This window comes from Dermacentor silvarum, chromosome 10 (genome assembly GCF_013339745.2).
Source record: "Dermacentor silvarum isolate Dsil-2018 chromosome 10, BIME_Dsil_1.4, whole genome shotgun sequence".
Classification (NCBI taxonomy): Eukaryota; Metazoa; Arthropoda; class Arachnida; order Ixodida; family Ixodidae; genus Dermacentor; species Dermacentor silvarum.
Window position 1 is genome coordinate 89,679,137 of NC_051163.1, and position 72,089 is coordinate 89,751,225.

At 46.4% G+C, this 72,089-nt stretch overlaps 2 protein-coding genes and 1 long non-coding RNA gene across 6 annotated transcripts; 1 reads left to right on the plus strand and 2 right to left on the minus strand.

Moving 5' to 3' along the window:
* Positions 1 to 18,718: 18,718 nt before the first annotated feature.
* On the plus strand, positions 18,719 to 19,831 carry LOC119431687 (uncharacterized). The gene is made up of 2 exons (XM_037699166.2): positions 18,719 to 19,074; positions 19,392 to 19,831. The coding sequence occupies exons 1-2, from the start codon at positions 18,903 to 18,905 to the stop codon at positions 19,829 to 19,831; spliced, it is 612 nt and encodes a 203-aa protein (XP_037555094.2). The 5' UTR covers positions 18,719 to 18,902.
* A 6-nt stretch (positions 19,832 to 19,837) lies between these two features.
* On the minus strand, positions 19,838 to 22,870 carry LOC119466268 (putative nuclease HARBI1). Its single transcript, XM_037726746.2, has 3 exons — positions 22,153 to 22,870; positions 21,367 to 21,581; positions 19,838 to 20,949 (listed from the first exon to the last, which is right to left on the minus strand). Exons 1-3 carry the CDS (start codon positions 22,741 to 22,743, stop codon positions 20,628 to 20,630), a joined length of 1,128 nt encoding a protein of 375 aa, XP_037582674.1. The 5' UTR covers positions 22,744 to 22,870; the 3' UTR covers positions 19,838 to 20,627.
* A 15,169-nt stretch (positions 22,871 to 38,039) lies between these two features.
* LOC125940625 (uncharacterized) lies at positions 38,040 to 50,122 on the minus strand. Of its 4 annotated transcripts, XR_007463818.1 has the most exons (6): positions 49,458 to 50,122; positions 48,421 to 48,506; positions 47,306 to 47,391; positions 45,072 to 45,157; positions 43,960 to 44,045; positions 38,040 to 41,330 (listed from the first exon to the last, which is right to left on the minus strand). It is a non-coding gene; the product is annotated as an uncharacterized LOC125940625 (long non-coding RNA). The 4 variants fall into 4 exon arrangements; XR_007463819.1 differs by lacking the exon at positions 47,306 to 47,391 and having other exon boundaries at positions 49,458 to 50,119; XR_007463820.1 differs by lacking the exon at positions 45,072 to 45,157 and having other exon boundaries at positions 49,458 to 50,119.
* Between the last annotated feature and the right edge of the window lie 21,967 nt (positions 50,123 to 72,089).

Below are 72,089 nucleotides of genomic sequence, written 5' to 3' on the forward strand. Positions count from 1 at the left end.
AAACAGTTTGCGACCACGCCTAACTCATTTACGCAACACAACGCCGAAGAGTTCGGGGTGCAGAACTTGTATTGCACCATAGTGGACATGCGCCCACAGGATAGCACGGTTTCCGCTACAAAGGCAAAAGTAACTTGCCCGTAATTGAAGAAGTACCAGATGGTCAATGCGAGGAATTATCGTGGTGTTTCTGGGCCAAACAATTTTTTGTACATCTGCCCCATCGATAACCTATCTATGGCACGCATTCTACACGACGCAAGAAACAACGCCTAGCTGTGCCTTCGTGTTGCTCCTTGGTCACTACTTCCACTGATGTGTACGTGCGAAGAGAAATGCGAGGGACAGCCCTTTCTTCCCATTTCAGTGCAGTACTACGAAAGACGTTTGAAATGAGTAAACGACAAGGTTATAGGAGAAGCTTTATGGTACGTGGTTTCGACAGTATCTAGGCCTACAACTCCGTGCTTGTAGTACAATCTGCAGCTTGAACGGTGATTCAAAACACATTTACGAACAACTTTGACAAAATAAAGGTTCCGACTATTTGGGGACGTCGGGGTGTCGAGGAACGATGCAGTAACTGGGCCATGTTCTACCTAGAACAACGTCCCACCGAAATGAACGCAACTAGAGAGAGTGCAAGCAAGCAAGACCGTCAAAGGATGTTATTGTATTTCCTCTCGGCTGCTGGTCATCCGTGCGTGACGATGCGGTAATATCGTTGCTGATAGAGGCCGCGGCTACACCTAATGACTTTAACTTTCTATAGGGCAACGCCGGGTTGGTTTATGTCTGCCGTGCTATTGGAGTCGCGCCTGCACCCGGAGTCCGGTAATGATATTTCGGGTTCGGGCGGCGCAGATTGCAGTTGCGCGATGAAGGAAGTTTGATTGGAATTCCGCGTCATCACAATCGCTCCCTTTCGTCCGTGTCGAACAAATGGCTAGTACGGCTAGACGGAACGACAGACGCAGCGGACAGTGATGCTGCGCTACATGAAATGCACCGAAAGAGTAACGGAAGCAACCCTGAAAAACATATTCGTTTTCACTCTCCACTACGCCTTCAAACCCACGACTCCCTTTAATTTCGCTTTGTAATTAAAGTCATGACCATTAAATCTTTACTTTTTCAAGGTACTGTGCTTTCAACCCAACGTGAAGCAGTGCTCTACTCTTAGCCTCCCAAAGTATAGGCATCCACAGATTCATGAAAGTGGGGTTTCACTAGTTCGCTTTCAAAAGTGTGTACCTGTTCGATACCTTCTATAAAAGCGGCATGTCACTGTCAGCATTCTTCTATCTTTCGGGGCCATTACCAAACTCAATATCCTCGAAATGTTCAAGGGCTGCCTGCACAATATTACCAAGTACTACGAGCGAAGTAAGCGGCCAAAACAATACGTTTAATGCCAGTTGTTTCCAACGGCACGCTAGTAAGAGAGTTATATATCCACAGAGAGAGTTGGGCCGATCCTTCTGTTGCCACAGGTGCGCCCTGGTGCAGTAGAAAACAAAGAAAGCCTTTCTAATAATATGTTTGGCGAACTTTTGCTTACATTAGTCCCTTCTAACTGTTTATTTAGTTTGCCAGTACGTAGTAAGAACTTAAAATGTTCTTTTTTCGGATTTGGAGCCATTTTACTTAGTAACAAATTCATATAACAGTAATTCATGTACAACGAAAACATACGGATGAAATTAGTTAATACTGCCGCATACTTAATTTGACAACTGGAATCTTCCATCGAAAAACGAAAATTACTAAAATAATGCTTTTATTTACGTGGTGGAGATCTAAACTTGGTAAAAACGATAGGCCAATATCAATTCTACCAGTGTTCTATAAAGCAATTCAGAAGCTAATATACGCCAGACTGCTCAGTTACATTACTAAGCAATCAATACTATATGATTCTCAACACGGTCTTAGAAAGCAATTTTCAAGAGAAACAGCTTTGCTACGGCGAAAGCAACTAATCATACAATATTTATCTAGCCACTTACTGACACTTGGCGTTCATGCTGCAGCAGAGTCCCCAGCTTTCCCCGGAAACTTCCTCCATCTGCAAGGAAAATAATCTTATTTGATAAACTTTGTACACGGCACAAGACATATCCAGCCACGTCACGACAACCCGTAATAAATACAACATGGCCGCGCTCCTATGGCTGGTCATTCGAGCACGGCCATGTTGGATTTATTAAGGGTTGTCGTGACGTTGCTAATACGTCTTATACCGTGTACAGCGTTTATCCAATAATTTTATTTGCCTTGCAGATGGAGTCAGTTGGCGCAAGTAGCTATGGCTGGCCGTTCGAGCACAGCCATTCGAGCTGGCGCTCGCACAGCTCGAACCACTCAGCTGGCGCTTTCGGTCCCTGTGCAGTATATTTTTCGCGCTATGCCGATATGTGCACCACATAACCTTGCACTCTCAAACGTGAGCACATCTTGCGTTTCCAGTACAGCTTCCTTGGTGGCGTGCTCAGAAGGAGTAAATGGCACAATCAGTCTGTCGTTTGTATTAAAATGTATATTTCTACGTACACATCACCGGAAATTTGAAAGTGATCACATGCCATGAACTGCCTTTCATATTAATATATGCTTCGTGGCAGGAAGGCAGCTTGCTTTCACTCGAAACTGACAGAGCAGTGTTAACTGTATGAAGTGCTAGCCGAGTCAATTCACTTTCTTCGTCTCTTCATGAAAAGAAGCAGTGTTGGGGGTTTTTATGCCAGTTCACATAGGACTAAACAGAAATGAATTGAATCCTGGAGTTTTACGTACCAAAACCACGATTTTATCATGAGGAACGCCATAGTGGAGACTCTGGATTAATTTTGACCACGAGGAGATACTTAACGTGCCCCCAATGCATGGGACACGGCCGGGCTTTGATCTCGCGACCTCGTGCTCAGCAGCGCAACACATCATAGCCGATAAGCTACCGCGGAGGGTTAGGACTAAACAGATTACCTTCATAAAGTCGGTCACTGCACAAGAACACGCAGCTTTGTGTACAAATTTTATTATTAAAATGTCGCTACGCCCCAGTGGTTCGAGTGACCACTGCAGAAATGTTTGTGTCGCATCTGTCGCATCCCACTGCGCCACAGTACGCGCGATAAGTACTCTTCGTGCTTCCACAAAGAGGGTCGCATTGCGCTGAGTAAGTTATGGCAATGCTCTGGCACAGAACCCTTCGGCAACGCGGAACTTCAGCGATAAGGTGAATCATCTGCGCCGTCCCTCACGCCGTTTGCTGCTGTCTGTTTCTCCGCTTTCGATATCGAGGTGCATCGCTGCGTTACTCTTTTGAAGGAAGGAAGGAAGGAAAGAGTGTAGAAGGAAAGGCAGGGAGGTTAACCAGTTCAGCACAACCGGTTTGCTACCCTATACATGGGAGCGGGATGAGGGGAATGAAAGATGAGAAGGAGAGAGAGAGAGCACATAACACAGCACACTCATCGTCAGTCCCAGTCCGTCACTCTTGCGTGGTACGTAACATAACGGTCAAAGCCGCTTGTCCAAGCCCGTTTCTTTTAAAAACCTGAGTAGTCCCTTCGTCGCCTTTAGCTGCGATGTCTTCTGTCGACGACACGTGAGAATCGTTTCAATTGACATTGGTCTATTGTCAAGGTGCGCTAGAAGGGACGCCAGGAACTGTCTCGGAACATTATATCCAGGACAGTCGCATCGAATGTGTTCGCCCCACTAGCGCCGCCTCTAACCGCCTAAAACAATTGTGCCCATCAAGTTGCTGCAAGCACTGCCTAAGTTACAGTACATGCCGACAAGCCAAACAGAATCGAACCAGTAGTTATATGCTGCATAAAAAGAATACAGTAAATAGCCTCTGGGTAAAATCGCTGCCTCAGTTCGATCGTGCCACTGTCTAGCGGTGTGGCCGCGAAACCAAAATCTTGTCATCAAACTGGAGCCGGAAAGAATGCAAGTAGTAACGATGACAAGAAGCACAAACTCCCTACTGGGAAAACCTGTGGCCGTTAAACTAATTTAGGCTCGGCGTTGATAGTGACAGCGTACCCGGTGTTCTTCAGAATGTTCAAATAAGAGCTTCTTCTAAAAAGCTACTTCATAAGGTCAAATTTTGCGCTACTGTCTATGTGCACTGCCTTCATAGGATCAATGTCAGTCAATAATGGTGGGAAATACCACGCGCTCCTCATGCAGAAGCCAGCTCGAGAATGATCGGCAGTGCATGTATTTGCCAAATCTTCATCCTTGTGGATCCAAGCGGCCACGCGCGCTCTTTGAATACCTTCTTAAATATAATATTTCAATTAAATATGTTGCAAGCCCGCATTATTCTCATTCACCCTGTGATTAGTAACGTTCTATGGCTTTCAATACATTTCGAATACGAGTTAATGATTAACCGGTTAAAATAATTAAGTGTGGTTAGACTTAATCTGGAAACGTCACCCAGATGCAGAGATAGGCGTACTGGAAAGGTACACGATTTATTAATGAACTGGGGCTTACGCGACGGCATGAATTTGCATTGCTTTATACATGGAGTACTGCAAACAAAAAATCTAAGCAGGTAGGATGAAACACAGGCACAAATGCGCTTGTATGAGCGCGAACATAAATCTATTAGGCATAATAACACACGAAGCCCAAAAACCTTAAATCTATGGCACGAAAAGTGAATACCAAGCAATCAGTGCTGTGTTGTTCTTAAAAACCATTTTGTTGCCTCATTTTTGAATGATGTATCATGCATTGCCCCCAAACTTGCAGTGCTTTCTTTTCCTCTGATGGATCCAATCTTGGTTGACTGGGTTAGGCCAAGTTAATACAGGAAAGTACACTGAGACATATTCATCAATAATCGTGTCACATATACTCGGTCTTGGAAGTGTTCTGAGCTTCCTGACGACTGGAAGGCAGAGAGGTTGGTACAAGTTCCCAAGCAAGGTAAGCTATCCAGCCCTCAAAACTACAGACTTAGCACAATAACCAAGCATTCCATTCAAGCTGCTAGACCACGTAATATGTTCCAATCTGGTAACCTTCCTTGAAAGTAAGAATTTATTCAGTACACATCAGCACAGCTTCAGGAAACATTATTCCTTGTAAAACCCAGCTTCTTTTTGTTACTTGATCGTTAATGTACTTGATCGTAGTTATTTCGTAGATTGCATCTTCATTGACTTTCAGAAAGCATTTAACACCGTCTCTCACGGCCTTCTCCTAATAATGAAAACCAGTAACATCGACCCTAACCTACTTGAGTGGATTGAATGTTGTTTTTTTTTCTGTATCGAAAGCAGTATGCCATGGTAAAGAGTTTTTACTCTTCTAACTCTACTGTCATCTCCGGTGTACCGCAACGGGCGATTCTCCGCATTTGCTCTTCCTAATTTGTAATAATGACCTTCCTGAGCATATTTTCTCAATAATTAGACTTGCTTACCATTGTGTAATATACCGGGAGATTAAACCAGGTGACACACTGGTGCTCCAAGCTGACCTTAACAACGTGCAAACATAGTGTACTCAATGGCTAACGAAACTAAATGTAAATAAATATAAAGTAACGAGAATATGTCGTAACAGTAACGCGCCTGCACGTTATCCCTACTTGCTCAATAACGCTATCTTAGAGACTGTTAGCTCATACAAATACCTCGGCGGTCATATATCAAACTCCTAGACATGAAAACTCACACTGACTTCGTGGCTAACAATGCTAATCGCATGTTAGATTTCCTCCGTCGAAACATTTAATCAGCTTCTCTTTCTTTAGAACTGCTACTTTATAAAACACTTGTTACGTCGAAACTTTAGTATGCCACCTGTATCTGGGATCCTTACTCTGCCTTGCTTACCTCTTCTCTCGAAGTTATGCGAAACCGAGCCGCCCGTTTCATCCTTTTCAATTACCCCAGAACCGCTAGGATTACTTCAATGAATATGTGCCTGGACCTCCCTGACTTTACGAGATTAAGAAAAATATCGCGACTTGTGCTATTGCACAAAATCTACCACACCAATCATCACCTCAAGAATACATTACTCGCTGCTCCTGATTACATATCAGCACGCACCGATCACAACGTCATGGTCCACGTCCCAAGTTCGCGTACAAACCTGAACGCTTATTCCATTCCAAAGAACAGTGACCAGCTAGTTGAAAACGCCTCCTAGCCTCGATTATCAGCAACTCTATTCCATCATCCCACAAAACCGCGATTACAACGTATTATATCGAGTCCCACCGCTCTCTGTAACGCGCCACGTGGCATTTAGAGTATTGAAGTAAATAAATAAACAAATAAATAAATAAATAAAATACACATGCTATCGATGGGCAACGTTGCCGCGCGAAGGGCCGCTCGATGCACCTTGCGTTTACACGTGGGCTTCTTTCCCGCTCAGAAAAAACACTTTTATGTAGCACGTATTGAAAAACAGAAGCTGCATCGGGAGTCTTTCATGGCGCTCCACAATTTTCTCATTGACACTTTTCATCTAATAATAATATTTGAGAAGTTGATGAAATAATTCGGAATAATTACGTAAATAGGCGGAATACAATAAATCTCCAAGCGACGGCAAACAACATTAACTTGGTTCTGTCCAGCTACGTGGCATCTGCATATTTTTAAATCTTGGTGCATGATAGTTGGCACACCCTGTATACTAGGTCGACGAACTCATTCCGAAATTGACTCACGCAGACTCAGGCCGACCCACGAGTTAGCTCGAGTGGGTCCTAGGTGTGTGAGTCTGAGTGAGCCTGGCTGATTAGAATTTAGGTAAGTCTCAGTGTGGGCTTTGCCCAGGTTAGTTGCAGTTAGGTGTCTGATTGCGAAGGTGACCTAAGCAGAATGATGCAGTTTTGTATAGCTCCTCTACAAACGACACGTTTGCTATGCTCATGGCTCTTTTATTTAAAAGAATATTCATACAGCAAAAAAAAAGCACCTAATGCGGAATTTTCCAGAAGCTCATCTCACAGCCCTGGTCGCGCTATAGGCTGTGTTCCCATTCCGCGAAGCCACAAACCTGCACTATCTTTAAGACAAGGAAAGATGCTAATGCAACATTCGAGTCTTCGTTGCTCCCTACCCACCGTGACACTGACACTGCAGCACACTCAACTCAAAAAGTGAAAGATGGCGTGCTCAGTAACCCCGCAACCCGTCACAACATCCCCCCCCCCCGCCCCCCAGCTTTAGCGTGTTGTGCTCTTCCTGATGTACTTCTACTCTTTCTCTTCATCTTTTATCCTGATTGTTCTCCTCCCCCAGCGCAGGGTAGTAAAACTGATATTCGGCCTTGCCCTTTATTATTTGTCTCTCTCACTCGTCCCTTAGCTTCCCACCAATCATCAACAAAAAGAATTCTCCGAACCCTCCTCCCCCCTCTCCCCTAGCGCTATATCATTATAAACGAAAAGAGCAACGTTGAAATAGTCCTATTTGCTTTAGATATTGCAGAACTATTCATCGTATATGGTATTCAGTACGCTCCCTTTACATTCAAGTTATAGTTGTAGCAACAAAACTTTCTATAAGTCCCTTTTGTTGCATTTGACGGAAACCGGCTTTCATTCGTACATTTAATTTCATTCTAAAATTATGCCACATGGCACCCGAAACGAAAAAAAATCGCTGCGCAACGTGTAATTTCGCACACCACAACGTGTAACTATGCCACAGTTATCCCACATGGCACCTGAAACGAAAAAAAAAAAGAATGGCTGCGCAACGTGTAATTTCGCACACCACAACGTGTAACTATGCCACAGTTATCCCACATGGCACCTGAAACGAAAAAAAAAAGAATGGCTGCGCAACGTGTAATTTCGCACATCGTACAACGCAACGTGTAATTTCGCACAATATCCACTGCAGGACAAGTAACTCGTCTCACTTTTGCGTGTATCTGCTGTACTCAACGAAGTCATGCAGAGCGTAACTCAATTTTCGCAAGGTGACTCAAACCTTCCCGACAACAAGCGTCTTCGCTTACATCCGACAGAGGGCCGCACACTGCCATACGCTGCTCACATACGCACGGCGATGTAAAACGGGGCAACGCTGCTAAACTACCTGCTCTGACGAAGAGTATACATATATACTTTTTTCACTGCGTAAATTCCTGTAAGTTTAGACCGCTGGAATGCGTAAGTTCCATAGAGTATCTGTAACGAAGCAGCCGAGGTGTTGCGATTCAAAGAACGAGGTCGCATGATCAAATCCCGGTCGCGGCAGAAGCATTTCGATGAGTGGCGAAATGCAAAAACGTCGGTGGTTCGTGTATTGGCGGCACGTTAAAGATCTCCTGGTGCTCGAAATGAATCCGGAGTCCCACATTACGGCGTGCCTCATAATCAAATAGTTGTTTTGGCACATAATGCCCCCGAATTGAATTCAGTTCAAGGAAGGAGCTGGTCAAATGGAGCCCTCTGGGCGCTGAAGAAGCAATCCATATCTTTCGTGCTTTGTCCTTCCACGGATAGGTGGCGCCAAACAGCTTTAAATCATCTACAACTCTCGGATTGTCCCGCTTTTAATAATTTCGAACTCCTAAAGCGTTTTCCCTTTCTTTTTTGGGATATTCCTTGGTAAGACGTGCTACTATAAAGAAAAATTAAGGCAGCAAAATTTCGTATGAAAGTAAAAAAGTGGCAAGACGTTATATCGCAGAAAATTGGGGCTCTTTCTACCGCGAAATGTGTTACACAGCTCTATCAATGGCGATTGCCAGTGCGAATGAAGACTGCATTTTTCTTAGACCTTACAGCGAACGTGAGAGGCATTATATCGTAGCCTCGTCTGCAACATGTGGACAGACGAGTAAAACGGATACATGACCGTGTCGATTCGACGACCCGGTTCGAGCTTACATATTACCATGCCGAGGAATGGTTCACACTTCGGGCTGTATTTCTGAAACAACCAGGTAATAAACGCTTTCTTTTTCCACAAACACAAATGTTTCTCGCCACTTTTAAGCTATATCTGAACGCGAGCAACACGATGAAACGTTTGAAAAACGATGAGCCAAGAATGTCAGAGTGGTTCGGTAATGAACAGAGGAGACAAACAAACAAACAAACAAACAAACAAACAGAACGTTGTGAACATCCTCAGGATAATGGTTCAGCAAGGTTTGAAACAAAAAAACGTAACAACAACTTATATGTAAACTAGTGTTAAAGATTCAACTGAAGCCCACACATCTACAAATTCTAGGTGCATCGCAACAGTCGCCATCTACGTGTTGAAAATGAACTTCTCTGAGGCAAAAAAGAAAAAGAATGGCGTCGAACCAGGAAAAAGAAGTTTCGGTGTGATTTTATGCTCGGTGGAGCGAATGATTCAATTTCTTTAGGTCCGGGCATTTCAACCTATACGCAAAGCGTTGTTCGGCTTTTCTGGTGCGGCAGCTCAAGTCAGCTTACGCTCTACCTGGTCCCCGAACGTTCTTCTGTACTTTTCTTAAGAATGATGTGAATTGGCCGGGGATAAAATGATAGTGCCCTAGAGGTTTCACAAACCAGTTTCTGTTTATTCGTCCTTATTGTTACGCCTGATATACATAACAGAAACCAATAACTATTTTTGTACGGATGAAAGGTATAGTGGGGCAAGAAAATAGTCACAAAATAATCATGTATGCGAAAGCTATTCACAGAATTATTGAAGCACTTACAATTCTCGGCAACACCACGTATTCATAACGAGAGATATCAGACAAGACAGCGTTCCACCGTATCACTGGACAAACATTTTATCATAACAAATTTACTGCTTATGGCGTGGTCACTACTTTTGTTATAGAGAGATAAACGAACACCGCGCTTATTTCATTCCCGTAGCGCTCCACGTAGGATGAAGCAGCCGTCCAGATGCACAAGCTTCCAGCCACACCTTCCTTGGTCAACAAAGACTGCGCTCTAGTTCACAGCGAAATTAGAGGTGAACAGAGAGAAGCGCAGGCCACGGATATAAAAAAAAAGTCGCAGTTTCAACCGAAAGGCGAAGCATCAATTGCGATAGCCACTTAGTAGAGAGCTATACGGAGTAAGGATAGTACTTTTATCAGCTGTATAAACTTGGACATGCAGCAGCACCAGACACGCGCAAAACTGTTGTCGACGCCATCGCTGTTTTTCCCGCGTTCGCACCGAACGCGCGGCGTTGGTGCCTGTTGCCAGGACCTCTGAGGGTGGCTCGGAGGTTTTCGACTAGATCAGGGGCTGTATTCTGTAAGAGTCTACCTAGTGGACTGTCCAGTTCGGCGACCGTTGATTCGCTGCAGTTTGACGTGAAGGAAGGAGACTGGCTGGCACCATCCTGCACGTCAAGCTGCAGCGAATCAACGGTCGCAGAAATGGCGAAATGGACAGTCCACTAGGTAGGCTCGTACAGAATACCGTTCCAGAACGGGAAACTCGTCGAGCAGCGTCGGAAGTCTTTACCACCTTCTTTCTCGCCTCGCAACGTTTTATTGCGCTAGCAATTATATGGACACTCAAAGAGGATTGCTGCCGTCGGCGGCGCCGTCGCCGTCACTGTGAGGAACCGCGTATGACGTCAACGGCGATGAAGTCGTCGCCGCGCTCTGGACGCTGTATGTGCGAGTGAAAGGACGTGAGGGACGCGCGCTTTCACAGGGAGCGAACGCACGCCGAAGAACAAACGCGCGTTCTGCGCCGTGCTCCTTGAAGGGCTGCAGAATTAAGCGTCTCTTCACTTCTTTACAATCACCATATATATATATATAAAGAGAGCCAACGCGACTTATTCCGTCGTGCGAAAGGCCGTGGGGGGACGGGAGGGAGCGAGGGGAGGCTACATTTAGCTGCGGCACCAAATGCATATTTATATAAAACCGTTGCAAGGCGAGAAAGTGGTAAAGACTTCTGACGCTGCTCGACGAGTTTCCCGTTCTGATCTCGTCGAAAACCTCCGAGCCGCCCCTATTCCCCACCCAACTCGAGAGGACTGGGAGGCGACCGTGCTCAACAGCTCTGGACTAGAGGAACAACGAGCTCTGGTCTAACGGGCTCGAGTGGCGGCTTCGACCAATGACGCTCGGACTAACGATGATGATAAGTGGTTCTTGAGGGAAAGGGAAAGGTTGGCGCTATCTTCTGCAGCCCTTGAGGGAGCACGGCTCAGCGCCAACGGGGAGGGGTATGTGGGAGCGAAAGAAGGGATAGAGTGGAGTCGCCATGGCTGGGCGAAGCAAAACCGGCAGGCATAGGCGGCACGTATCAGGCCGAGATGGAAGGCCTTGGTGTGCTGCAGAGTCTGCAGGGGTGTTGTGCCAGGCCGGTCAGGCCCGGGGTGGGGTGGGAGGCCGTGAGGCCTTCCCGCTTGTAGAAATGTCCTTAGAGGCGTGCGGAGAGCCCTGACGAGTCAAGGAACTCCACGACGCCTCGAAGTGCAGAAAGGTGGTGTCGGCCGGGGAAGAGGAGATCTTCCTCCTTGCCAGAGGGGAGGCCCAGGCGGCGGAACTCCTGCAGGAGTGGGCCCCGCTGCTGGAGGTACGCCGGGCAGGCCAGCAGGAGATGTTCGATCGTCTCCGGCTCCCCGCAGGAGCTGCAGGTCGGACTAACGACGACACCTAGTTTCATGAAGCTCACAGGCTTCACCCTCTCTCTTTGTTCTATAAATGTTTTCACCACCACCGCCCCCAGAGGCACTGACAACAGTCACCACCGCCGCGCGCGTTCGGTGCGAAAACGGCGACGGCGTCGACAACAGTTCTGCGCGTTGCTGGTGCTGCTGCATCTCCAAGATTAAACAGCTGATAAAACTACTATGCTTACTCCGTATAGCTCTCTGCTATGTTGCTATCGCAATTGATGCTTCGCCTTTCGGATGAAACTGCAATATTTTTTTTATAAATACGTATTTGGTGCCGCAGCTAAACTCCGCCTCCACTCTCTATCTCCCGTCCCCCCACGGCCTTTCGCGTGACGGAAGAAGTCGCGTTCGCTCTCTATATATGGTGATTGTAAAGGAGGAAAGAGACGCTTAATTCTGCAGCCCTTCAAGGAGCACCCTCGCGCCCTTTCACTCGCACATACAGCGTCCGGAGCACGGCGACGATTTCATCGCCGTTGACGTCATACGGAACCTCACGGCGATGGCAACGCCGACGGCAGAAATCTGCTTTGGAGTGTCCATATAATTGCTATCGCAATAAAAATATAGGGGCGCAATTCACGCTAGTGGTTCGAAGACTGGGTCAATAGCGAAGCTGGCGAGCCCACCTTGCTTTATCTCGGTTCGGCGAAGTTGTTGCGAGGTTATGCTTCGAGACGGGGCCACGTTTTGCCCAAAATCACCCCGGAATCATCGACAGCCCTAGGAGCAACGAACACACGATGAATAAAGTATCTGGACAATTCTGGACGCTCAAACGCTTTTGCTCGGTTTCGCGGGCTCGTAACTCAGGATCTTCTGCGAATCACCGACGTTTTGCCGCCGTTTCGGCGGTGTGATACTCGGGATCGGACCGAAGTTATCTCACTCGCTCAGAAGTAGCGGCGCGGCGGCTTTAGCGCCGCACTTCCTCTTTTTTGGAAGTGACACTCTTCTCCGGCCGCCCATTTTTGCGGTGAGGTGCTCGGCGTAGAGACGGCAGCGCATTGGTGTCGCCCCTGCGGCGACGCGTAGTTATATATCCCGTGGTTCGGCGCAGTGACGTCACGGCTTAGCTTCGTGTCTGCGCAGCCGCGGGAACCACTCTGCACGGCACGGTGATGTCATGACTCGGCAAAGCTAAAGCGAAGCTATGCGGCGCGCGCGATGACGTCACGGCTCACGAAGCTGTGGCGGAGCTCGGTGCGGTCGGCGCAGCTGGGGCGAAGCGTTGCTAGGCGACGCATGGTGACGTCATCGCCAGGCGGAGGTTTTGCGGCGTACTCTCCACTGACCATCCTCGAGCTTAAAAGCTTCGCTAGTTCACATGGGAAAGTGCAATTGCTCTTGCACCCTTTCTGCACTACCTACAGGATGGGCCCACAGTTTTTGTTCGCACTACGCGGCCCAACCAAAAGCTTAAACAGCTCCGCTGTTAAAAGAAAAAAGAAGCCTTCATAACTGTTTATTAATTATTTAATTGTTTGCGGCTTAATGCAGGTTGGTGCGAGCGGTGGCACGAACGTCAATTCGCTCGCTGTTTAGTGCTGCGCTTACTCACTCTAGCGTTTTGACAGTGATTTAAGATGTGTGGGGTCTTAGGATCTCACAGGAGTACCGACCACCGCGGGTTCGAGCTTAGCGAGCCACAGGGCCGCATCAGCCCGCTGCGCGGGAGCTCAGGCCGCAAGGGGCTACCGTGCGACGCACACAATAACATAGTATTGCCCTGAGTAGACGGAAAGCGTTTATTGTCTCCGGCGGCACCAGCACTGCAGAAACGCCCGGGCGGCGGGGAAACCAAAGGGGTCCCGCACCAAGGGCGAAAATACAGACACGGGTTCCTGTAGCACGTCGCTGCAAGAGCACAGGCTCAAGCTGCGACACGTCGCTAGGTAAAGGCCCGGCGGCTATACTCCTTGCTCTGGCGATAGCCAAAAGGCCAACTCGAGAGAGCTCGGGTAATCTCCTTAGGCTTGGTCTTTCAGCAAGTGCGGCTCAGGTGTGGTACGACCTCGCGAGAACACTAGGCACAGCTCTTCAGTTTAGCGTCAGGAAAGGATCAGCACAAAGTACGCGGTCCTCGCACGGGCAAAGGCACCGTGTGCAAGCTCAAGACCTAGTTACAAAGGTGTCGGCGGACGTGAGGAAAATATGTACGCACCCTGCGGTGGTCCCGGGAATATGAGAGCCACGCTCATCAGTCAGCAGCCGAACGCGGCCGCTTCGTGACGTCAGTGCCCCGCCCCCACCGCAAACCATTGCGAGTTGAGCGCTACCACTGAAACCGGTTGCGAGAGAACGGTATAGACTTGGGGACGGCAGAGCAGGTGAAGCTAGCGTAATGGCGCCGGCGCATGCCTCCATCCCCACAGATATGTTCATGCTTGCTTATGTGCACGTGACCACATGCTTGTTCATTTAGTAAGTATGCCTTTGTTTATAAGTTAATACGGCCGATAAAATTACTATCCTTGCTTCGTAAAGCTGCCAACTAATTTTCTGTCCCAATCCATGATTTGCCTTTCGGGCGAAATTGCGCCTTTTTATTACAGCGAATCTGTCTACTGTTAGGGTTCCGTGCATTTTTTGTGTCCGTCAACAGATCTGCGGGTGCAAAAACTCAGCTTCCGAATTTGATACAATATCGCTTCATTCTATGCAAAAGCTTGTACGTCTCAACACTTGGATATGCATTTTCAGTAGATTAGTTAAGAATCGGCTCCATTTTAAAAGACTAGTGGAGTGTCTTCATCAGTGTGATGATGAAAAATAAACATTATTATTATTAATATTATTATTATTATTATTATTATTATTCATATTATTATAGTCCCGCAGCATGGCGCCCAGTTAGAACGCATGCTTGCTCTGCTCGTGCCCTTTTGATGATAAGTGGTTCTTGAGGGAAAGGGAAAGGTTGGCGCTATCTTCTGCAGCCCTTGAGGGAGCACGGCTCAGCGGAAAACAGCAGTTCTTTCGCTGTGAAAAGTGTGAAAAACGTGTGCATGCGAAATGTGTGACCTAGCCAGACGACGATCTGGATCTTTTGAAGTCGGGATCACGCTCCTTTTGCTGCAATTTGTGTGAGTTAAATCAGCAGGGTGTTAAGCCTAGCGACAACAACCCGACGGTGTGCTCCCCGCAGCTTTCTCTTTCCCGAACTGGTTCCCCCTTCTCCTCTTGTGCCCCACCGGGTGACCTTGACGGCAGCATGGCAGGTCTGCGTCGCCTCCTCCTCGACGCGCTGGAGGGAATCTCGTTCCTGAGCGAAGAAGTTTCCCATTTGCGAGAGGAGAATGAACGCCTTCGTAAGGACCATTCCCGCGGCGTGGAGCAACAGACCCAAGTCATCGCCTCCCTTCGAGCGGAGGTTCGTTGCCTGCGCGACGAGCTGTCGCGACGCGCAACTGCCATGCCTGTGAAGACACCTGCTGTCTCCGGAAAGTAATCCTCCCTTACTGCTTCTTCTACTCCTGCCTCAACGCGAGCTAATGTGCCTGTGTTACAACGCACTGTTGAACGACGAGATGCTGTTTCCCCCCGTGATTTCGCTTCGTCCACTGAAAAAGCACCCGAGACTACAGAAAAAAAAAGAAACAAGATACCTGCCTCGGTTGGAGCGCGAAAGACTTCGACATTATCTGTAGCTCAACGGCAGCACCGACCTAAGGCTATTTTTGAGTCTAATTTGAGCTCTGAAACAACCTCTTCCGACCTGACCAACCACTTAAAGGCCTTGAACATTTCTCCCCTCTCCTGCCGGCGACTTAGAAATAAATATCAATCGTATTCTTCTTTTCATGTAGCCGTCGATGAAGAAGCCCTTAAGCGCCTGAACGACCCGTCAATGTGGCCAATGAGTTGCTTGTTCAAGCCGTTCCGTGGTCAGCTACACGATGACATTATCCATGCTACTGAAATAACAACCCCCAAGGATCAAAGTGGCGTGTAATTTGGACATTTTTTACCAAAACGCTCGTGGACTGCGCACCAAAGCATGTGAATTTTTTTGCAATGTAATCTCATCTTCTTTTCCTATTTTTGTTATTTCTGAAACTTGGCTGTGTGGTGACATTTCGTCTTCAGACTTCTTTCCACCGCACTATAACGTCTTGCGCAGTGACCGGGACTTCAGTGGATCTCAACAAAAAGGTGGTGGCGTGCTGATTGCAGTTGACAATTCACTGAAATGTGTACGGCGCATCGATATAGAAAGTGTACGGCAGTCGATATGAATAGAAGTCAGCCTAGCCCGATGTGAAAAATTGTTGATTGGATCGTTCTATGTACAGTCAAATATTTCCCCTGTTTTGTATGATGAGGTAATATCTTCCATTTAAAGTGTAATATCCTCCCATAGTAAGCATAAAGTAATTCTTCTTGGTGATTTTAATACACCAGGTATTGATTGGAACACACTTATATATTCTCATTACAATCATTACACAGAGAAGAAATGCAGCCTCTTCTTGGACTTTCTGTCTTTCTGCTCCCTTCAACAGCATAACTTACCCCCGTATTCAGAAACGCGCCTTAACTTGAAGCTGCGCCTTGACTTGAACAAGTCCAGCTCAAGACTACACCCGACTTGAGCACGCTGAAGGCAGCCATCACGTTTCATAAACGTTCCCGCTGTCTTCCTTCGTCAAGTCAAGCCCAAGCGACGACACGGTGTGTCTGGGAGCGAGGTTACCAGATCGAACGAGAATAATTATATCTGCTACATCTGTAGCACTGCCAATTTTCTGAAAAGTTAAACACTGTGCACGTTTACAGACAGCCATTGGTAGAGAAAAGGAAGAAGTAAGAAAGACCGCACGAAAATAGTCACAACCATCCAAGTCAATCCACTGCCGCTCAGCCAACGGCTCAGCATTCACTTTTTCAAAATGGCGTCGGAGGAGTTGACAGTACTATCTGGCTCGCGTAAACCAGCGCCGCGCTTCACACCCGAAGAAAAATCTCTTCTTTTGAGTTTAGTAAACAACCATAAGAAAGTTTTGGAGTGTAAGAAGACGGACGTGGCATCGCTCAGCGCCAAAAGTGCGGCATGGAAGAAGCTGGCAGTGGAGTACAATGCGCAGCATGGTGTCACGCCTCGCGACTTCAAACAGCTGAAGAAATGTTTGGGCAACATGAAACAGAAATGGAAGGAAGAGAATTCGGAGGAGAAAATAAAAATTCACAAAACGGGTAAGGGCAATCTTATATTTATGACGGTACAGCTGCAGCGGAAAACGATTAGCACAAGTCACCGATCACCCGAGCAGATAAATCGCACATCGCGGCACGCGACGCTGTTTTTCCCTATAGCACGCCGAAAACGAGAGTGTCAGGCACCCTCTCTTTGAAAGATGAATCATGTAGATACCAGTGTGCACGGGAACGAGAGCGCCGCGTACCGCAATTTCCCTGCTCCGGTTATCGGCCACTTGTGCTAATCTTGTTCCGTTGCAGCTGTGCATAAAAGGCTAGCATCATTGTGTAGGGCATTGAAATTGTGTTTTAAAGCTGTGTGTGTGGTGTCGACAGTACATTGGCTTCGGGTGATTTCGTACTTGCTGAGACTCGCGTCATCAGGCGCGAAAACGGCCAAGTCCCGGTACCCATAAATAACACGAACAGCGCATCGTCCTGTGTGTACGTGTTATCGTTGTCTCCGCGTTTCGACGTCACGCTAAATAACTTTGTGACCTTTTCGCGCGTCTGTACTGCACTGCGCATACACGTGTGCTTCGTGTAGCGTTAAGATTTGCAGGTGGACGAAATGGTGCACGGTACAAAAGCTTTTTCCTCAAAGCGATGAACGTGATGCGCAAGCACTTTATCGCGCGATGCGCATGCTGCAACAGATAATGGGGTTCACATTGGGCGTAGGGTAACGCATAAAAGACGCGAACACAGCTTAGGTTTGTTGAAAGCTAGGCATTAGGCTTGAAGTATGTTATGCAACAAGTGAGCTGTTCAAGGAACATATTATGCTCATTCTACAGCTCTGAAAAGTAATGTCTTTTTAAATGGTGACCCGACACACTTGTAAGGTGGCAAACACAGCTTTGTAGTAGTTTGACACGTTCGAGAGGCTTTATTTCAGTATGACCAGATACACATAAGCTCCAGTTGACAAAACTTTTCGCCGAATCACATTTCGTAAGTCCTAAAATGCCCTATTACTATAATAGCCTACCTACTTTTGTAAACAGTACATGGCAGTTTGCTACGCACATTTTGGCAAAACTCCGAACAACCTCACTGACCATCTGAAATTGCATCCATAATACAGCAGTGACATTTTATGCAATACCACAAGCGTTCTAAATATCAGACGCTGAAAGGCAATGCGGCTTACAAGAATACAAATACTAGGAAAATTTGATCACACTTATACAAATGCACAGTTACTAGAAATATATTTCACGTGGCACGATTATATAACACAGTGTTCTGCTGGTGGAGGTAAAACTGTGTAATGGAAATTCTAGTACCGCTCTTGTGTAACAATGTTCACGAGATGCAGAAATTATACACACACTATACGTAGTTGTGCCTAAAAGAAGCTGTCCACTGAAAATTCTACATGTTCTGTAGAGAAAAGCAGAAATTTATGCGCAGAAAGGCAGAGAGGTCGGCCTGAGCTATACCTTGCTCTGGCCTGCTACTCTACACTGGGGAAAAGGCAAAGGGAGGAAAAGAGCTGATGAATGATGATATAAGGAGGAGGTGCGTATAAACAAGCTCACAACGTTGTGGCATCTCTAAAGCCATGCGTTTAGCCCAGTGGCTTGTAGAAGGGCTGTAGCAGCACTTGTAATCAAAGCTGCGCTGTTTGCATTAGGCCAAAGACCCAAAAGGAATTGATCTGATAGTAGCCTCTGTAGGACTGCATGCATGCCAATAGAACCTGCTTCACATTTTCAGTAGGACATGGCGACTAGTTTGTGTCACTCTCGACCATCACGAAGCAGTGCTCTACAGTGAAAAATTGTTTATTCTACAACCTTATCTATAAAAAGATTATGGAACAGGAAATGTGGCAGCATGCAATACTGCAATACACCTTGCATGCTAATACTGGAAAAGACGTGAGAGAAAAGTGGGTCACAGCAGTTTCAGCAACCTGCTCGAAAGCAAACATGTTGAACAATTTTATTCTGCGTGCATTGTGTATTGGTCCACTCAAAGCACTTTCAATGTATTTCATAGAATGTAATAACTGTTACACATTTTTTAGGAGGAGGACCTGCTGCTGCAGGCATGACACCCCTGTCAGCATTGGTTGGGGCTGTGGCTGGTCACATGGCCACCAGAATCGCAAATGAGAATGACTCGGACGGAGCAACTTATCTCCCTCCAGTAGACAGCCAGCCTGTTGTTCGGCTCCTGCAGCCGATGGTAACAGAAGTGGAAGCAGTGTATGACTATTACGGTATGTTACTATTACATGAAACACATTGAAACAGTTTTCTTGGTATGAAACTGGAAGGCATCCTGCTGTGAGGAAAGTGGGAGGAACCACTTCACAGTTTATCATGTTTTATGAGACTTTGATGTTGTATACATGTCTAGCCAATTGGTACTTCCAGCTTGTTTGTTGTGCAGTGAGGAGTTATATGTATCTAGAAGGCATTTAAGCTTTTTCAAAACTCTTAGCTGAATATGGTGAAAGCCATTTCTTGTGGCATTTAAATTCAGTGGTGCGAAGTGTGCTGCATGATGAGCATCGTGTTGAATTTACCAATTCAGAGGAGCACAGGAGCCCTGGCCACATGCAGAACGACGAGGCAATGGACTACAATTATGGTGTCACACACAATACATGTGCACCCAATGCAGATGAAAATGCAGCTGCTTTGGAGCATCTGGACAATGATTCTAACAAAGAAAACGAGCTTGACAGGCCAGCCAGAGAGGCCAGCCCAAGGCCAGCCCAAAGCCACCCAGAGGCCAGCCCAAGGCCACCCAGAGGCAGGATGGCACTCCTTGAAAGAACACTTTCTTGCGAAAATGATGTAAGGATTGCTTTGCTCCGGGAGGAGCATAAGACACGAATGCGCCTCCTGGAGGAGGAGCACAAGGACAACCTCCAGAAAAGAAATGAAGAACACAAAATCAAAATGGAAATTTTGCAAGTTCAGAAGCAAGTTGAGCTTGCCAAATTGACGGCCATGAACGAAAGAGTGTAAACTTGATCAGTGTTGTTAAAAATATTAAAGCTTTTATTCTGAAATGGGTCACAGAATATGAGACAATATAGTGCAGTTTTCTCTCCATGTAGATTTGTGAAAATGGTAAAAAGGCTATAGAAGGTGTGAAGCAGTTACTGTGCAAGCATATGGCACCTGGAATAAGAAATTGCAGCATGCACTTGGTTGCATGGGACCCTGAGGCTGCATGTCTGGGCAGTAGAGTTTTTACCACATATGGTATTTTTCCATTTCATCATGTATCTATAGTGGCATACAAATACGGCACAACACATACACTGAACCCATGACCCAACTATTCAGTAGGGGAGGGTGAATATTCTAAACTTTGTTTAATATTTCAAAACGTCAACTAAAACAAAATTGGAGCAAAAGCATGGCAAGTTTTCACCGCCTTGAGCATAGTATAGACACAAAACATGAGAACTCGCGTAGTGGAACAGGCTACGTCGCTCAGGTAGCCATACATTACAGGCTATGCAGCGACCATTCGCACTGTCTAAAGAGCTCTGTGCATGCGAAGAAACTACTTGTCTGCTCTTTATGCTTCATTTGTGCTTTTAATAAACATCGCTTCATAACGTGCTATGTAATAACAGAAACTTCCTAATTATACTAGGATGTGAACATTGTTTTATATTAATTGTGTTCATGCTTGTTCATTATTGGAAAACTATTCAATTTGGGACAATTTGTATTCAATTCAATATCAAAAATCACTATACGCACACCCCTACTATTCAGAAACACTGACGTGGATTTGAAACAACAATGTTTACGAGAAACTCCTCTGGATTAGAAGTTGCCGTGCACGCATGCCAGGTATATTGTCCCCCACACCATTAACAGATGGCAGGTGCTCTTGGCAGGTATTTCTTCCTGTACGTCGGCATCTGCTGGTGGGAACATGGAGACCAATTGGCTCGGGTTCTTGTCGCAGGAGAGCCACGTTGTGCAGGGCAGCACAAGCTGTTATTATGCGAGCTGCATTTTGAGGCTTGTGTTGAAGTTTCATGTCTAAGCAGGGGAAGCGCCTTTTCCACACTCCAAAGGCCCTTTCTATGGAGTTGCGGGTCTTGATGTGTGCCTTGTTGTACCTGATAGAATGACAACACAATGCAATCAGTCAGTTTTTCAATGCACACTGTACATTAAATTGTGCCAAAGCTTTCCTTCTGTGTAGTTAGCACAGATCTACACGGAATGCTTACAAATACATTCAATTTCTTGGAAACAATGTAGCACATGGCTAGATTGCCATTAATTCTGTCCAGCCATTTTTCACTGCCAACCATTATATTGAATGTAGTCATATTGATCTGGCTATATAGGTGACTCCATCTGTGTGCTCTTGGTGCAGCAGCAGATAACAGAGGAGCATGTTGCTTATGTGTTACAGCTACTCGCTGTACCACACTTCAGGTGTATAGCATAGCTTCACAAAAAGAGTATGTTATTATGGAGAGAAGTGCTACCTATCATATACACCTCTGAAATGGTTAGGCATTACTTGCCTGCCTTCTGGTGAGTTAGCTGGACCTGGCTCATGAAGTGGGGTCATCAGGAAAGGAGAGCAGGCGTAGCCCATGTCTCCAAGCAGCAGACCAGGCACACGGTGCTGTTCGTACATAACACGTACACGAGAATTGTCGTATATGCGACTGTCATGGGCAGACCCCGGCCAGCTCGCTACAACATTGAAAAACTGCAGCATTGGTCCCGCAACCACCTGCAAGAAAGAGTATGAGCGGAGGAACAGCATTTTGGAGTTGCAGCAACTGTAACTACATTTTGCCTCCCAGCAAGACGGACAATCAAAATCTGAAAACTGCTGAAGGCCATCTCACAGAGATTTTCAACTACCTAAAATTTCAAGTGGCCCATAATTCTAGGTCCTGTTCTTGCCACGGCACATGTACAGAATGGAATTTATCGCACAGCTCGTACTGGTCACGATGTACAGAAGTGTGAGTGATAGCCGATTTCTTACGTTGCCAAAAATGTGTGTACGTGCACAGCATGCCCGTTACTTCGTGATCAGCAAGCGAAGCTCTTCTTTGCCGCACATTTGCGCTTTAAATGGCCTATTAGTGCAACCGTTAAGACCACACACTCGACTAAAAGCAGTACTCGTACCGTCTTTCCGTGAAATATTGCGTGTGAATGAATATCACGCGCGAGAGACCGTTACTTAAAGCATGCAGAAATTGTAACATGACGATTAGGACTTTCACCGCTGCTTTTGCGTTCCTGCAAAACTAATCGCTTACGATCACTGCACATTGTGAAAAAGGGCTTACCTGAACGTTAACAGAAAACACTCCTTTGCGGTTGCGGTAAACCTCTGCGTCATCACCTCCGGGACTCTTTATGCGCACATGTGTGCCGTCGATGCAGCCGGTCACCCCGGGGAAGTGGGCGATCTCATAGAAGCCCCGCATCACACCTGACAACTGCGAGGCATCCGGGAAGCGGACAACTGCTCGAAACAGGTGCCTGGCAATGAGGCGCGTCACTTTTTTCACCGTGCGACATACCGTGGGCTGGGACACATTGACCAAGTCTCCGCTCACAATTTGAAAGGTTCCGGCGCCGTAAAATCTCAGTGCCACAAGCAGCTGTAGCAGAGGTGTCAGCGGCAGTCCTCGGTTGTCGCCGCTCGTCTCAAGTGGTAGAAAGGCCAGCAGCTCACGAACTGTTTGCTTCGTGAATCGATAGCGCGTGATGAACTCATCATCGTCGTATACCTCCATCGGGTTCGATCTGTCACGCAACCATGGCCGTGGCACACTTCGCATGTAAAATGCATCACCGAAGACGACATCACAGGCTCTACACGCAAATTCGTACGCGCCGATTCTTCTGGCGACGTCGCTCCTATACGACGCCATGTTGCTACAACCTCTCCAAGCCTACCTCAAGGTAGCTCCGGCTCTGTCTTGAAAGTTTCGCGTACTTGATCAAGTGAAGTCCGCCACGAGGAGGCGCTTCAAGTCAAGGGAGATTTATGATACGCGTTGGCGCCGACTTTGCATCTCGAATGCTCAGGTTTTAGATGTCTCTCGTTCCGAAATTTTCTTTGTGCGTACCGATAAGTTTCATCCGCCACTAAAGATAACTGCCTCTGTGTCAGCACTGAGGCAGAGCTCCTCCAGCAGCGTAAATGAATCCCCACGCTTTGCTTTCAAGCGTGGTGATTGTCTTGGTTTATATATTCCTTGTCCACCACCGACTGGTCACTGGTTACAGACAAAAGCAATGTTAATGACCAAGTAGATCAGTTTACAGAGCTTGTTTTGAGCAGTATGCGCAAATACATTCCCCAGTACAGGCCTAGACGCTCCACTGGTTTTCGTCTGAACTCATAATTGCCCTAAAGCATAAAGATCGCGCACACCAAAAATCCAGTATTCCGTCGCCTAATGAGTACAGAGAAGAATTCCGCTTTTTTCGGGCTCTCTGTAAACGTCTCTATAAGCGGGATCAAGATTCATATATGGCATTCTTGGAAAATAGCGCCTCCGACCGGCCGGCGGAATTTTGGAAGTATATCCGCAAGCGCTCCAGTAAACATGGAGAGGGTTTTCGCTTACTTGACTCTAGAGGGGCAGAAGTCGAAGCAGTCACGGATTGTTTTGCAGCCCATTCCTCTTCCTTATATAAAGATGCAGGTTTCAACGCAGGTGTCAGTCAGCAGCACACGACAGTTCCTACATCTAGTGGGGTGTTGTTTGATGAAAAGCTTGTCCACGAATGCCTCAAGCGCATGAAGCCTTCCCTATCCTGCGGTCCTGTTGGCATTCCCTCCGCAATTCTAAAAGCTTACGGCAGTATATTTGCTCCAGTATTGACATCTATATTTAATAACTCTTTGACTACTTCCACGTTCCCTCACATGTGGAAAACTGCTCGTATTTTTCCTGTATTTAAGTCTGGGTGTAAATCAGATGTCTCGAATTATCGCCCAATTTCTCTTCTCTGTGCTACGTACAAGATTTTTGAGCTTGCTCTTCACAACATATTGTCTTTTACTGTGAAGAACTCGCTCATTCCGAATCAGCATGGATTTCTCACCGTGCGCTCCACTATCACAAATCTCGCAAGTTTCATGACACAGATCTCCACGCCGGTACTTCAAAGTGGGCAAGTTGACACCATTTACTGTGATCTCAGCAAGGCTTTTGATGTAGTCAGCCACTCGCTGCTTCTGATCAAGCTTACGCACTTTGATGTTGACTCGTCAGTTGTGAATCTCTTGCCCAGTTATCTTATTGGTAGATCCTGTTATGTTAACGTCAATGGCAAAACGTCTTCTTCTTGCATGGCAACTAGCGGCGTCCCTCAAGGATCAGTATTAGGACCACTCCTTTTTTTTAATTTTTAATAATGACGTTCTTTCTGTTATTCGGAACTCTTCTTTCCTTCTATATGCCGATGACATCAAGATTTTAAAGAAAATTCACAGTGTTGATGACTGTCGCGCCGTGCAGTCTGACCTGTTTTCCTTTTCTAAATGCTGCAAGGATAATAACCTTACTTTGAATGCTGCTAAGACCAAAGTCATGACTTTCACACGCAAAACAGCAAGTATTTCTTTTTCTTATTCTGTAGATTCTGTGCCGTTGTGTAAGGTCTGCGAGATCGATGATCTTGGTGTACTTTTTGATGCAACATTACACTTTTCGGCTCACACTAAACGTGTTGCAATGCGGGGTATGCACTCTCTTGGTTCTGTATGCAGACTATCGAGGGAATTCAAGTCTCCTACACCGTTCCGCAAATTATACACAACCATATGTCTTCCTCAACACGAATATGCGTTGGTCGTCTGGAATGGCTCTTCTAGATCCAACAGTGACATTATAGATCGTGTCCAGAAGAAGTTTCTAAGCATATATAATCACCGCTTTGCAAACCTGGACATTGCACCCTGTACAATAGCACTGTTGGATTGTTGTCATTGCCCTCACTTCGCGACCGACGTAATCGCGCTGACCTTCTGTTTCTCTTTAAACTCCTTCACGGTAACCTCACGTGTCCCGAACTTCTCAGCTGTGTCATGTTCCGTATCCCACGCAAATCACCAGAGAGCACAGACCTTTCCATGTTCCTGCCTGTCATCACGAACACCCAACTGTCCACAGAATACAGAATCTTTATAACGCTTACTTTCGTTATGTTGATATCTTTCATAACTCCTTGTCATCGTTCTTTTCCGAGCTTTGCCTTGGGTTATAATTTCATGCATTGTTCAAGTGCCCTTCTCCTCTTTTTTTTTGTACTTTGCGCTTCGTTGTCGGTACTCTCTTCTTTTCACAATTTTTATTTTTAACACGAAAGTGTTTTATTCCGGGGTCCACCAAGACTTCACTGACGTATTTCCGTCACGGAAATACGTCATAGAACATAATACAAAGAAAGAAACCAGAAGAAAAAGTTCCACAAACATGCAAAATTTGGGAATCGAACCCACGACCTCTCGGTCCGCGACGATAGATCGCCGAGCGTTTAACCCATTGCGCCACAAACGCATTGGCAGAGAGCTACACAGACGCGCCTTATATATCTAACACTCCTCCGTGTACCCGCGCTCTTGCTCGGGGCGGTGCCGCCGCCTATGAGCAGAAAAGAGAAGTACTGCATTATGACACTAAAGCCCGGGATACATGGAGCGAACTTTCTCGACGAACTTCACGCGTCAAGTAACGACGCGGCGACACGACGCAGGATGTTTGCTGTGTTGCAATACATGCGGCGAACGCCGCCGCGCGTTGGCCGCCGTGTTGGCGGCGGTCCCGGCCGCCCGCTTCGAACTGAATTTGGCGTTGTCCTTGTAGAATTCACTTAGTTGGAAGCAAATGACTGCGTAAACGGCTTTCGCTTAGTCTCAGGCCGCTTCGACGACAGAGTATTATGGATAACCTTGAGTAGTTTTCGAGATCGCTTCTCGTTTCGAACGCGTCTAAGCCTAGCGAAAGAAATATCCGATGCCAACGCCATCTATCGGGGAAGTCGGGAGATAGGCATGACGACAGCATGTGGCCTCTGAGATCAGAAGATTTCTGTTGAAGGTTGTTGTAGAGAGCTTGCACTGCTTGTCTGTTTCCTCGCAGATCAGCGGATATGGGATGTACAAATACAACGCGATTCCTGAGAGATCATACTAGGAACTACTCAATCGGTGCAGAGACATGCAGACACGGCAACACCAACGCGATTGCAGACGACGCGAAAAGGCGCGCGCGCGCGAAACACCAGCATGCATTGCGACCGGAACTAGTGCCTCCTGATTGGCTGTCGTCCACCGCTGCGCGCTAGACGCTTCCGGCGGCGGCGTTCGCCCGACGAAAATGTTTGGACAGGCAGATCGGCTGCGGACGGCAAATTTCTTGACGCCGGCCGTCGGACGTTCGCCGCCCGACGAAGTTCTTCGCTCGGACGCCGGTTATTCGCTCCATGTATTCCGGCCTTAACGCGCACCGACAGTGAACGCTTCGGTGGTCTCAGTACTACGACGCCTCGATGCCAGCATTCGAAGGGACGCTGGCATCAAGAAGCACTACCAACGCCACCTAGGTGGCGTTCACCGTACTCAGCACAGCGGAGCGTGGCCTCCGCAATTAGCTCTGAAAATGTTTCTGAAGTTGATCGCGGAGGCTGCAATTACGACGCGCTGTACGCGCTGATTTGACTCGGTGACGATTCAGTTACGTGCTTTGTCTTGCGCGTTGTATTAGTGTGTCAGTTACGTGCTTCGTCTTTCGCGTTGTGCTAGCGTGTGCAGCGTAGTGCAGCTTCCATATGCACGACGGTTGCTCATGGTCATCGACGTTGGTAGTCGTGATGGAGGAGACGTGCCACCAGGCGTCAGCGTGGGTGCATCAACGCCTAAGGGCGCTTTAGCCACAAAACACCAATAGACATTATATATCAATGTGCAATAAACATTACACTACTTCTGTGAAGACACGTTTCACTTTCGTGTTCTATACCGATTCCTATATAAGAGGGATCAACCACATTTTTTATTCATTTATTTTTAATGATTTTTCCCTGAGTGTTTTGTTTTTGGTTTGTAATGTATGCGTGCGCCAGCACTGAGATCTTAGGGTTGTTCCTGGGCACAATAAATAAACATGATTATTATGATTATTATTATTATTATTATTATTATTATTATTATTATTATTATTATTATTATTATTATTATTATTATAGGGGTTTCTCAAAGATTTGCCACCGTGCGACCCGTGCCGGCTATGTGTACGCTCTTTGTCGTCGTTCCAAGCGCTTGCGTGCCTAGTTTCCTCCGGCTCCCTGAGGTGGCGGTAGTCTTACACGCGAATTTATGCCACCTATCAAGACCGCTGATCAAAATAAAAGTGTGTATGCGTGTGGGTTTCTACAGGATGACCACCGTCGCCGCTCAAGAGAAATAAAATTTGCTCATACCTTTGACCTAAATTCTGTGTCACCTCTATGTTCTGTGCTAAACTGCTTCGCTTGTAATCCACCTGCACAGCAGTGAAATGGCGCGTGATTTTTATTCCCAGAGCATGGCAATTCACGCACACACTGTGCATCGTGTGCAGCCTTGCTTTAAACACAAAATGCTTGAAGCCAATTAAAGAGCTGTCGAGCTTGTACTCTGGTGGTACATACGTGGATAAATTACCGGAGGATGAACAGGCGGTAAATGAACACAATGGCGTTGACACAGAAAACGAACACTTCCAAAGGCACAACAACGGAAACATTGGGTACGTCATTCGGAGAAAAAAACTACAAAGAAAAATTCAGTGCAGTGAACTTGCGTGCCGAGCATGCGGTACTCACCGACGTCAAAAAGCTGTAAAAGAAGAAAGACAGAAAAAAAAGAAATAAACAACAGTGTATATATCTTAAAGAGCACTGAAAACGCACAGACAGCAACATGTTTTGCTCTTGCACGCTGGTGCACTGTCATAACGGTGCACATATACCCCGCGAGAAAGAAAACCGAACGCAGGCACATACACACTTATAAAGATGTTTGGCAACCAATGGACGAGGATCATTCTTTTATTACAATTCGACAGAAGCATGGCGTACTGTAACGTCATTTCGCACATGGTCATTGGTTAGAAGTGCAAATAAAGCACAAACAAAATCTACTCACAAGCCCTGACTGCTTGCGTTGTTTAGCCCCTTTTGGTGTCGTACGTAGCTTCGTCGTATCTGCACGACCAACCGCTTCCTATATTGATAGCCAAATTCTTTCGTCGACGTGGACTTTTGTGGGAGTTCGTTTCATCAGGTGTTCTGTGGTTCGATTTCTGTCGCGCGCAAAGATTCGTCGCGGAGCGCGGCAGCCACCATGGCCCTGCCTCCGACATTTTCGCTGTCGCTGCTCAACGACTGATCAAGGGAACTACTTTGGAGTGTTGCATCTGCACCGTGTGGCTAAGAAATGATATAAGAAAATTTAATTAACGCCAGAAGTCAGTTCCAAATGTTTCTTATTTATCCTTAGGTAGTACTTCTGAAAGTAACCTGTACTTTCCTGGCGCCGTTACGTAACATTTTTGGCAAAATGTATGATTTTTAGAAACACTGATAAAATTATTACAGGAAATACCGGAATATGACATATACATAAATAAATAAATACAGAAAATTATGCGTATTTTAATGTCCCTGCGAATGAAGCCAACCTGCTATGCATTTCGCCATTGTAGGTAAAAGTAAATGGCCAAACAAAGCGGCTATCGCGGCACTGAACTTTAGCAAGTAACAAGGGCGCCACACTCGAGACATATCGCTACAGACGCCAGCGTCCCTTTTGTTGGTAAACTTGCGGTGGCTTTATAGCTATTTCCTCTTGTAATACCATTCGATTTGTTTCTTTGCCCCCGCAGTGGGTGTGTGCCATTTTTCGAGAAAATTATCAGCCAACATTGCTGCACGAGGATAATCTGAATGAAGAAGACGAAGAGGATCACGCGCCCGGTCGCGTTCGGATCTTCCGTGCTCGTACAAGGAGAAAGGCTCTTCAATCTGCAAATGTTCCTCTTTTGAGCTGAGTACTGCTACATTTTTTGATTCTCGTTCGTTTTTAGTCCTTCCCTTCATGTTTCCTTTTTCCGAAGGGCCTTTCTGAGGTAGCCAGGCTAGCTTTATTCCTTCACGTGGGCGTCAACGCTCTGGGCGGTTTCGGTTCCCTTACTTCGGCATAAGCGCTGCAGCTTTGTAATATTTTCTCTACATATGATATTTTGGGCGTGCTGATCTCAACTGTATACCCGTAGCTCTGGTGCCCGCTAATTGAAGTATTATACGGATGCAGAACGCCAAGACGCCAGAGCCGTGAGCTCCCGAGGGTGGCCGCTACCTCCTCTGGCTGAACGTCACCGAGGCTCATCAATTCAGTTGAGGTGGAATTGTGTGCTCTGTGCCAGCCTAGGCCTGTACTCAAGCATCCTCGACATCATTGTCCGCTGCGAAAACAGTGAGCCACTTTTTAGTGTCAGACTTAGTTCATGGGAAAGCCCAATTCGGTGGGTTGACGCAACTCTGCCCTACATAGTGCACGTGTAATAATCATACTAATAATAAGAAAATTCTATAGTAATATTAATATTATTGTAACAGTTGAAGTCAATTATTGCTTGTTTGGTGGGACCACTAACAGCTAGTTTCAACAATTTTTACAAAAGAGGAATATTTATTTGAGAGAAATAATCAAATGTAACGTATTTCGGAATTTCCATTTTATCTCAACTGTACGCGAGCTTCGAGGTTCTAGAATCTTAGTAACAGGTGCTATAATTCTAAGGTTATTCCCTTTACTGTGACTCCCGCAGTTTGCGCATGCTTGCTACATTGATGACGTTTGCTAGGAGGATGCTTAAAACTGGAGGAGTGCAGCAGCCGTGAATGCTTTCACTGTAGCGTGTTAAATGCATAGGTACGCATGTAAAATTGCTGTGCAAGGTTTTGGTTGAAGACTTTTTGCATTTCCACTTATCCCTGTAATGATTGAAAAAATACCTGTGTTTGCACAATAAGCGACCAAAGTGAAGACCTTACGGAGCACGTTTCCCGACGAGAGAAAAGGAGATTATCAGCGACAACTCACACATTTTTTTATATAGCATAAACCCGTCTTGCAAAGCATGCGAGTCACTAAAAAATGCACCGACGATCACGATACTCCCAAATGCGAAAGTTGAGCTCAACTCTATACGTGTTTTCATTTCAAGATATATTGGCCGGCGCGGACGATCTGTCTCGTGCGGCACGTTGCAAACGGAGCGAGGTGTGGCGCGACTGCCTCGCTAATCTAGAGGTCGTGAGAGGCAGCGCGTGGGCGACGCGTGGGCCCGATTCACAGCGGCCGCCGCAGACAGACCTCCCAGACGACGCGCGCTACGCTGGCGCCATCTCGTAGCCATCGTCGCGGCAGTACGGTTTTCCCTTCACGCTTTCGTCATGCATTCTTATCCGCTTACCGCCTTATGGTTCCGCTGCACCCTCCTCCTTCGCTTTCATCCCCCGCTGCGCTCCGCGTTCGCGCTTTCATCATTCGCTTTGGCCCGGTTACGCCGACGCCGAGGCTCGCCGCTGCAATGGGCACCTAAGAGCTTTGCTTTAAAAAAAAAAGACCACAGTTAATGTACTGTAGCCAGGTACCAGAGAGAGGATTTCGCATCGAATAAAAGTGAGATAAAGTTTAAAATGGCACAGAACAACTCGTTTAGCGTGTAGTACTCGAAGCGTTAAGCAAGGTGAGAAGCATCGATATCTAAATAAACGGGATGGCGGCTAAATTAAAAGTCTCGTGTTACATATAGCAAACATAGCTGGTGTCTCTGTATGTGTTTCTATACGCAACTCGATGCTTGGCCAACGGAAGTTGTGGTGAGAGTTGTGTGATTGCCAATGCTGAACTGCGCATTTGTAACCCGCACCCACAACGAAATGTGGCGAGGTGAAGGCACAATTTTTTACGAACGCAGGCTGCGCAAACATCGCACTTTTACTCTGACACCTTAAAAAAGCGTGCCGAGAACCACCACGTGAAATCGCACAAGTTCATAATAATCATATCTAGTTTAATAGGTCTGATCTTGTTCATGGCGATAAATGTTTGACAGAAAACGGCCATTCGTGACACACATTTACAATTTCTTAGTGTATAGTTGAAACGCTCATAGGGCAATACAAACACTATGTGCGAGAGCCTTGGGCTAATAATGCGAAACCGTTATATACCCCACGAATCGGAAAATCGACGAGCGTGCAGCGTTAACATTCGATGGTCACAAAACTCACGTGACCAAGTATGACGTCACGTTTCCGGCGCTGGACCTGCTGCAGCTCGAACGGCGAAATCCTTCGGTGAACAGCCATGGCGTCGGACGGACGCCGTGGCCCACAGCTAAGAAATTTGCCCAATTCGGACATTGAGTCAACCGACGTTAAAAACTGACCAGGCCCACCTTTAAAATTGATTTTGCCCAATTCAAAAATTCAGTTCACCCACGTTCAAAACCCACCTGGCCGAATCCCAAGAATCCCTTGGCCCACCCTCAATATTCTCCTAGCCCACCCCAAAAGTATTCTGCCGAATTCGAAAATTGAATTGACCCACATTCAAAACCGGTCTGTCCTGCTCCCAAAACTAACTTGACCCACCGCAAAAATTTGGGTTGCCCAACCCCAAAACTGGCTTTGCGCAACCCGTAAAATAGCTACCCACGTTTAAAATATTCTAACCCACACCAAAAACTGACTGGGCCCACCCTCAAAATTGAATTTGCCCAATTCGAAAATTGAGCTTACCTAAGTTCAAATCTACCTGGCCCATTGTCACAATTCAGTTGGCCCAGCCGCAAAATTTAGGTGGCCCACCACTAAAATTGATATTGCCCAATTCGAGCACATGACCAAGTGAAAGGTATCGCGCGGAAGAGCCATACCGTTTCGCATTCAATGCACCTAGGAGACTTAAGTGCCTCGGTAACCTTTTCGTGCTCGTATATGCGCGTCAAAATCGGTTTCGTTTCATGATAATCAGCCTATTTTTATGTCCACTGCAGGACGTAGGCATCTGCCTGCGATTTCCAATCGACACACCTTTGCCGAAGTCTTGAGCTAGCTGATTCCAATTTCCACCAGCAAATTTCCCAATTTCATCACCCAACCTAGATTTTTGTGGTCCTCGACTGCGCTTCCCTAGTCTTGGTGCCCATTCTGTAACTCTAATGGTCTACCGTTTATCTGCCCTACGCAGTACTTGTGCGGCCCAAGTTCCACTTCTTTCTCTTAATGTCAACTACAATATCTGCTGTGCGCATTTTCTCTCTAATCCACACCGCTCACTTCCTGTCTGTTAACGTTATGCCTCCCATTTTCCATTCCATCGCTCCTTGCGCAGTCCTTAACTTGCTCTCGAGCTTCTTTGCTAACCTCCAAGTTTCTGCCCCATATGTTAGCCCCGGCAGGATGCAATGATTGTACACTTTTCCTTTTCAATGACAGTGGTAAGCTACCAGTAACGATTTGGCAATGCCAGGAGAGTATGGCGAAAGGGAGAGGAGCAAAACGGAGTGCTGAAAGAGACGTACCTCGCGGCGGCGACTAGGCATGCGGCGAGCGCATCCACCGGTACCATATATGGAAAGAAAGCACGGGCGTGGGCTTCGGACCTACTGCGCATGGGTTACTTTGCCTGCGCCGCCACTGCTAGAGAATGAGTTCCGCGTGAGGCATGCGTTATCGTGTTCACTCTTTCTTTCTGAACAATGAGCGAAGCAAATGGTGAAAATGCTTCGTCTGCAGCTGCTGCTAAACTAGCTGTCTGAGCAGAGGCTCAGTGCCGCCCTCGAGAGGACGCTGTCGTTCGGAATCAAATTCTTTGCCACAGTATATTGCGAATTTAACACACCTAAACAACGGCGCTGAAAATTCGCATCAATGAGTATCGTAATTGCCGGTGAATTGTTTTTACATTCACCATGTAGAATTTGTGCAAGAGCATGCTTATCTATCCTACTTATTCATAGGAGACCATGATGACTTTAGCCATGTATCCTCGGCCATCTAGCCTCGGCTGATTGCTGTGTCTAAAGCACACATACCTATTAATGAACTAGTGCACTACATTGCAAGAATACTTTTAATTACTTCAATTTATCTGATTTAGCCAGACCATATGTGCCACTGAATGTGTGCCCCTTCTCGGCCAGTCCCTCAGAATGAGCAAACGCCACTGTGATTATAGATAAGACACACGATAACGTAAATGTTGCATGAGAATAAATTTTCTACGTTTGCTGGCGACAAATAATCGCTGTATGCGCTTACACGTTACCTTGAGTTAAAATAAATAAAGTAAGCAAAACTGTACGGTAAAGGTTGATAGGCTTATACCCTTACTAACTCCAGCGCTGGATTTTCTTTTACAACTGGCCATCACGTCTTAGCCGAAGCAATCGCGCTGACCTCCCGTTTCGGTTCATTATACGTCCTTTGAGTGAGAAAATCCGGCGTGATCAAGCCATGGTACCGAAAATGGCCGACGGCACTGAGAGTAAAGACACGTTAAATATCTCAGGGAGGTTCCTGTAAATGAAGTAAACTAATGGCTTTGGAAAGATACAATGGCACATGTGTGCATGGATGGGAATCGAACCCGAGCCTCTGAGGTGTGAGACCAGCAGGCTTTACCGACGCCACAGCGGTTCCACGGTTCTCGACGGCTAAGTTAGTTACCGCAAACGTACCGCTATGTCTTTGTCCAATATCTCATACAAATTATTGTAGTCTTGTATGGGGGAAAACGTCACAAAATATATTCAGACGTTATCTCTTTTACAAAAAAAAGCATTGCACCATGTTGCTTGTATTTCTTACGACAGTCATTCGAGGACCTTATTTTCTAAGTTTAATGTTCTCCCATTTCATTACAATTATCAGTTTAATCTTGCTATGAAATAAAAAGAAAGCGTAAAACGAGGCCCCACGGTATTTACTGATCTTTGTAATCTCAGCAAACCTCATCACATCAAATACGACATTCGGGAGCGAGAAACTTCATGCCGAGACTATCATGCCGAATATCGGTATTACTGAACAGTCTTGAAAAGGAAAACATGGATCTTAGGACTGTTTCACGTCGAATTCTCAAGGAATTTTTCATTAGCCGTACGATTGCATGTGAATAGTGTATGTTGCTATATGCGTTTCCTTTTTGTATCGTGTCCGCACGTGTGCGCGCTTCTGCATGCGCACAAGTTATTATTGATGAAAGCCAAACCAACACCCATGTCTTTATCAACGAACACACCCCCTTTTCCCTCTCCCTGCAGTAGTATATTAACCGCATTCAATAAACGACGTCGTTCACTCTTCTACTGATGTCCCGGCGTTTCACTTCGGCACTTGGATGCCGATACACTTTTCTTGTTTGGAATAATTTTGTATTTGTCTTGTATGTGAAAGTGCTTTAAGATATTGTTACGCGAACAACGAGTCAGTAAGACGGGCAACTATTTACAGGATGTATTTACAACAGCGGTTGCAGCGCTGACCGGTTAGGTTCACAGCGCGAGCCAGCTCGTTCTTCCTCTTCTTTTCTCGAGTGATGGCGCCCGCGCGCCTCGGTCAAACAGTCAAATACCACATGCGTGTAGCATAATCCCCCGGCGGCAGAAGCGACGTCCCGGAGCGTCTAAATGTCATCACTGGGAGGGTGATACTGCTTCAGTCGTGTAACGTGCACGATATCGCTGAACTGGGAAGCAGATGGAAGGTCAGGGGCGATCTCGTATGTGACGGGAGTCACGGCACGAAGCACTCGGTAGGGGCCTGTGTAACTCGACAGCAGTTTTTCTGACAGGCCGACCTGACGCGACGGAGACCATAGAAGCACCAAAGAACCAGGCGGGAAGTGCACGTCTCGGTGTCGCTGGTCGTACAAACGCCTTTGACTCTCTTGGGAGTTCAAAAGGCGGTCACGGGCAATTTCCCTTGCGTGAGCAGCGCGGGCGACGGCATCAAGTGCATATTCACTGGTGGGTGCCGCGTGAACAGGGAGAGTTGTGTCGAGGGGCAGTGCTGGTTCTCGGCCGAACAGGAGGAAAAATGGGGAATAGCCGGCTGTGTCGTGGCGCGAGGAATTATAGGCAAAGGTGACAAACGGCAGAGTGAGGTCCCAGTCTGTGTGGTCTGAAGAGACATACTTCGCGAGCATGTCTGTGAGAGCGCGATTAAGACGCTCCGTGAGGCCATTGGTTTGCGGATGGTATGATGTGGATAGCTTGTGCCTCGTGGCACAGGACTGCAGGATGTCCGCGATAACTTTTGACAGGAATGTCCGGCCACGGTCTGTGAGAAGTTGTCGCGAAGCTCCATGTAATAAAATCACGTCGCGTAAAAGAAAACCGGCAACATCTGTGGCGCAGCTTGTAGGGAGCGCTCGGGTGATGGCGTAGCGCGTGGCGTAATCTGTGGCCACAGCGATCCACCTGTTGCCAGAGGTAGAAAGAGGAAAGGGGCCAAGTAAATCTAAACCAACCCGAAAGAATGGCTCCGCGGGAATGTCGATTGGTTGTAAGTACCCAGCAGGTAGCGTCGATAGTGTCTTGCGTCGCTGGCATTTATCACACGCAGCTACGTATCTTCGAACGGAGCGAGCAAGCCCAGGCCAAAAGAAGCGTCGGCGGATCCGGTCGTAGGTACGTGACACACCGAGGTGACCGGCAGTGGGGAGGTCGTGAAGTTCGTGGAGAATAGCCGAGCGAAGGTGTTTAGGGATCACAAGGAGTAATGCTGGGCCGTCGGGGTGAACGTTGTGGCGGTAGAGTACGCCATCTTGAAGTGTGAATAAGCGAAGGGAACTGTAGGCAAGTGGAGATTCCAGGCGGTCAATGATGACACGCAAGGACGGGTCACGGCGCTGCTCGTCGGCGACATGGACCAGAGGAAAAACAGAGAGAACGCAGGCGTCGGTGTCAGGCTCAGACGTAGAGGTCGGGTCTTCGACTGGGTAACGACAGAGGCAATCTGCGTCCTGGTGTTGGCGTCCTGACTTGTACGTCACTGTGTAGGGATATTCTTGTAGTCGGAGAGCCCAACGACCGAGCCGGCCAGTAGGATCCTTGAGCGACGAAAGCCAACACAGCGCATGATGGTCTGTTATTACTGAGAAGGGCTTGCCATATAAATATGGGCGGAACTTTGAAACAGCCCAGACGAGAGCAAGACATTCGCGCTCGGTAATCGAATAGTTGCGCTCTGCAGTTGTCAGGAGTCGGCTAGTGTAGGCTATAACGCGGTCGTGTTGGCGTTGCGCTAAGACGGCGCCGATCCCATAACCACTGGCATCGGTTCGGACCTCTGTTGGTGCGGACGGGTCAAAGTGGGCCAAGATCGGTGGATTAGTCAGAATCGTGATAAGGCGTGAAAATGCGGCAGCCTGAGGGGAACCCCACGTAAAAGGCACGTCTTTCTTCATAAGTTCAGTGAGTGGTTGAGCGATTGCTGCGAAATCTTTCACGAACTGTCTGAAATAAGAACAGAGCCCCACAAAACTCCGGACGTCTTTGACAGACTGAGGTACAGGGAAAGCCGTTACTGCTCGAACCTTCTCCGGGTCGGGTTGTACTCCGGAAGCATCGACGAGATGGCCGAGCACTGTAATCTGTCGGCGCCCGAAGTGACACTTCGATGAGTTTAATTGGAGCCCAGCCTTGCGGAAGACGTCAAGGATGGCTGCAACGCGCTCAAGGTGCGTCTCAAATGTAGGAGAAAACACAAGGACGTCGTCGAGATAACAAAGGCAAGTTGACCATTTGAAACCTTGAAGCAGAGAGTCCATCATCCGTTCGAACGTGGCGGGGGCATTGCATAAACCGAACGGCATAACCTTAAATTGGTAGAGGCCATCTGGAGTGACGAAAGCGGTCTTTTCTTGATCTTGCTCATCGACGGAAATCTGCCAATAACCAGATCGAAGGTCAATGGACGAAAAGTATTTGGCGCCGTGAAGACAATCAAGAGCGTCGTCAATTCGTGGTAAAGGGTAAACGTCCTTCTTAGTGATTCGGTTTAGGTGGCGGTAATCAACGCAGAAAGGCCACGTGCCATCTTTCTTTTTGACGAGCACGACCGGCGACGCCCAAGGACTCGACGAGGGCTCAACAATGCCTTTGGCGAGCATCTTGTTTTCTTCCTGCTGAATAACTTGCCGCTCTGCCGTGGACACACGATACGGGCGGCGGTGAATGGGAACAGCATCACCAGTGTTTATCCGATGCTGAACAAGGGACGTCTGAACAAGTGGGCGATTTTCAGTGTCAAATATGTCGCGGTAGGACAACAAAAGGCGATATAGGGCAGCTGCTTGATCAGGGCCGAGGTCCGGAGCGACCATGGGACGTAATGGGCCGTCGAGGTTCAAGGCATCCTGTGGGTAATCAGGAGGATCTGGAGACGCGTCGGCTGCAAAAGCAGTGACGTGGTCGTCTGTCACAGACCGGAGCGTGGCCACCACTATGCCTTCAGGTAAGACTTGCTTCGTCAAGCCAAAATTGATGACGGGGAGACACATCCGATTAGCGGCAAGGGTAACGACGGAGTGTGGCACAGAGACGTCGCGCGCCAGGAGGACGTCACGAATAGGTGCAACGACATAGTCGCCATCAGGCACGGTTGCCGTTGAGGCCAACTCGACGAAGGTTAGTGCGTTTGGAGGTAACCGAACAAACGCTGTAGTGCAGAGGGTGTTCGGTGGTTCGGGGCGAACGTCGGAAACAAGAGGAAGCTCGAGGCACAGCGTACCGGTGGAACAGTCGATGAGGGCAGAATGCGTCGTCAGAAAGTCGAGCCCGAAGATGAGGTCGTGAGGGCAACTGGCCAGCTCGGTGAACAGGACTGGAACGTGGCGGCCAGCAATTCCTACGCGCGCAGCGCACATACCACTGACGGCAACAGTGGCGCCATTGGCGACGCGTACGGCCCGAGTGATGGCAGGCGTAAGAACTTTTTTGAGGCGACGACAAAGATTAGGGCTCATTATGGACACTTGGGCTCCAGTATCAACCAATGCCTTGAATGGTACACCATCCACGTCTACGTCAATTAGGTTCGCGTTCGGGAGGAGCGTCAGCGGAGGATTTGTACAGGACGGACGGGATGCAGCACTACACAGTAAAAGTTTTTACACCCAGAAGGGTGTAAATAGGCTTGTCGCAGAGACGACACCCTAAGGGTGTAAGTTAGCACCTATTTTACAAGGTGCCTTTTCGGCACACCCTAAAACAAGGGTGCCCATGTAAAGAAACTGTAGGGTGTTGTGATAACACCCCAACCGAAGGGTGGCAGCTACACCCTTCATTTATTTTTCCTTATTTAACACCCACTGTGGAGGGTGCCAGATGGGTGTACAGCCCCTGTACCAGATGTCAAATAGCTTGAACCGAACTTTAAAGTGGAACACTTTATAGATGAATGAGACCTATGGCATATTGCTTACAGTTGCCTGAACTTAAATGTTTTTTTTTAAGTTAAATTATAGTTAAACAATATATATGTATAATGCATGTGGAGATTTAAAATATTATTCCATGAGCCGTGCTTTGAAAAGTGCATGTTGTCTCATGCAGGAGTTCAATATGCATCATGGTCTCAGTCATCGGAGATGTATCACTTTTTTTAAAATCTGCTCAAGCTATACAATTCAAACACAAGTTATACGTATCGTACACATGCACTATACACACACAAAAACATCACATTTAGCATGTCTTAGATCTCTGGCTAATATGTATTCTGCTTCACTCCATGGACATACAAAAGAAGTCACTGCTGCATTCGTACAAAAATGCAAAGCTTAACTAAATGGTGAAGCATATATATGAGACCTATATGTAACAATTTGAAAAGAAAATGTGAATGAACTTTATTGTATTTCATACAAGGAGCAATAAAATACAGACATTATTTGTAAAGTATCACTGCAGTTAACAATATATAGTTTGCAACTGATCACAGTAATTCACATGGATCACAGTATATCTGTGGTATAATATACGTGTATACTGAGTACAAGTGAGAGAGTACGAGTGAGTAAAAACAGAGCAGCCATTTGCAAAAAAAAACTGTGGTGGCCTTCACACAAAAAAATTATAGTACATTATAATAGAGGTGACACCGTGTATAACTGCTCTTTATCTGTGCATATTTCACCTGAGTACACAATAAGATTTGTTCAACAGTATATCACACAACTCTGTAAGGGTGTTTCTACAAACACATTGCTGATATGTAAAAACAGCCGTTCTGAAATAAAACAACGGTTCCTTTGGAGATATGCCACCAGCAGTGTCGACCACGAGGTTATGGGTGATACATGGTAATTAGTTGCTAAATAACAAAAATAAAATACATTTTATTTTTAAAAGAGTAGACTGTTGGGCTAGTTGGTGTTTAGTCATAGGAACCATTGTTAAAAGCGCAAAACCACACAACACAAGATAAGACCAGACGAGGACAGGCGCCTGTCCTCGTCTGGTCTTATCTTGTGTTGTGTGGATTTGCGCTTTTAACAATGGTTCCTATATTTTATTTTTAGTTTGAGTGGACTCATCGTAATCGGGAAATTGAAGCAAGGTCTCTGCACAACACATATAGACTTTAGAATCTGGAAAAAATGCAATTACCCACACAACTGCAGCACGATGAACTTTGGCTATCACAGCACGCGAAACTGTACCCGAGGCTACAGTGAGCACAAAGACGCGCCCTTCGAGGGGGCGTTCTGCTCACATCACCCAACAGTGGGCAGCAATAGGGATTCGTGCAGTGTGCTGGTAGCCCGCTGCTGGGCGACGTAAGCAAAATGTTGCCTTGAGTTTCAGCAGCATCTCAGTTTCAGTTTCGCGTGCTCAGACAGCCTAAATTCATCACGCCACAGTTCTGCGGGTAATTGTATTTTTCCAGATCCAAAAGTTCACGTCTTGTGCAGAGAGCTTGCTTTAATTTCCTGGTTACAATGAGTCTGCTGAAACTAAAAGATATATTAGATTGTTAATTAGCAACTAATTACCAGATATCACCCATCCACCCATGGTCGGCACCACTGACAGCATTGCTGTCTTCTAACGAGCCGTCCTTGTACTTCAGAACGACTATTTTTAAATATTACGTAAATTCTTTGTAGAAACACCAGTATATGTAGTATATAAGCGACTAGCTTTCACGCGGATGAGGCATTGGCAACACATGTACAAAAACTAAACGAGCTAAAGATACTACAGCTTGCCAGCAGATTCATAAAGGTTAAGCAAAGGCTGCCGGTATTCATGATAATGTAACAGTACTTCAGCCTGATAATTGTTCCACGCAACATTGTTTTACAATCCAAAACTTGTAAAAACCTTGTAAAACCTTATAAAAATTGGATACTCTGCTGCGTTTTGACTAGTATGTCAGGCCTCAGCTGCTAAGTTATACATAATAAACATAAGACATAGTTCATAAAAGGACAGTCAAACCACAAAAACTTTCACTTGTATTGGGTAGGTTACACAATGCAACACATGCGCAAAATATAAAATATTGACCAAGCAGCATGTTACGAAAAGTTGAGCACTGGCTGCCAGTGTTGATGTGCCCTATAAGGGAATACAAACGTTAACAGTTGTATCATGCAGTACTTATAAGCTGGGACATTGTTCCCTGACTGGCAAATAGGTTTCATAAACAAACTATGTTAAGGAAGAGCAAGCAAGCTATAATCTTTGTATAAAACTGCTGACAATTGTTTCACACACATTAATGTTAAGGCAGACCTCATTAGAACTAGACGTATTGTAATATTCTTTTCAGCACATAGCAACACCCACCAACGTTTTCGATAAGTACGTGCAGACTACACCAACGTTTTCGATAAGTACGTGCAGACTACAGTACACCCCGTTTGTTTTTGCTAACCTACACTTGGGCACTATTACATTGTCTGTCAAGTCATCAGAACAAAAAAAGGTGCAGTCTATAGGTGGTTGGCACAAGCAGCGGAAGTTACTGGATCATGCTATTATCGTGATCAAAAGAAAGAAAATGATACATTAAAAATTGCACAAAACTATTGCTCAAGCTATTGCACAAAATTGTCAGGCTAGCATTCGTATGGTAACGTACATGAACCTCGGTGTCGCATTGCCTGCACAACTCTGTTCACAAACTTTGTAACAACCCCTTGGCATTATTACATTCAAACGAAAAAACAATCGTTCCAGTACTGCACTGGTGTTGAAGTATTTAGGCCCATATACTATGTTCAATAAAAAAATGCACTCATGATTGCGATGACCCCTTCCTCCGCATTTTTGACCATGAACAGCCGCTCCTTGTCGACACAGAGGTGGAGAAACTCTGCCTGTTCCAGGTTGTGGCCAGAATACACCACACAGGGGGTGAGTGGAACCCTCTCGTCCTGCAATGACAACAAAGAAAGCTTACTGATCATGAAAGTATATTAATGCTTTTGTGTAAGCACAATATAAAGGGGTTGCTATGCTTGTCACGGAGCGGCATACTTTCGAGAGATTTCGAGTGGTTTTGACGCCAATTAACGGCCGCCAAAAAAAAAACGTCGTGTCCTCACTGTGTGGCGTATAATTTCGAGAAGGCGACAGGCCGATTACTTGGCGTCAAAAATGTCGTGGCCCCACGGGGTGGCATCTCGTTTCGAGACATCGACACGCCGATTAACGGACCTAGAGGTGTGCGTCCGTGTGGTGCATGCAGTGCCGGGGCTCGACCTTGGAGAGAGGGCAATCTACCATCCTTCGTCCATGCTGAAAGGGGCACGGCCAAGATTTTTGGGGGGAGTCATGAATTAATTAGGTGAACTCTGCATACCGGCAGTTCCCCTACATAGGGAACTAGAGAAAGGAGAGGCTATTTAAGCGCACGTTTTGGTCCCAGCTAATTATTCTAGAAGCTGAACCTATGTGCTGCTGAGAAGCCATCAGGGGGCTAGTGCCGTCCAGTATCTCCTGGGCTGCCTGGCCACGTCGGAATTTCGAGGAACTAGTTGACGTACGAGACTACAAACCAACGTCTGCAACGAAGCTCACGGTAGATCGCCTTAAGTTAGCTCAACCTGCTTGAGAGGAGACATCAAACTAGACTCCCGGAAATCTAGCCCAGCAATTGCAGCCACCTCAGCAAGATCGGCCCGCCAGCATTCTTCCGGAAAGCTTCGCGCGCCGACTTCACGGTTTATGGTCTTGCTGCTGCCCGGCCACGCGTATGACATCGTTGTTTTCTTTTGAACATTATTTTAGTGAAATGCTGTTATGTGTTATTCTTGTATATTTGATCCACGCCCTGTTTCATATGTGTATGTATTGTTAATTGCTCATCACATTTCTCTGTCATTGTGTTTCAGGGGCGCTATAACGTAAAAAGATTCCAAACTGTTTTGATTCCAATTTCTGCAATCAGCCTCCACGATTGGTCAAAACATTTTCAAGCCACTCCCAACTTCGCCTGTCTGTCACGTCACGTCACTAAAACCGCGACAGCTCCCCATCTGATATAACGTGTACACACTGATTATGCATGATTAAACCGCACAAAAGAAAAATCATTCCTGATTCGACGCCTTTTCACCATTAGCCCTCTGCTATTATCCAATGTTTTCTGGATACGCCCACTTCGCCTATCTGTCACGCGACCTCACAAAACTGCGAAAACTCACCACGTCAAAGTGACGTGTATGCGAAAAAAAATGAATTATGCCGAATAAAACGGAAAATTTCTCTTAATAGCCACAGACTGCCCCATTCCGAAAGGAATAAAAGATGGCTGCCCGCGGATCACTCAGGCTCTCGCTACTCGAACCTGCCGGTGAGCATGTAATTATTTGCGCATGATAAAAATTTTTGTGTATGAGTAAAACGTTATCGAGCCTTTTCGCCATGCATAAAACATCGCTCTGCCAACTCTTCCTTGCTGAGGATCCGTTTTAGTGGCATTCTTATTCTTCCATTGCACGTTGCCGCGATTTTCGACCAGCCACCGCAAGCTAAGTAAGGCGAAGCGGACCAATCGGAGAAGCTGGCACCACCCTCTTCATGCGGTTATCTATTTTCACTGTGCTGGCTCGGCCCCATCGAAACCCTCTCCACTAGAGCGTGCTCCTCTTGTCAGCTAATTAGATAAGAAAAATCGCTGACTATAAGCAATGTTATTGGTTTTCAAAGCGAACAAAGGTGACCTCCTATAAACGAGGAGAGTGCTTGATTGAGTTGTTCAGACAACGCCGCGGGTCACCGCCCGATGCTTGCATCGGTGACATCAGGAGTTTGCAATCAAAACTGTTTGGAATCATTTTACGTTATAGCGCCCCAGGTGTGTTTGTATTGTGTCTTTTTTATTTTATTAATTGTGTATACTCATCTGGCGAAAATATCTGTTTTTTTTGTTTACTCCCGACTCTGACTCTTTCACTCTGTTCGTTTGAGTACGGAAGACCAACCGGCTTGTATACCCCATCGATTGACTTCGCGCCGACGATGAACGGGTGACAGCTATGACACTTATGCAAGCAAGTATAATGTCATGCAGCCTTAAGTGCAAACAATGTAGGCTGTAGAGAAGCTTAACACAACCCAGCATTATTCGAATAACCTGTGTAATCCAAGCAAGGTCATTTTTGCAGCATAAATGCGCCTCACATCGAGTGCAATAGCAGTTCAAAATTGTTCGTTTGTTCATCCTTATGTTTTGTATATTGACTTATGATTTAATTGCCGTTTTTTATTATTTATACATGTATTGTTGTTGTTCTTCCTAACATGTACAGCACTTATTAATCATTGTATCGCCCCCCCCCCCTATGTAATACACTCCCTTTGAGGGCCTTTACCGGTAGAATGAATAAATAAAAATGAATAAATAGCTGGTGAAATTAGGTAGCATGTCCAGTTCACATTAAAAAAAAAACCATCTGGATCTTTATACAGTTGCCAAACTGTTTCTACGATTGAAGCCATTTGAGGAATAACAGCATTGTTTAGATCTGATTTCATTAACAATAATGTGAAGGAACTTACGTCCTCATGTACAAATAGCGCTGGCACTGCTGGTTGTTCCTTCCCATTTGAAGTAATTGTGCTCAGAGTTGCAACAGCAAGGAGGTCTGTAAACAGATGACAATTCGTGTTAGCTTCAATGATCACACAGATATGTGCAATACAATTGCACAAAATTCTTGTTCTTTTTGTACTTGTAAAACCTCTGTTTACCTTTGATTCAACAATATCTTTGTTTTATAAAAGTGCTGAATATATCAATCACAAACCAAGAGGTTATAATCGTCACACAGAAAATTTCGATCGCGATCGAGGGGACCGCACTACCATGTAGTTCAAACATGGTAAATTCCTCGTTGGCGTAACCTATTCTCCGCGCACAGGCGCGGTATTTTGGACAGCCATTCCCGCGCCTGCGGGTCAGCCATGCCAGATTATACTTTTCTCACGCCTTACGGCGCTCTACCTTCAAAATACCATCACTGATTTTCCCGGGGGAGCAGTTTAGGCATTTTCTTTCAGTTAATATGTTTTGAAAAGTCACGGAGAGCATACGGAATGACCAACCGGCTTGTATACCCCGTCAATTGACTTTGCGCCGACGATGAACGGGTGACAGCTGTGACACTTATGCAAGCAAGTATATTGTCATGCAGCCTTAACTGCAAACAATGTAGGCTGTAGAGAAGCTTAACACAACCCAGCATTATTCGAATAACCTGTGTAATCCAAGCAAGGTCATTTTTGCAGCACAGATGCTCCTCACATCGAGTGCAAGAGCAGTTCAAAATTGTTCGTTTGTTCATCCTTACGTTTTGTATATTGACTTATGATTTAATTGCTGTTTTTATTATTTATACATGTATTGTTGTTCTTCCTAATATGTACAGCACTTAATGATTGTATCGCCCCCCCCCCATGTAATACACTCCCTGTGAGGGCCTTTACCGGTAGCATGAATAAATAAAAATGAATAAATAGGTGGTGAAATTAGGTAGCATGTCAGTTCACATTTAAAAAAAAGCATCTGGATCTTTATACAGTTGCCAAACTGTTTCTACGATTGAAGCCATTTGAGGAATTACAGCATTGTTTAGATCCGGTTTCATTAAGAAAAATGTGAAAGAACTTACGTCCTCATGTAAAAATAGCGCTGGCACTGCTGGTTGTTTCTTCCCATTTGAAGCAATTGTCCTCAGAGTTGCAACAGCAAGGAGGTCTGTAAACAGATGACAATTCGTGTTAGCTTCAATGGTCACACGGACATATGCAATACAATTGCACAAAATTCTTGTTCTTTTTACTTGTAAAACCTCTGTTTACCTTTGATTCAACAATATCTTTGTTTTATAATAGTGCTGAATATAGCAATCACAAAGCCAGAGGTTATAATCGTCACACGAAAAATTTCGATCGCGATCGAGGGGACCGCACTACCATGTAGATCAAATGTGGTAAATTCCTCGGCGTAACCTATTCTCCGCGCACAGGCGCGGTATTTCGGACAGCCATTCCCGCGCCTGCGGGTCAGCCATGCCAGATTATACCTTTCTCACGGCTTACAGCGCTCTACCTTCAAAATACCATCACTGATTTTCCTGGGGGAGCAGTTTAGGCATTTTCTTTGAGTTAATATGTTTTGAAAAGTCACGGAGAGCATACGGAACGACCAACCGGCTTGTATACCCCGTCGATTGACTTCGCGCCGACGACGAACGGGTGACAGCTGTGACACTTATGCAAGCAAGTATAATGTCATGCAGCCTTAACTGCAAACAATGTAGGCTGTAGAGAAGCTTAACACAACCCAGCATTATTCGAATAGCCCGTGTAATCCAAGCAAGGTCATTGTTGCAGCATAGATGCTCCTCACATCGAGTGCAAGAGCAGTTCAAAATTGTTCGTTTGTTCATCCTTACGTTTTGTATATTGACTTATGATTTAATTGCTGTTTTTTTATTATTTATACATGTATTGTTGTTGTTCTTCCTAATATATACAGCATTTATTAATGATTGTATCGCCCCCCCCCCCCCATGTAATACACTCCCTTTGAGGGCCTTTACCGGTAGAATGAATAAATAAAAATGAATAAATAGCTGGTGAAATTAGGTAGCATGTCCAGTTCACATTAAAAAAAAAAACCATCTGGATCTTTATACAGTTGCCAAACTGTTTCTACGATTGAAGCCATTTGAGGAATAACAGCATTGTTTAGATCTGATTTCATTAACAATAATGTGAAGGAACTTACGTCCTCATGTACAAATAGCGCTGGCACTGCTGGTTGTTCCTTCCCATTTGAAGTAATTGTGCTCAGAGTTGCAACAGCAAGGAGGTCTGTAAACAGATGACAATTCGTGTTAGCTTCAATGATCACACAGATATGTGCAATACAATTGCACAAAATTCTTGTTCTTTTTGTACTTGTAAAACCTCTGTTTACCTTTGATTCAACAATATCTTTGTTTTATAAAAGTGCTTAATATAGCAATCACAAACCAAGCGGTTATAATCGTCACACAGAAAATTTCGATCGCGATCGAGGGGACCGCACTACCATGTAGATAAAACGTGGTAAATTCCTCGTTGGCGTAACCTATTCTCCGCGCACAGGCGCGGTATTTTGGACAGCCATTCCCGCGCCTGCGGGTCAGCCATGCCAGATTATACCTTTCTCACGCCTTACGGCGCTCTACCTTCAAAATACCATCACTGATTTTCCCGGGGGAGCAGTTTAGGCATTTTCTTTGAGTTAATATGTTTTGAAAAGTCACGGAGAGCATACGGAACGACCAACCGGCTTGTATACCCCGTCGATTGACTTCGCGCCAACGACGAACGGATGACAGCTGTGACACTTATGCAAGCAAGTATAATGTCATGCAGCCTTAACTGCAAACAATTTAGGCTGCAGAGAAGCTTAACACAACCCAGCATTATTCGAATAACCTGTGTAATCCAAGCAAGGTCATTTTTGCAGCACAGATGCTCCTCACATCGAGTGCAAGAGCAGTTCAAAATTGTTCGTTTGTTCATCCTTACGTTTTGTATATTGACTTATGATTTAATTGCTGTTTTTTATTATTTATACATGTATTGTTGTTCTTCCTAATATGTACAGCACTTAATGATTGTATCGCCCCCCCCCCATGTAATACACTCCCTGTGAGGGCCTTTACCGGTAGCATGAATAAATAAAAATGAATAAATAGGTGGTGAAATTAGGTAGCATGTCAGTTCACATTTAAAAAAAAGCATCTGGATCTTTATACAGTTGCCAAACTGTTTCTACGATTGAAGCCATTTGAGGAATTACAGCATTGTTTAGATCCGGTTTCATTAAGAAAAATGTGAAAGAACTTACGTCCTCATGTAAAAATAGCGCTGGCACTGCTGGTTGTTTCTTCCCATTTGAAGCAATTGTCCTCAGAGTTGCAACAGCAAGGAGGTCTGTAAACAGATGACAATTCGTGTTAGCTTCAATGGTCGCACGGACATATGCAATACAATTGCACAAAATTCTTGTTCTTTTTTACTTGTAAAACCTCTGTTTACCTTTGATTCAACAATATCTTTGTTTTATAATAGTGCTGAATATAGCAATCACAAAGCCAGAGGTTATAATCGTCACACGAAAAATTTCGATCGCGATCGAGGGGACCGCACTACCATGTAGATCAAATGTGGTAAATTCCTCGGCGTAACCTATTCTCCGCGCACAGGCGCGGTATTTCGGACAGCCATTCCCGCGCCTGCGGGTCAGCCATGCCAGATTATACCTTTCTCACGGCTTACAGCGCTCTACCTTCAAAATACCATCACTGATTTTCCTGGGGGAGCAGTTTAGGCATTTTCTTTGAGTTAATATGTTTTGAAAAGTCACGGAGAGCATACGGAACGACCAACCGGCTTGTATACCCCGTCGATTGACTTCGCGCCGACGACGAACGGGTGACAGCTGTGACACTTATGCAAGCAAGTATAATGTCATGCAGCCTTAACTGCAAACAATGTAGGCTGTAGAGAAGCTTAACACAACCCAGCATTATTCGAATAGCCCGTGTAATCCAAGCAAGGTCATTGTTGCAGCATAGATGCTCCTCACATCGAGTGCAAGAGCAGTTCAAAATTGTTCGTTTGTTCATCCTTACGTTTTGTATATTGACTTATGATTTAATTGCTGTTTTTTTATTATTTATACATGTATTGTTGTTGTTCTTCCTAATATATACAGCATTTATTAATGATTGTATCGCCCCCCCCCCCCCATGTAATACACTCCCTGTGGGGGCCTTTACCGGTAGCATGAATGAATAAAAATGAATAAATAGGTGGTGGAAATTAGGTAGCATGTTCACATTAAAAAAAAGCATCTGGATCTTTATACAGTTGCCAAACTGTTTCTACGATTGAAGCCATTTGAGGAATTACAGCATTGTTTAGATCCGATTTCATTAACAAAAATGTGAAGGAACATACGTCCTCATGTACAAATAGCGCTGGCAGTGCTCTTTGTTCCTTCCCATTTGAAGCAATTGTCCTCAGAGTTGCAACAGCAAGGAGGTCTGTAAACAGATGACAATTCGTGTTAGCTTCAATGATCACACGGATATGTGCAATACAATTGCACAAAATTCATGTTCTTTTTTACTTGTAAAACCTCTGTTTACCTTTGATTCAACAATATCTTTGTTTTATAAAAGTGCTTAATATAGCAATCACAAACCAAGCGGTTATAATCGTCACACAGAAAATTTCGATCGCGATCGAGGGGACCGCACTACCATGTAGATAAAACGTGGTAAATTCCTCGTTGGCGTAACCTATTCTCCGCGCACAGGCGCGGTATTTTGGACAGCCATTCCCGCGCCTGCGGGTCAGCCATGCCAGATTATACCTTTCTCACGCCTTACGGCGCTCTACCTTCAAAATACCATCACTGATTTTCCCGGGGGAGCAGTTTAGGCATTTTCTTTGAGTTAATATGTTTTGAAAAGTCACGGAGAGCATACGGAACGACCAACCGGCTTGTATACCCCGTCGATTGACTTCGCGCCAACGACGAACGGATGACAGCTGTGACACTTATGCAAGCAAGTATAATGTCATGCAGCCTTAACTGCAAACAATTTAGGCTGCAGAGAAGCTTAACACATACGAAAAGGCTGGCATGAGCGAAAATACTGCTCCAGGACAGTAGCCCCGGTCTCCACTACGGCCCCTACTGCTCCCCCGGGAAAATCAGTGATGTTATTTTGAAGGTAGAGGCGCGAGAAAGCTATATAATCCGGCATGACTGATACAGGAAGAGCGCCGCAGTCGTGAGTATGTCCATCCGACGTAACGCGCCCGTGCGAGAATAGGTGACGCAAACGAATAATCTACCCCGAACGTAATCCTTTTTCCCATTCACGCGTCCTTTTTGCCGTAAGACGCCGTTTACTGGCATTTTCTAAACAATATTTCTGATCGCGACGCCGGCTTACCACATACAAACAAGATGACAACGGGCTTACCTCGTCAGCAAGTTACGAGCACGTAGACTGTTGAACATCCGTTGAGGGGGTAGCGCTGAGCCAACACGGCTGAGCTCAGCGCTACCGTTGAGGGCAGGCTTTCCGTATCCAAGCATGCACATACGTGCACCTGAACACACGACTTCTTCGATGCCATTGCGTGCAGAGTTTTGTAGACGAAGTGAAACACATTCAGCACAAATATCCCCGCGCTATGACGGCACATCACGAGCACACACGCGCACGTCACACAGCGACAAATTCGGAACTTCGCCATTTTGAACATGCCGAGAGTCAACCAGCGTAACCATCCATCGCTTCTGTTCTTCGCTCCCGTTGCGTCAATCTCTGTTCCTTGGGGCCTTGCTCCACTCTTGAGTACAAATCAAGACAAATTTACGGCGAACTAACAATCTGCACAACATAAAACGATAAAAACCGACTGACTACACATTCGCAGCTGCATCAACCGCTTGTTAGATCCTTCGAGACCGGAGGCGCAGCGCACGGTGCCCCCTGGTGACGCGCTCTGTGAGCACGGATAACAAATCAGATTCGGTTTCGTTTTCCAGTTTATGCTGTAGTTGCTGGAACTGTAAAATTATTGCTCGACAAATTATTTAACTCTGAAAGAGGATAACGCTTCCTCTTCGACAAGGTAGTGCAGCTTGTTCAAAGAGATAGAAAAAGCAAGGAGAGGAAAGGCAAGCAAGACAACCAAACAAGCACTGGGGATGGCAAACCCCAGTGCCCCTGTGTTGCAATGCAGTGCACTGCAATCTATCTAGTGTAGTGCTAATTTGGGGTGGTTGGTGCATGTAATGAGCGGGTAAATAATGAGTTGTGTCATAACTTTTTATCAATGTTAGAACGTATATTTTACGAGGACTGATATCCATAAAAATACTTTTTCATTAATATTTTGATAGGGCACATTGTTATTTCAATATTGAAGCGAGACAATATGTGAAGTTTAGCCATTTGACAGAAATGCTGTCAGCGGCACCAGCGTCGCAAAATATACACCTGAATAGTGTCGCATAATGCACTGGTGTTCCACAAATATGCACCAAAAAGCTTTTCTCGAAAAATAGAAAGGAGAACGTCATGCAAGCACTTTTCGAAGGAATATCTTAAAAACTTGATTCGCTCACCAAGTTCGCACTTACTGGGTGCATTTTGCGTACAGGCTGACTTGAATTTTGTAATTACCGCATGCTCTTTAAATTGAAAATGAAAGCTAGCCGATTGCAATAAGTACATATGGATTTTAATACTTTACGATAGATACACTTAACATGAATTGCCTTGAACACTGTATTACCGAATAAAGCGCCTTTATTATCACCAATGCTCTGGGCATGTTATATATAGCCTTTGTTGAAGACGCATGCGCACACATGTGTGTACGCATACATATTTGTGCGTCACTTACACCCTTCTTGAGCATAAAGAAACACCCTTGGTGCCAATCGGAGGGTGCAAAAGATGTACGCACCCTATATATAGGGTGTAGTATTGTAAAATAATGACAAAAGGGTGTGAAAGGGTGTAAGCAAGGGTGTTAAAATCAAAATACACCCTTTTTACACCCTTTTGGGTGTAAAAACTTTTACTGTGTACCTCCAAGAGCTGCATGGCCTAGTTTTCCGTCCGGCGGTTTGGCGAGGAAAAGCGGCGAGGTTGGGGTGACGGGGAGCGACGGCGTTGAGGCGACGGCGATCGCCCGGAGGAGCGGCTGTCAGGGGCATCAGAAGTAGAGTACGGACGGCGAGGTGAGTAACGGCGAGCGTCGGCGTATGGGCGAGGAGCAGGGAATGAGCTCCAGTACGGCGGCATCCAGGTGCTGCGGCAGTGGCGGGATACGTGACCAACTCGGTGGCAGCGGAAGCAGATCGGTTTGTCGTCGGGGGTACGCCATTCAGCAGGATTGCGTGGTCGGGGAGCGAAATACTGGTCGTTGAAGGACGTGTCCATAGGAATGGATGCCGAATCAGGTCGGGAGACAGAGCAGGCGGTAGGGATGCCAAGGTTAGCAATTTCTTGCCGCACAACTGCTTGTATGACGGAAATAGTAGGAGCCGCTGGGTCAAAGGTACCGTCGAGGGGTCGTGGATGAAGGGGGGCTGGACTCGCCGCTTGAATCTCACGGCGAACTAGACGAGTGACGTTTTCTTGAAAAAGTCGTGTGGCAGGAAGAGCGGAGCAAGAGGACGTGACAGGGGTGTTTGGGAGCCGGGAAAACTGTGGGACGACGCGGCGGCTTTTGGCTACCTCGAAGCGGCGGCATTCTTTGACGATGGCGTCGACAGTAGAGACGTCGTTATAGACGAGCAAGTTGAAGGCGTCGTCCGCGATGCCTTTTAGGATATGGCCCACCTTGTCAACCTCGGTCATGTGCTCGTCGGCTTTCCGGCAAAGCGCGAGCACTTCCTGTATGTAGGCGACATATGATTCTGTCGACGATTGGACACGGGTAGCAAGCTCCTTTCGCGCAGCCTGTTGGCGACCTGACGGGTTGCCAAAGAGGTCGCGAAGCCTCTCTTTGAAAGTGTCCCAGCTGGATATCTCAACCTCATTGGTGCGAAACCAGACAAGCGGTGTCCCGTCCAGATAATATATCACATTGGCAAGCATGATGGTAGGGTCCCAGTATTGGCTTCGGCTAACACGCTCATACATGCTGAGCCAGTCGTCGACGTCAACGCCATTTTGGGCGGAGAATGTCCCAGGATCACGGAGACTAGGAACCGTAACGTACGTTGTGGTAGGCGCCGCAGGTGTAGGTGGCGACGGGGTGTTTCCATCGGAAGCCATGGCTGAGAAGACGACGGTGCGGCCGCTTCGGAGCTCCGTGGCGAGGACGGGGAACGTTCCACCTCCACCACGATGTTACGCGAACAACGAGTCAGTAAGATGGGCAACTATTTACAGGATGTATTTACAACAGCGGTTGCAGCGCTGACCGGTTAGGTTCACAGCGCGAGCCCAGCTCGTTCTTCCTCTTCTTTTCTCGAGTGATGGCGCCCGCGCGCCTCGGTCAAACAGTCAAATACCACACGCGTGTAGCAATATTCCTATGTACCTGGAAAAATGTATTGTTTCATCACGTTGCATAAATCTTTAATTTTTGTTAGGAGAAGGCGTGTATTGTTGGTAAAAAAAATTGGTTACAGTGTATGTCTTTCAAAACATTTTGTATCGTGTATAGTTGAGTGAAAAGAGTTCAGAAAATGTCTGCTGCCAAATATTGTAGGGGCAGGGGCCTTTGTGAAGCCGCTTAAAATAGCGGATTTTTGCTCCTGTTCTAGCATATGTACATTTACAGATGAATGCTGACATAAAGGAATTGAATGGAAAGGTGTGCCTAGTGCGTACGTCATTGCACACGTCACGTCGCAGCCATCTGACTGCGAGGCGAAAGTAAGATGATTTATGTTAGGGTAAAGTGACTTAATGTGGAGTGAAGTGAATTAAGGTGATGTAAAGTGAATCAAGGTGAATTAATATCGATAAATATTGATTAGGGTTGATTACGGTGAATTAAAGTGGAATGACGTAGATTGCGGTTTGTAAATAATACAGCAAGGTATATTAGGGCGGATTGAAGCAGATTAAGGTGGAATAAGGTTGGTACAAAAATAAAGCAAGGTGGATTAAAGTTGCTACAAATTGAAGCAGGTCGTTTAAGGTAGTTTTGAAGGACACGTGACAATGTGACGTAACGTATCATGGACGTAACCAATGAATTAAAAACGACAAATTCTTTCGCTTTCAAATCACGTAAGGATACTTAAGTGACTGTCAAGTTCTGATATCCTCATCTCACCCGAGCTCCTCAATTGTATTGTGCGTCAAGCTTTTTCTAAGATGAACAGTGAGATTACACGTTTCGTAAATTTTGTGTGACACGTGCAGTACTGGACTGTGCCCAATACACAGTCTATATAACACTGATTTTTATTGATTTCCCTATTTTCACGATTAACTATTGTAGTGCTGAGAGAGCTCCACCCCACTATAAAAGTCACTTTCTCCATTCTGTTGCCATCTTGTATTTCGTTGACTGAATCTAAACTGTTGTTGTTCACAGTTCGCTTGGAAATTTCTTTGTATGAGGGCTGGGTGGAATAAAAATTTCTTTGATCCAGGGCCGGGTGGAATAGAGCCCGCAACCTCCACCAAAAAGATGTTACGGGGAGTATTTAATTAACCGTGAACGGCTAGCGCTTGCCTAGTCAAGACTGCACAGAGCGCACAGGTTCCAGCAGGTTTTCAGTCCGACAAGAGAGCCTCTGACCCAGCCCCACTACAATGTCTTTGTCTTTGCCATTGCTCGTGGCAATATATATATATATATATATATATATTTCAAGAAAAATTTCCGTACGGCAGGGGCATAGGTAGTTGAAGAAACGAAGGGGTGGCTTACCTTGCGGTGGCTCGGTACTTTGTCTTATTTATTGTGCCACTTTTAATTATATTTTCATGGCGTTTTTTACTCACTTCTAGTGGGCTGTAGACAGTGCACGGGTCCCATCAAATAAACGGCTGAATAATATTCTTGCTAACAACATTATTATATTACATGTTCGCAAAATTTATATATATATATATATATATATATATCCCTTGAAAAAAGATCGGTCCACCGACCGAAACTGTTGGGTAAATAATAAACCTAAGATAACCGCGAAGTTGTGCTTCTGATTTTCCTAAATACGCTGGACCCATTCAAAAATCCAGTTACTACTATATATATATATATATATATATATATATATATAATATAATTTCAATGTTCGTAAGTGTGCCCCTTCGTTTCTTCAACTACCTATGCCCCTGCCGTACGGAAGTTTTTCTTGAAATATATATTGCCACGAGCAATGGCAAAGACAAAGACATTGTAGTGGGGCTGGGTCAGAGGCGCTCTTGTCGGACTGAAAACCTGCTGGAACCTGTGCGCTCTGTGCAGTCTTGACTAGGCAAGCGCTAGCCGTTCACGGTTAATTAAATACTCCCCGCAACATCTTTTTAGTGGAAGTTGCGGGCTCTATTCCACCCGGCCCTGGATATTCGGAGCGGACGCCACGTTTCTCCCGCCTCCATGGCCGAAGACAGTACGCAGTCATCGCAGCCCGCGCCTGCGGCGCCGCCGACCGTGGCCCTTTCGCAGCCCCTCGACCCCGGCACGTTTTGCGGCACGGACAACAAAGACGTCGACGATTGGCTCCTCTTGTACGAGCGCGTCAGCAAGCACCACAGGTGGGATGAGACTCTAATGCTTGCCAACGTCATTTTCTACCTACGGGGCACGGCTCGGGTGTGGTTTAACACGCACGAAGAAGAACTTACAAGTTGGGACCTATGCAAGGAGAAGATGCGTGCACTGTTTTGCCGATCGGCCGCGCGCCAAATGACAGCCCGGCACGAGCTGGCGGCCAGAGCTCAGACGTTCACGGAGTCGTACGTCGCATACATTCAAGACGTACTAGCCTTGTGCCGTACCATTGACAAAGACATGCCAGAGACGGACAAGGTTGGCCACGTGTTGAAAGGCATAGCTGACGATGCCTTCAACATCCTCATGTGTAAGAACTGCACCACGGTTGACTCCATTATCACTGATTGCCGGCGGTTTGAACAAGCCAAAAGCAGGCGGATTACTCAGCGCTTTAACAGACTCCCGAATACGGCTGCGACATCCTCGTGCGATGATCCCGTGACGCCCCCTCCGTTCTCGCCGCCTAACAACTTGGACAGGATTGTTCGCCAGGAGCTCGAAGCCATGGCTCCAGCCGTTTATCAGGCACCTGCTCACGACCATTTGGCGACAATCTCTCTCATTCAGGCCCTCGTACGTCAGGAGGTTGCCAATATGGGCGTCGTATTTCCACAAGCGCCTAGTTACGCCCCTCCGCCCATGTGCGCGTCCGGTCCTCCCAATGAACACCACAACGCCCCAATTGTTGCTGCTGCCGCTTCCGCTCCCCGGTTCACACCCCGCTACCGCAACCCTTCTGAGTGGAGGACGCCTGACGATCGACCAATCTGTTTTTCTTGCTCTCGCGTCGGCCACATTTCACGCCACTGCCGCAATCGTCGGAATTACCGACCAAGTTTCCCCGGTGACCGCCGCCAAGATCGTGGCCCGTACTACAGCACATCTTTTCTTGACGACCAACTCCCGGCCCGTGATCCTCACCGTCTTTCTTCGCGCTCAGAATCGACCTACGCCGATATTGCCGCACAAGGACACTGGTCTAGCCGATCGCCGTCACCTCAGAGTCGCCAGTCGCGCTCCCCTCAACGCCGTCGCTCTCCTTCTCCGGCTTCCTCTGGACACCACCCGGGAAACTAGCCAGTGTAGCTCCGGGAGGTGAGACTGCATTGACGACAAGGACCGCAAAACCTCTATCGACCCCTACTTCAAGACGCAATTTGCTCGGTGTTCTCGTCGACGGCGTGCCCGTTACTGCTCTCATCGATACTGGCGCCCACATATCTGTTATGAGTTCTACGCTCCGACGCCGCCTACGCAAAGTGCTGACACCTGCCGTCTCTCCTACTGTGCGAGTAGCTGACGGCACCCGAACACCTGTTCTTGGCATGTGTACTGCCGGCGTTACTGTTGCCGGCCACCACACTTCAGTTCTCTTCGCCGTTCTCGACGCTTGCCCACATGATGTCATTCTTGGCATTGACTACTTGAGCGCCCACTCTGCCCTCATCGATTGCTCTTCTGGCATTTTGCGGCTCGAACTGCCATTGTGTCCTGATGACACAGCATTAAGTAACGCTCGCCTACGTTCCCTGGAGTTTCTACGACTACCCGCGCAGGCTGCTACCTACGTCCTTATGTCACCGTTTCCCCCAGTCCCTGATGGTGAATATGTGGTCGCTCCCCTCACAGATCTGATCCTTTCGCGCAACATCGCACTTCCCCATACCGTAGTGCTTATTGCAAACAACAAAACGTTGCTTCCAGTCCTCAACTTTTCTACTTCGACCCACGTTCTTCCTCAAGGAATTTCACTAGCCGAACTGTCACCTTTGGAAGAATGTATTGTTTCTGCATTCGCTGCTGACGCTGAGACCGCGACGCAACCTGCCATACCGGCGCCAACCCAGGCACTTCTGGACAAAATGATATCCCCCGACCTCCTACCTTCCCAAAGTGTAGCACTCCGTGGTGTCCTATTTTCGTACCTGGACGTATTTGATGTTGCGAACAGTCCACTAGGACGTACACATGTAGTGGCCCACCGCATCGACACTGGAGACGCCAGCCCCCTCCACAAGCACCCTTACCGAGTATCTCACTCTGAGCGCGAAGTCATCCAAAAGGAGGTAGAGAAAATGCTTGATAAAGATGTTATAGAGCCTTCCTCTAGCCCTTGGGCATCCCCTGTAGTGCTTGTGAAAAAGAAGGACAACAGCTGGCGGTTCTGCGTCGATTATCGCCATCTCAATCGGGTAACGAAGAAGGATGTGTATCCTCTCCTACGAATTGATGATGCGCTCGACTGCCTCCATGGTGCCAAATATTTCTCGTCGCTAGATCTCCGCTCGGGATACTGGCAAATTGCCGTCGATGACCGCGACCGCGAGAAGACCGCATTCATCACACCCGACGGCCTCTACCAATTTAAGGTTATGCCTTTTGGGTTGTGTAATGCTCCTGCAACTTTTGAACGCATGATGGACGCTCTTCTACGCGGTCTGAAATGGTCGACCTGTCTTTGTTATCTGGACGACGTCATCGTTTTCTCGCCCAGCTTTGACAGCCACCTCCCTCGTCTGTCGGCCATTCTCGACATCTTTCGTCAGGCTGGCCTCCAGCTCAATTCGTCTAAGTGTACCTTTGGGCGCCGCCAGATCAAATTACTTGGACACTTAGTCGACGCTACTGGTGTCCAACCAGACCCTGACAAGGTCCGTGCCATCCGCGAGTTCCCAGTTCCACGGTCCACTCAAGAAGTACGCAGCTTTCTTGGGCTCTGCTCCTACTTTCCCCGCTTTGTTCTCAACTTCGCGGACATTGCTCGACCCCTCATGGACCTACTCAAGAAGGATGCGGCCTTTTCTTGGGGCGCGGACCAAGCGTCTTCCTTTGCGTCGTTGATTTCTACCCTCACTACACCACCTGTGCTGGCTCATTTTGACCCGGCTGCTAGAACAGAACTTCGCACTGACGCTAGCGGCCATGGCATTGGTGCTATCCTCGCCCAAACACAGAACGGAGCCAACCGTGTGATAGCGTATGCTAGTCGTCTTCTGTCACAGTCAGAGAAGAATTACACAATCACTGAGTGGGAGTGCTTAGCTCTGGTCTGGGCTGTCGCAAAATTCCGTCCGTACCTATATGGACGGCCGTTCGTGGTCATAACAGATCATCATGCGCTCTGCTGGCTTTCAACACTCAAAGACCCCACAGGGAGGCTCGGCCGTTGGGCATTACGATTACAGGAGTACACGTTCTCGGTAGTGTACAAATCTGGCAAGTTACACAATGACGCCGATTGCCTCTCCCGCCATCCCGTTGAACCATCCGACTCCACTGAAACGGACCCCGACACCTATGTCTTGGCGATAACAGACTTCACCCATGTGGCCGACGAACAACGTCGAGATCCATCTTTGCTCTCTCTTATTGACCGTCTGCAATCCGGCACCCTCGACCCTTCCCTCAACATGTTCTTGCTTCAGGATAATGTTCTTTACCTCCGCAACATGCACCCCGACGGCGCAGAACTACTGCTCGTTGTCCCGCATCATCTGCGCAGGGATGTCCTCATCCAGTTTCATGACGCCCCCACTTCCGGGCACTTAGGCGTCTCCAGAACTTATGATCGCATACGACGACGCTTTTTCTGGAAGGGCCTTTATCGGTCCGTTCGCCGCTACGTAACATCTTGTGACCTGTGTCAGCGTCGGAAGAAACCTGCGGCTCTACCCGCTGGTCTCCTTCAGCCAATTGACGTTCCAGCCGAGCCATTTCATCGAGTGGGCCTGGACTTGCTGGGTCCCTTTCCAATTTCCACGAAAGGCAACAAATGGATTGCCGTCGCTACGGATTATACCACTCGATTTGCAATTACTCGAGCGTTGCCAACCAGCTGCGCCACAGACGTAGCCGGCTTCCTACTGTACGACGTCATCCTCCAACATGGTGCTCCACGTCACCTACTCACACATCGCGGTCGCTGCTTCCTGTCTCTTGTGGTTGACGATCTACTTCGATCATGTGCTACTCATCACAACTTCACGACCTCATGTCACCCTCAAACTAATGGACTCACCGAACGCTTAAACCGTACACTGACCGACATGCTTTCCATGTACGTTTCCGATGACCACCATGATTGGGACGTTGCGCTCCCGTTCGTCACATTTGCATACAACTCATCGCATCATGAAACTGCCGGCTACTCACCCTTCTATCTTTTTTTTTGGACGCCATCCCTTACTACCCTTTGACACCTTGCTCCCTTCTGATCCGGCCTCCACGTCCACGACTTCCTATGCGCAAGATGTCATCACGCGTGCGCTCGTCGCGCGCACAGTAGCCCGCGCTCGGCTCACGTCATCGCAGACCGCACAAAAGGCCATCTACGATCGTCGACACCGGGATACTGATTTTCCAGCGGGCTCTCTCGTCCTTCTCTGGCTCCCATCTCGTCGCGTCGGCCTGTGTGAAAAGTTAATGTCGCGGTACTTCGGACCCTATCGCGTGCTGCGCCAGGTGACTCCTGTCACCTATGAGATATCTCCCATGGCATCCACCTCACCGACTGCCGCACCGCGAACTGACATCGTACATGTTTCCCGCCTCAAACTTTACAACTGTGATAATCCATTTTGATCACAACAAGCACCGGGACGGTGCTTCATCGGCCGGGGATAATGCCACGAGCAATGGCGAAGACAAAGACATTGTAGTGGGGGCTGGGTCAGAGGCTCTCTTGTCGGACTGAAAACCTGCGGGAACCTGTGCGCTCTGTGCCGTCTTGACTAGGCAAGCGCTAGCCGTTCACGGTTAATTAAATACTCCCCGTAACAATATATATATATATATATATATATATATATATATATATATATATAACCACTCAAAATAATTTACTGATGCGGCGTTGTCGACTTTTCTGTGAAGAGCGTAACGCTACTTTGTAGCCATAACCGTAGTTACGAATAAAAACGCATCCGCATGAATACCGTCCAGGAGATGCAGCTTGCCGTACAGGTTACCAGGTAATCTGCGCCGTAAATTCGTGATGAGAATCCTTTCTTTATATACGTTTTGCTTGTGTTACAGAGGCGGCCATGATTGCTGTAGAGCGTGTACTTCTCTCAGTAGCGCTTTTGGAAGTATTTTGCTACTCGAGCGGTCTCAAGATTGATGAGACGGACGGAGGATATATCGATCTTCTAGTCGCCATCCACCCGGACATCCCACCAAATGAAGCTATCGTCGAAAACTTAAAGGTAAGTGCGAAACTTCGAGATTTATTTTACACTACTTCTAAAAAATGTTCTCGTATGTAGTACATTACCACCGTTCAACCGCAAATCACAAATTGCTGTCATTTATTTTGTTAATGCATTCGTCCTCATCTTACCTTTATGCACCATTCCAATGTTACAGCTGTCACACAGCATTTCGCGTTATATAATTGGTTGGTGTTGTATTCAGTGTGCAATGTCTTTTCACAAAATGTCTGCACAGATTAAAAAACAAACAAAATACCATGGAAGTCTTGGTCCACCTGCGCCACCATTACAGAACGAACGCAAGAACTTCTACGGTGCCCCTGCCTTTCTAGCGTTTTTTTATTTATTGACAATTATTATATTTTCAAAACTTGATCGAACATTTCCCATGTAAGACCCTGGATACGTAAGCTTATGTCTGCCATGTACAGTCCTAGGCAGAAATAACCGATATCTACAAGCGCGTTGTGGTGATGATACATTGAGGTTCTTTTTCAAACGGGATGGTGAAAACTAGTCGGCTAGCCTGCTTGACTTATTCAAGTATGCTATGCATGCTTAAAATGTAGCCTTCTGTATAAATGTTCCTAATATTTTCTCTCTTTCTTTAAATCTCTATTTATCTTGTACAGTTGCTTATCGCGGTAACTAACCCAGTCTTACGAATATCTTCTCTTCTTTCCTTTCGCCATTACTTTAAACGTATCTTGCTCATCGCTACGGCTGACCATTAATTTAATGCTTCCATCCACTTTCAATCACAGCTCTTCTCTAAGGTGGATGGTCAATGAGGGTCTCGTTCAGTGAATACCTTTACATTTCATTAAGATATCCAGAGGTTTTTCTCGATTTTTGGTGAAGCAGACAAATGTCTCATACAGTTGAGATTATTTGCTCTGGTGTGTTTTTGTCCTTAGGCAGCCAGCTCCGACCTCAAATAGCAAGGCACTGCTTTTTTTGTTATCGTACCGATGTAGCGTTCTAGATTCTTTGTTTCGACAACTTGACTTGTCTTCTCTAAGGAGAAAACAAGTTCGCCTTGGAGAAGACAAGTCACCTTGTCGAAACATTGGCTCCTGCTGTCAGGCTTGTTCTCGTGTGTCTCATCGCCTTGAATTTCCATCCCCCGCATTCCCCGTGTTTTCCGTAGATTCTTTGTTGTAATTTCTGTAAGTCTCCATGGTCTCTTTCGTTTCCATGTTTTGCAACCAGTTTACTGTGGGTTTCTGCGACTTTATTTTTGATGACTCCTCGTTTACTATTCACTCTTCCAATTGCCCTGTACGTGGTTGACAATTTTCTTCACCTTTTCCTCCATTTTTTCCACTCTTGAGGTAAAAATATTTGTGCACTTAAACCACACACATATATAAATTTGTTCCTCAGTATTTCTTTAAAACTAATTTTTCACTGCACTTTTCTCTTCAAGAAAGGCCCAAGCCTTATCACCCTGCCTTGCTTCATTTGTGATTTTACCGTTGGCTCCCGAAGCTAACCAGCCTGCCGAACTTCCGTTAACTTCTAACCACGACAACGTGTGTGATTTTAAGCGCAAAATGGCAGTTTTGAGAACGTCAGTACTGGTACCATTACTTATTTCCCCAATATCCCCCAACCTTCTCGTATTTACTGTAGCCCCGAAGTGATGAATATTTCAATATTACTGCTGCCGCTTCTATTCACTTTTATATTAACTTGGGGTACGCTTCGTCTAATCACGTTTCATGCTTCCTTCATTCATATATACTTCAAGATGTTTACATTCCTTTACTTAGGGAATGACTTCTGTTAGAATTATAACACGCCATTGTCTCTTCAATAAAGAACATGACTACCGATTCTGATGTGCGAAATATAACGTCTAGATTTGTAACTGTATTGCCACACGTATTCACAAGTCTCCAGAAATAACATGCGCTAATAGCTCTATGCCGTCATCAAAATTAGCCCAGAACCTTTCTGTTACACCCTTTGCCCATTACGGATGTAGGACAAAACAGAACTTAATTCAATGTATTACATTCGTCTTCTCATGCCCATAATATAACGTGGGAACAATTGAGACAGAGCGAAAGCTTGCTTCAGTCTTCGATGCATTTCCACTAGTTCTATGCATTTCTACTTTTTGTATAAAATGTATGCATCGTTGTCCCTATATATCTCCCTCAGCATCTTCACGAACTACCTACTTCAAGCCGATCTTAATCGCGTATCTGACTGGTGTAGTACATGGCTAATGACCCTTAACGTGAATAAATGTAAAGGTATGGCAATCTCGCGTTTTTCTAACACTTCTGAACCTTTTACCTACACCTTGAATGGAACTAAATTGGAGCAGATTAGTACTTACAAATACCTTGGTGTTTACAGATCGAATGATTTATCATGGCACTCTCACATTAACTACATTACTAACAATGCTTGTCGTACTCTTGGTTACCTTCGCCGAAACTTTTGCCAAGCGCCAGCACACCTTAAACTACAGCTATATCAAACATTAATCCGTCCAAAGCTCGAGTACGCTTCAGCCGTATGGAATCTCGCTCAATCAACGCTAATTGTCACATTAGAAACGGTCCAGAACCGTTCAGCTCGATTTATACTCAATAATTATGCTGATACTGCCAGTGTCACCTTGATGAAATCCACTCTTCACCTTCCAGACCTGGTAATGAGAAGAAGGCATTCCCGTCTCTTGCTTTTTCACGAAATTTTTTTCATAATCAAGTACTTCGACAGGAATTCATCTCAAAAGCTGCTTACTTTTCATCACGTGTTGACCACCCAAATGAAGTAGCCGTTCCTTTGTGCCGCACTAATCTCGTTTTACATTCTTTTCTTCCGATGACAAGTAGAGAGTGGAATCACCTTCCCCCCTCCATCGCTGCCACTGAAGACCAAGCGTTGTTCAACTCTGCAGTTACTGAACACTTAGTGGTGTAGCTGAAAACTAATGTTGTTGTTGTTTTCCTGTGAATTCCTTTTATAGTTTTTTTTATTTACATTGTACCCACCCCCTCTGTAACGCCCTCTGGGTCTTGAGGGCTTACTAATAAATAAACAGAATCAATAAATGGCTATAGGCCCTCGTGTTTGAGAATATACCTTAGGAATTCCCTGTCAACACTGTCAAAACCTCCCTTAATATATAGATATGTATCTATAAAGATCTATTCTCGATGCACTTACTTATTACATACACATTATCTCTGAGCTTCTGCCTTGTGTGAACGCATGCTGCATTTACACTAGTATGCAATTTTATTGCGATAGCAATTATATGGACACTCAAAAGCAGATTTCTGCCGTCGGCGTCGCCGTCGTCGTCGCCGTCGCCGTCGCCGTCGCCGTCACCGTCACCGTGAGGTTCCGTATGACGTCAGTGGAGATGAAATCGTCGCCGCGCGCCGCCGAACGCTGTATGTGCGAATGAAAGGGCGCGAGGGATGCGCGCTTTCACGGGGAGTGAACGCACGGCGGAGAACAAACGCGCGTTCTGTGCCGTGCTCCCTTAAGGGCTGCAGAAGTAGGCGTCTCTTTCCTCCTTTACAATCACCATATATGTAGAGCAAACGCGCCTTCTTCCGATGCACGAAAGGCCGTGGGGGGGGAGGGAAGGGAGGCGACGTTTAGCTAGGGCACCAAGTGCCTATTTATATCAGAGGCACCGGCAACAGTCACCAACGCCGCACGCATTTTGTGCGAACGCGGGCAAAACGCCGACGGCATCGACAACAGTTCTGCCTGTTGCCGGTGCTGCTGCACGTTCAAGTTTATACAGCTGATAAAGCTACTATCATTACTACGTATAGCTCTCTAGAAATTTGCTATCGCAATTGATGCTTCGCCTTTCAGGTGAAACTGCGACAACTTTTTTATCCACCAACTTAGACAGGTTAAATTTTATCGCTTGTATTTTCATTATATCTATAACCTGCGTTGCTTTGACTGGCTTGTACGAGCTCGTCTTAACCTTATCAGATTCACCTTTGTAGTTTAGGTTGCTTTCGAGACACCCAGTCTAGATTTTTTTTCTTTGCGCAATGGCGCTAGACAATTGTGCCTTGTTATTTGGACCAAGCTTGTTGAATAGGCTGTATTGGGATTCGATCTGATCCGGCTACAGTGTTTAAGTGCATTTTATTCCGCATTCTTCCAATCGAAGATTCGCGCGTTCAAGTTTAATCTCTACTAGATAACTAGTTGAGTCTCGATGGCGCTTGTCTGATGTATCGCAGCGTGTCGTCTCCTTCGAAGACGTTACCGTCTTCTTCCCTTGTAGACGTTTCCGAATACTTAGTTGGTGCTTGTAGTGTTGTTGCTTGTATTTTTGCAGCGTCTTTGTACTTTTGCGAATGCTATGCATTTAATGTTCACTTCGGCATTCAATTCTTTGTTGTACAAGCTCTCACTAGCCAACCTTTGCTTTCCTCTGTACATACTTGTTCATTCTAAAGGATACCCCTTCGTCTAATCCCAACTTGCTGGCTCTCTATAATCACTCGAAGCCTGCGTATGTTCTTCTACAGCTTGTCTTATTTTGTTGTTCGACTACTTACGCGATTTCTTCTACTTCAACAATTTTTAGCCGCGTTTGTCTGCTAAGCTGTGGTAGGACGTCTACCAGTTCCTTGGAGTCCCATCTTGCTGTAGGATGCGCCCCATCTTTGTTGGCCTGATTTTTCATATCTTTGTTATCTGCCTTTTTTGAGTTCTTTGTATTCTGCTGGTGTTTGTAAGCCGTTCCCGAGAAAAAAGACGTTGTCGAAACATTAGTGCCAGCTTCCGCATCGCCATGTTACCTGTCCATGGCACCTATTCTCTCACTTACTACTACACTGAAGTTCTGTTCTTCGCGCAGATCCAGCACCAGATAACCATTGTAAATACTACTGGGCCATATTTCCTGAACTTAATAATATCAAGTTGTCATGACTACGTAAAATATTTCCTGATCTCACTAATATTACGTTTATAGACTACATAAAATGAGACATTGACAAAAGAATGACATTGACATTTAACTCATTATTGAGCAAACCTATACCACGAAAAACAAGTGGCACTCAACAGCACGGCAGCAGCGAGTACAGTTGGCGATTGTCGAAATCTGATGAACGGATCAAGTCCGTCGGCTATTTATACATGACACTTCGAAGGTTCCAGTGCAATCGCTGTTGCCCACGTGTTTTCTAGAAAGTAGAACTCTAATCGCTTCGTTCATACACTCTTAAAAGTCCGACAACAACAAAGGCAATATGTTGGAATCGACGATGACATTCTAAAATGTTTCAATGTATGCAGGCGCGCCTTGTGCTGGGCGATAAATTTAATTGGGTACGCGTGAAAAAACGGTCCCTGCAAAAAGGGCCGTTGAACAAATTATAAACGATGTATGTGTGTTAACATTATTCTTTTAATGCAGTTTATCAATTCCCTGCTTGATACCTGTTATAACTACCCGCTCATGCGTAAGCTACTCCAAGCCACGTCTCTTTTAGTTCCATGTTCAACAATCCATTTGTTCTCCTTATTCATTTCTTTTGCCCTCTCTTACTTCAAACCTCGCCTAATGGGCATGCAAAAACGCCCGTGTGCTTGCGTTGTAGTGCATGTTAAAGAACCCCAGGTGCTCAAATTTAACCCGGAGAGCTCCACTACGGCGTACCTCATAATCACAACTGGTTTTGATACGTAAAACCCCCGAAACAAGAATGCCTATGCCTCCGCTTTCCTTGACCCCGTCAATTGGTTGCCACTACCATACAGAATTCTCAATAACAGGCGTATGCTCCAAATGATTGGCAGTATCGCCCGAAAGGTGCAGCGACAGTTATAGGAAGTTTTAGCGTTGCCATTTCTTTCTCTATGGCGTTGCCCTGGAACGTTCCCACAGTGTTCAAAGTATAAGCGGGCTGTATGCCCCTACTGGCTCACTATCGCCCGCTCACACTCGCACGCGCGAAAGGGAGGAAGGCGGGCAGGCAGTGCGCCGTTTTCCATCGCGCGCGCGGCACCCAACCTTGCGAAGAACCGGGGGGGGGGGGGGGGGGCGTTTTAGGCCCGGATTCTGAAACACTCCTTTCCTTACTAAGGACGTTTTACACGCTGGAAGGCGACCTGGCGTCAATTCTGGAACGTCCCTTGCTAAGGGGCACTAAGTTAAGGCCCCCTTGGTGCTTCCTAGCGCTTAGGGAGCCAGCATGCTACATACCTTCATGCTTCCTAACCGCGCTCCTCTACCTGGACGCATGCTTCTCCGCAGGACTTTGCACGCGGTACGCTCGGCTTGGATAGGTGCCGTGCGCAGCCAACGCCGCGGTAGCCAGCCGCCGTGTATTGACATCCAGTTTGGTTCCGCAGACTGCGCTTTGTGCCATTTTTTGTGTGATTCTGCTTTTCTGTGAAAAGCGAGCGGCGAGAATGATGGCTTTGCGATATTTATCCGAAGACGATAGCTTCGGAAGCTATGCAAGGTTTCTTCGACGTGCAAATGAACTTCTTTACGGGACTGTGTACAAGCCTCCGCCATTGACTACAGTCCGGCATGTGATTGACAGGCAGTATCCACTGGAACACTACAACGAAGTGGAGTTTCTAGCCCGGTATCGTTTTTCCAAGCGAGCTGTTACAGCCATACTGGCAGAGCTGCAACTGCATTGTAACACTGACAGCAGAGGAGCGGTGCTACCTGCTCTGTTGAAGGTCCTCATCGCACTGCGTTTTTACGGAACGGGTGCCATGCAAACTGTTGTGGCGACCTTTTGTGTGTATCCCAACTCTCTATATGCCGATGCATTTGAGATAAGATACAGCGGATATGCCTACGTCTGTATCCCAAGTACGTTAGGCTGCCAAACGCCAGTGAAGCGAGGTCAGTCATGACTAGGTTCTATGCCATTGGAGGATTTCCCGGGGTTACTGGATGCATAGATTGTACTCATATACACATTAAAAGCCCCGGTGTAGACGACGCAGAAGAGACGGAGGAAGAACGAGCCGCACGCCTAGAGAAGCGTCGTAAGTACGAAGTGACCTGGTGAGTGGATTCAGATGAGGATAGCACCCTAAACGTGTTTAAGTCACTGGACGACAACCCCTTATCCTCCCGCCTCACAGACCATCGGGCCGTCTTTGTGGAAATTTAGAAACAACAAGATGAAAACTTGCACAATAAATACGTTAGACTTTAAAAATGTCTAGTCTTAAATGGAACCATAACTTAACGAGAGGTAAGAACCAAACCTAAACATCCAGACGTACGAAGCTAAACGATAAAGATGTAACCGTAGAGAGAACCATGCTAAACAATAAGATTAACCGTACCTCTCGCTACGCACACCCATGGGCACTGAGTTAAGTAACGGCCAATTTTCTTCCTCCGTGAAATACGTTTTGCCCGGAATGGCAAATACACACACACACACGAAACAAAACGTCGGCAAAAAAAGAAGCGACGCCTGACCAACCGAACTGTCAGATGCTGCCAAAGTTTCTAGACTGAACTTGCTTTCCTGCCACGTGCATAATTCTTGAGCCTTTTTTACGTCATTAACGAAAGAAATGGTAGTTATGCCCTTGTATAGAAGTATAAATGCAATTCTAGCAGCGTCGGAAGTTTCCTTTGGCAATTCATTACAAATATTTTTCATTTCTCGTGAGTAATCTAGAAACCAGAAGCCTGTAACGTTCCACTACTTGATGAGGCGCTCCTTCCGCAGGGAAGGTAAAAGGAAGCTTTTAGAATTTGCGATGGCCTTCTGAGAGCGCCTAACGTTAGGTAGCATGAAGGACTCGTTGCGTAAGGTAGGGAAACGGTCTAAGGTTAGGAGCATTTCTGAATCCGGGCCTTAATGCGGCTGCAACTGCGTATGAGGTGGCTGCGCGCGGTCGCTCGGCAGTATCTTGAGAGCGATCTACGTTGTGGGTACAGTCTAAGTGCGTCGGCGGCTCGTAGCTTTTGTTGTAGCTTGCGTTGAAGCGGTAGAACGCACGAAGGTGACTTCGTTCGCTGCTGCTGTAGCGCTTCGTATGTGTCTATTGATAGCGCTTCAAAAAGCGCAAGCTGGATGTGGCCACCATTCGTCGGTCAAGCTGGTGCAGGACAAGCCGGTCCGCACCACGTAGCGCGGGCAAAGTGGACCATACGAGTGCGAGACGTACCCGAGCCCTGTCGTGCACAAAGCAAAGGTTGCGCATGCGCCGTAAATTTGCATGTAGCAGCGGTCTGCTACGTAGCGTAGATACCAAGGCCGCTGCGGGGTACCGCGACGAGTCCGCTGGCTGAGAGCACTGCAGCTCGCTGAGGACAACCGCGTTTGACTTTAGCTTGACGTGTCACAATTCGAAGTAGTGGCATCTACGGAAACGTATAAAATCACACTTGAACTGCGTGTCACGGCGACGTCCACTAGGCGGAGCGCTGTGGGCATGTCTCGTTCCGCCGTAGCGTTCACAGTGCCAAACATTGAAGAAGGAGCAGAAGCACAGCTAAGGATTGCCAATAACTTCGCTTCTGCTGAACGCATTGAAGCACTTCTTGCAGCAAAGTACTTCTTAAATGGCATATTTTAACTTGAATTGCATTTATTCACATCACTAAATAGTGTTTGAGGGCCCCTTCAAGTTGTTTAGGACAGTATTAAATTCTTGATGTACATAAAAGTTAAATAAAAGGAGGAACATGCGAAGGAATGAGTTGTAGATAAAAAATGCCGGCTATCCCGTAATGGAGAGTAGATGTAAGCATGAAATGGCTATAAGCAAAGGCATAATGGCTAGAGATGATACTACCCACAATCTTTAAATGTGTGTAGGGCGGGTTCGCAAGGGCACACCCCACCACACCATACAGCCATCCGCGGCGAGCCGTCCGGCCGGCAGCGTCGTGTCGAAGGACAGGGTAAAAATTGTCCGCCAATCCACCCTGTGAAGGTGGTTGGAAAGCGAAGCTTTTTACGCCACCCTCACGGTGACTGCGGCGCACTTGATATTTCACACACTACAACGTAACTTTAACCACGGCCTTTATAATTATTTACTTCACAACAATGTTCACTACTGCTTTATGATCGGTGTGATATACACTACTAGACTACCCCATAGTGGAGTAGTCTAGAAGATGAACCGAAGCAGTTAATAGGCTGGAAGGGTTTCGAATGAGGTCAACCCTCTTTCAAGCAGCTGCATAAGCTTTGCAACAGCTGCAATCTAATCTTACGGACCGCGCCGAGCCTGTTTCCGTTGTTTGCCCGCAGCCCTTATCATCCATCATGTTGGCTGATCACTTTGAAGCTTGTTTTTGTGGTTTTTCTTGCGAAAACGAGTGCTTAGTTGTACGCTGGATGCCTGAATTCAAGTAAGCTATACTGCTATACCTGCAATTGTTAGCGGTTCGTCGGGATCGTTTTTTGATTAAAACGACGGACACGACAGAACCCTTGGCTGGTAGAGGTACAAAGCTTCGCTTTAAAAAGCCCGTGCCGCGAAAGTCACAGACCGCTGGCGTTGAAAAGAGCACAGACAACTCTGTCTCAACGTCAAAAGATGACAATCAAGTGCATGGTGCCATGTATCTGCCTTTTGAACATCGCTATTTGAAATGACAAATAAAACTTCAGCATAGTAGACGTTACAGCTTCAGTGATATTCATATGATGATTTCAGTGATAAGAGTAGGAAGAACTTGGAAGCAATATTTTTTGTAACTTGTTTGCGCACTAACTAGCGTATGTAACGCGGTCCTCTACAATGGGTTGGTGACCTAAGATTGCATTTTCTCAGCTTTTGACTGGTTTCCCGGATGTTCTCGCAACGATGCCCTGATGTTCTCGTTTAAGTGCCCAAATAATGGCTACGGCTTTTGGCTTAAGGTCTCTTAAGGTCGCCGACAACGGTAACTAAAAGCATTTCATGCTTAAAAGTAAAGTACAAAGTAAGGCTATCAACACTTCGTACAGTCAAAGTTAACATGCGATATTGGTTGATATTCTATGTGTAAAAGTGACGATGTCGGAATCTGCGTGGCGTAGAGGGCGCACAAGAATGTCTGGAAGTCATGCTTGGGAGTGTGGAAACGGAGAGGCCTTGACTATATCGGTAGCAGTATTGTGAATTCAGCGCGGTGATTAGGATGCTCCAGAGTCCACAAGCAGGATGATGGTCGCCTTGTGAGAAGCCATCGCAAAATTGGTGCATCTTGCATGGCAATACAGGCCCCTTTGTGGGAAACGAAAAAAAGACGTCAGTTGCTTTCCGTGACTAAGCTCCCGATAATGGGACCGGATCTGCTAGATAGATGTAGGCAATGACGAATTAGTTGGAATGCAGGGGAAGCTTGAATTCATATTACTGATACTTGACGCTGGTTTCGCACGTTGCTGTATGCACGATATCCGCATCGCAAGTGGGCCACATACAATTTGGTACAGTTGTTGCTAGCTACGCTGTTTGTAATTCCTCTTTATATAACCGAAAGCAGATCAACATTTACGTGGTTGGTGTATTTCATAAGGTCAGTTGCGACTTTCCAGGATAAAACACTGTGTTTTAACATGCAGGTCTTGCTGCAGTCGTCGTCAGAGTTCCTGCACCTCGCCACTGGTGGTCGGGTCTTCATCAAAAAAGTTCTTCTGCAGTTCCCCAAAACATGGCCGCTGAGAACCACAGCTCTAAGTGCACCTCATTGCTGCTTCTCAAAGAGCGATGTACATGTTGAAATTCCTAAGAAAGGTGACGAAGAAAATGCCTTCAGCACAAAACTACGGAGGTCTTGCGGAAAAAGGGGTTATTTCATTCGTATTTCGACCGACGCCCTGGCCCAGTTGGTGTCGACGACCACGACCTTGGACGACGCAAGTACGACGATTTTATATCCAGCTTTGTTTACTAACAACAGCAAATAATAAATGATATTAATTGCAACAATAATATAGTTACCAAACATTTATTACAGTGCCCAGGAACAGATAAGAGGTCTTTGTACTGGCGTGCATTGAAGCTAATACGCAAGACACAATGTACAGAAAAAAAAACATATGGTCGGCAAACAACAGGAAACACGAAAACGAGAAGGGCCTGAAAGGGAGTTAATCATGCAAAATAATTAACCACAATGGTAGAAAAAACAAGAAATGAACTATGAAGAGTGTCAATACAAGCCGATTACAAAGTCCAATCAATCAATCGATAATTTATATACCATTCCGAAGGACAAACCCTGATGCCTGAGTGCGGTTGCATGCACACATTAAAACCGAGAAATATATCTAGAGCAACAACTAATTAAAAACTGTCACGAGAAATTAAGTTTAAAAATCGTCGCAGTTTCAGCCGAAAGGCGAAGCATCAATTGCGATAGCAAATTAGTAGAGTAAGGCTACGGAGTAAGGATAGTAGTTTTATCAGCTGCATAAACTTGGACATGCAGCAGCACTAGCAACGCGGCAAACTGTTGTGGACGCCGTCGGCGTTTTGCCCGCGATTGCTGCGAACGCACGCCGCATTGGTGACTGTTTCCGGTGCCACTGGGCGCGGCTCGGAGGTTTTCGACGAGATCAGAATGGGACACTCGTCGAGCAGCGTCGGAAGTCTTTACCACCTTTTCACCTCGCAACGTTTTTATATAAATACGCATTTGGTGCCGCAGCTAAACGTCGCCTCTCCTCCCTCCCTCCCGTCAACCCACTGTCTTTCGCGCGACGGAAGAAGTCGCGTTGGCTCTCTATATATGGTGATTGTAAAGGAGGAAAGAGACGCTTAATTCTGCAGCTCTTGAGGGAGCACGGCGCAGAACGGCCATTTGCTCTCCGCCGTGCGTTTGCTCCCCGTGAAAGCGCGCGTCGCTCGCGCGCTTTCACTCCGCACATGCAGCATACGGCGCGTGGCGACGATTTCATCGCCGTTTGACGTCATACCGAACCTCACGGCGACGGCGATGGCAGAAATCCGCTTTGAGTGTCCATATAATTGCTATAGCAATAAAACACAATGCATACACTTAACAAATCAGGAGAAGTGTACATAAACTAAAACACAAGGTAAATAAGAAAGGGAGCCAACAAGCAATTGAACACTGAGTGAAACCATGAAACGCAAATGCAAAACTACAGAAAGAGCAATGACAGGGAGTTATGATAT

What these genes read in the sequence shown, in the direction of transcription:
- LOC119466268 (XM_037726746.2), bottom strand. Translation starts at nt 22,743, where the DNA reads ATGGCGTCGTATAGGAGCGACGTCGCCAGAAGAATCGGCGCGTACGAA. An exon ending in TGTTTTCTGTTAACGTTCAG is followed by an intron (nt 21,582 to 22,152) that starts GTAAGCCCTTTT and finishes TCTTTCTTGCAG; the next exon opens with GTGGTTGCGGGACCAATGCT. An exon ending in GCTAACTCACCAGAAGGCAG is followed by an intron (nt 20,950 to 21,366) that starts GCAAGTAATGCC and finishes TCATTCTATCAG; the next exon opens with GTACAACAAGGCACACATCA.
- LOC119431687 (XM_037699166.2), top strand. Translation starts at nt 18,903, where the DNA reads ATGACACCCCTGTCAGCATTGGTTGGGGCTGTGGCTGGTCACATGGCC. An exon ending in AGCAGTGTATGACTATTACG is followed by an intron (nt 19,075 to 19,391) that starts GTATGTTACTAT and finishes TTACCAATTCAG; the next exon opens with AGGAGCACAGGAGCCCTGGC.